At 38.0% G+C, this 60948-nt stretch overlaps 1 long non-coding RNA gene across 1 annotated transcript; it reads right to left on the reverse strand.

Moving 5' to 3' along the window:
* Positions 1-23767: 23767 nt before the first annotated feature.
* On the reverse strand, positions 23768-55843 carry LOC124168142. Its single transcript, XR_006866857.1, has 3 exons — positions 55709-55843; positions 54892-55168; positions 23768-25320 (listed from the first exon to the last, which is right to left on the reverse strand). It is a non-coding gene; the product is annotated as an uncharacterized LOC124168142 (long non-coding RNA).
* Positions 55844-60948: the final 5105 nt, after the last annotated feature.

Genomic DNA, 60948 nt, shown 5'->3' on the forward strand with positions numbered 1-60948 from the left:
TCTTTGGTTAATTTTTTGGCTATCTTAAAATTTTCGTACGTCGAAACAATTCCGAGGAATAAACGATTTCGATTTAACATTGTCGTGATGGGCGAATTTTCAAACTCGGATTTCAGCCTTGAGACATGTGCCATATGAAAATTTGGAATCTCCAAGAAAAACCGTTAGAGGGTTCTCCGAACCCTCACGTTTGAGCTTACTTTCGCCGTAACCCTCTTGGTTAATTCATAATTAAATTCCGAAAAATGTCCTGCACGCGAAAAATCATTGTCGCCATTTTTTTGTGGAGCATGCAATCTTGAATATCTTAGCAACCGTTTAAGCTGGAGAAATGAAATTTTCAGAGTAATACTTTTATCACAATGGTCAACTTTTGCAATGATGACCATTTCGCTCGATCGATTCATGTGCGAGTTATATCGATACCAATCTCCTTGGTTACGCTTAAATCGCTAATAACTTTTTTCTAAATCCAGGCATGATTGTGAAACTCATATATAATACTATTGTTAATGTCTTTTTTTCGACAAAAGTTAAATCAAGCGAATCGAGCGATTACAGTCGAAGTAATGATCGATAAAAGGTTGCATTCGATTGAGCCAATTTTCAGACCTATTTACATAGTTACGGGGATAAAAATTATAAAAATATGTAAGGGAAGAAATGAATTATGCGTACACATTAATTATTTAGATTAGTATTGTTTCCTAACGAAGATATATCAATATGAATTTATATCTTTTTGTATTAGGTCCGCATAAGAAATACACGCATCGCCCTATATACGTCACCAATATAAGAACATAGGCGAAATTTTGAAAGCGGGGATAGTAGAGAAGAGAGGGATAAGGGTATGGCCATAGAATGGAGGGGTTATCAATAGGATGCGAATTTTTCAATACAGGTGGCAGTATAGTCGAATGTACGATTCGATTTTTATAGCAAATGCGCAAATTGGCATAAAATGATAAGTGTATACGTTGGACCAATGAAATTTAGTGAATTGGTACATCATGGTATTCCTCACAATGTGCAATGGAAACATGTTTTGTATATAGTCTCACGCTCGATATATATCGAATCTACTTTTTCTTAAAATATATCGAATTGCTATAGCATATAGGATTTTACATCTAAGGACATAGTAGACCAGGAAATATATAGTAGATACCCATAGACCAGAAATTAAACCAATAGCATTGCGGATTTTACAGTACAGATGTCAGTATGATCGAAAAATCGATTCGATTATTATAGCAAATATGTTAATTGGCATAACTTCAATAGTATTTCCGTTTGACCAATGAAATTTTGTGAATGGGTACATCTTTGTATTCCTCACAATGCCCAATGAAAATATGTTTTGCATGTAGTCTCACATTCGATATATATCGAATCTGCTTTTTCACAATTTATATCGAATAGCTATAACATATAGGGATTTACACTCACGGGCATTGTTGACCAGGAATTATATAGTAGATGACCATAGACTGGATATAAAAAAAATGTCATTGCGAATTTTACATTACAGATGTCAGTATAATCGAAAGATCGAATAGATTATTTTAGCAAATACGCAAATTGGCATAACTGGATTAGTAAATACGTTGGACCAATGAAAATTGGTGAATGGGTACATCTTGGTATTCCTCACATTGCCAAATGGAAATATTGTTTATGTTTAGTTTCACGTTCGATATCTATCGAATCTACTTTTTCTTAAAATATATCGAATTGCTATAACATATAGGATTTTACTCCCACGGGCATAGTTGACCAGCAATTATATAGAAGATGACCATAGACTGGATATTAAAAAAATGTCATTGCGGATTTTACATTACAGATGTCAGTATAATCGAAAGATCGAATCGATTATTTTAGCAAATACGCAAATTGGCATAACTGGATTAGTAAATACGTTGGACCAATGAAAATTGGTGAATGGGTACATCTTGGTATTCCTCACATTGCCCCATGGAAATATGTTTTGCATGTAGTCTCACATTCGATACATATCGAATCTGCTTTTTCACAAATTATACCGAATAGCTATAACATTTAGGAATTTACACCCACGGGCATTGTTGACCAGCAATTATATAGAAGATGACCATATCGTGGAAATAAAATCGATTATTTTGCGGATTTTACAGTACAGATGTCAGTATAATCGAAAGATCGATTCGATAATTATAGCAAATGCTGAAATTAGCATATTTTGATTAGTATATACGTTGCACCAATGAAATTTTGTGAATGGGTACATCTTGGGATTCCTCAAAATTTTCAATTGAAATATTGTTTATGTTATGTCTCACGTTCGATATATATCGAATCTACTTTTTCTTAAAATATATCGAATTGCTATAACATATAGGATTTTACATCCAAGGACATAGTTGACCAGGAAATATAGAGAAGATTTCTATTAACTGGAATTAAAATCCACGGCTATGCGGATATTACAGTGCAGATTGCAGTTTTATCGAAAGATCGATTCCATAATTGTAGCAAATACGCGAATTGGCATAACATGATTAGTATTTACGTTGGACCAATGACACTTGGTAAATGGGTACATCTTTGTATTCCTCACAATGCCCAATTGAAATATTTTTTGTTTATAGGCTCACGTTCGATATAAATCGAATTTACTTTTTCTTAAAATATATCGAATTGCTATTACATGTAGGATTTTACATCCAAGGACATAGTTGACCAGGAATTATGTAGTAGATACCCATACACTGGAAGTTAAACCAATAGCATCGCGGATTTAACAGTACAGATGTCAGTATAATTGAAAAATCGATTTGATTATTTTAGCAAATATTTAAATTGGCATAACTTGATTATTGTATCCGTTTGACCAATGAAATTTGGTGAATGGGTACATCTTGGTCTTCCTCACAATGCCCAATAGAAATATGCTTTGCGTGTAGTATCACGATCTATTTATATTGAATATGCTTTTTCTTAAAATATATCGAATCGTTATTACATACAGGATTTTCTATCCACGTACATAGTTGACCAGGAATTTTAGGGTTGATGATCGAAGACTGGAACAGGATTGCGAATTTTCAATACACGTGTCAGTATACTTGATAATTCGATATGATAATGATAGCAAATATACCAAAGCTATTTTTTTCAAATTGGAATATCTTGAGAATAACTATTTTTTAGTACCAAAGAAATTTGGGGAATCGTTACAATTTAGTATTTTACACACTGCATTATGGACATAAGTTTTGCGAGTGGTACATCTTTATATATTTATCTAAGGAATCTGCGTTTCATTTTCAAGTTTCGCTTATCACAACGCTTTTGGACTTTAAGAGTTGAAAAATAACCACACAATCATCACTGTCTTGAAATTTTAAAAGCCTTATTCCAATTATGTCTCAGTGCTAAACTTAGCCTATTCAAATAATGAACTATCCGTCAAATGAAATCATATTGAAAATAACAAATAATTTTGAGAGTAAACAAATAAGTTCCTTGCCCTTTCAAAAACCGGCAGGGAAGTTTTTGAATATTTTAAACACTTATGGACACAATGCTCGACAACACGTGACACAACAATGTTCCCACCCTCCTAATTACCCGCTTGAAGAATTCAAGCACCCAATCGACTCGTTAACGTCCCTATAATAGCTGCAAACTAATTCACTGATTGGGTGATTGATACAAATTAGTAGCCAAACTGGTGATATGTGTGGGTATATGGAATACTGGACGTAAAAGTAAAAAAAAATTCATCGGGAGGAAAAATCTGAAATCTTTAAAAAGTCGATAACTTTTCGAGATATATCGACTTGAATTAACATGGGAGCCTTATGGGACTAAAACTTTTTCACTTTTTTTATGTATTTCTAAATATGTGAGGAACATGACATTCCCTTGACATAAACTAGATTTTTTGGTTGATTTTTTGGTGTGGTTGTCATTGCGATAAATTGATATTTAGTATTTTTTATGATTTTTTGAAAGTGCCCCATGCTTTTCTTATGGCACTACGTAAAGAATTTTTTTGACCAACTTGCAATCATCGCAGGACAAATTCCTTGAAACGCAAGATACTAGATTTTTTGGTTGATTTTTTGGCTATCTCGGAATTTTCATATGACGAAACAATTCCGAGGAATAAACGATTTCGACTTTCCATTGTAGAGGTGGTCGAATTTTCAATCTTGGATTTCGGCGTTGAGACATGTGCCATATGAAAATTTGGAATCTTTAAGAAAAACCGTTAGAGGGTTCTCCGAACCCTCACGTTTGAGCTTACTTTCGCCGTAACCCTCTTGGTTAATTAATAATTAAATTCCGAAAAATGTCCTGCAAGCGAAAAATCATTGTCGCCATTTTTTTGTGGAGCATGCAATCTTGAATATCTTAGCAACCGTTTAAGCTAGAGAAATGAAATTTTCAGAGTAATAATATTATTAAAATGGTCAACTTTTGCAATGATGACCATTCCGCTCGATCGATTCATGTGCGAGTTATATCGATACGAATCTCCTTGGATACGCTTTAATCGCTAATAACTTTTTTAATTAATCAAGTTTTGAACATGAATGTCATACAAAATACGACTGAAAATGTCATTCATCCGACAAAAGTTAAATCAGGCGAATCGATTGATTAGACTCGAAGTTATGATCGATACAAGGTTGTATTCGATTGAGCCATTTTTTGGGCTTATTTACATAGTTACGGAAATAAAAATTTTAACAATATGTAAGGAAAAAAATGAATTATGCGCACACATAAATAATTTAGATGAATTATGTTTCCTACTGAAGATACATCGATTTGAATTTATATCTTTTTGTATTAGGCCCCCGTAAGAAATACACGCATCCCGTCCAATTACGTCACCAATATAAGAACATAGGCTAAATTCTGAAAGCGGGGATATTAGAGAAGGCAGGGATAAGGGAGTGACCATAGAAGGGATATCAATAGGATTGCGGATTTTACAGTACAGATGTCAGCAGTGTCTAAAGTACGATTCGATTAGTATAGCAAATACGCAAATTGGAATAACTTGATAAGTGTGTACGTTGGACCAATGAAACTTGGTAAACAGGTACATCTTGGTATTCCTCACGATGCACAACAGAAATATGTTTTGTATGTAGTCTAACGTGCGATATATATCGAATATGATTTTTCTTCAAATATATCGAATTGCTATAACATAAAGGATTTTAAATCCAAGGGCATAGTTGACCAGGTATTATATAAAAGATGCCCATAGACTGAAAATTAAACCAATAGCATTGCGGATTTTACAGTACAGATGTCAGTATGATCGAAAAATCGATTCGATTATTATAGCAAATACGTAAATGGGCATAACTTCAATAGATTTACCGTTGGATCAATGAAATTTGGTGATTGGGTACATATTGGTATTCCTCACGATGCCCAATGAAAATTTGTTTTGTACGTAGTCTCACATTCGATATATATCGAATCTACTTTTTCTTAAAATGTATCGAATTGCTATAACATGTAGGATTTTACATCCAAGGACATAGTTTACTAGGGATTAAATAACAGATACCCATTGACTGGATTTTAAACCAATAGCCTTGCGGATTTTACAGTACAGATGTCAGTATGATCGAAAAATCGATTCGATTATTATAGCAAATACGTAAATGGGCTAAACTTCAATAGATTTACCGTTGGATCAATGAAAGTTGGTGATTGGGTACATATTGGTATTCCTCACGATGCCCAATGAAAATTTGTTTTGTACGTAGTCTCACATTCGATATATATCGAATCTACTTTTTCTTAAAATGTATCGAATTGCTATAACATGTAGGATTTTACATCCAAGGACATAGTCTACTAGAGATTAAATAGTAGATACCCATTGACTGGATTTTAAACCAATAGCCTTGCGGATTTTACAGTACAGATGTCAGTATGATCGAAAAATCGATTCGATTATTATAGCAAATACGTAAATGGGCATATCTTCAATAGATTTACCGTTGGATCAATGAAATTTGGTGATTGGGTACATATTGGTATTCCTCACGATGCCCAATGAAAATTTGTTTTGTAAGTAGTCTCACATTCGATATATATCGAATCTACTTTTTCTTAAAATATATCGAATTGCTATAACATGTAGGATATTACATCCAAGGACATAGTTGACTAAGGATTAAATAGTAGATACCCATAGACTGGATTGTAAACCTATAGGATTGCGGACTTTACCGTACAGATGTAAGTATGATCGAAAAATCGATTCGATTATTATAGCAAATACGTAAATGGGCATATCTTCAATAGATTTACCGTTGGATCAATGAAATTTGGTGAATGGGTACATATTGGTATTCCTCACAATGCCCAATGAAAATTTGTTTAGTACGTAGTCTCACATTCGATATATATCGAATCTACTTTTTCTTAAAGTATATCGAATTGCTAATACATGTAGGATTTTACATCCACAGGCATAGTTGACCAGGTATTAAATAGTGGATACCCATAGACTGAAAATTAAACCAATGGGATTGCGGACTTTACCGTACAGATGTCAGTATGATCGAAAAATCGATTCGATTATTATAGCATATACACAAATTGGTATAACTTGAAAAGTATTTCCGTTGGACCAATGAAATTTGGCGAATGTGCACATCTTGGTAATCCTCACACTGCCCAACAGAAATATGCTTTGTATGTTGTCTAACGTGCGATATATATCGAATATGCTTTTTCTTCAAATATATCGAACCGCTATAACATATAGGATTTTACATCCAAGGGCATAGTTGGCCAGGTATTGTATAGTAGATACACAGACTGAAAATTAAACCAATAGCATTGCGGATTTTACAGTACAGATGGCAGTGTAATCGCAGGATCGATTCGATTATTCTATCAAATACTCAAATTTGCAAAACTTGATTACTTTATACGTTGGACCAATGAAATTTGGCAAATGGGTACATCTTGGTATTCCTCACAATGCCCAAATGAAACATATTTTGTGTATAGTCTCACGTTCGGTATTAATCGAATCTACTTTTTCTTAAAATATATCGTATTGCTATAACATATAGGATTTTACATCCTAGGACATAGTTGACCAATATAATTATGTGGTAGATAGACATAGACTGTAAGTTAAATGAATAGCATTGCGGATTCAACAATACAAATGCCAGTATAATCGAAGAATGGATTCGATTATTCTAACAAATTCATAACATTGGCACAAGTTGAATAGTGTATTTGTTGGACAAATTAAATTTGGTGCTTGGTACATCTTGGTATTCCTCACAATTCCCAAAGGTAATATGTTTTGCATGTAGTCTCACGATTGATGCATATCGAATATGCTTTTTCTTAAAATATATCGAATCGTTATAACATAGGATTTTGCATGCACGTACATAGTCGACCAGGAATTTTAGTGCTGATGATCAAAGATTGGAAGGTAAATCAATCGGATTGCGTATTTTCAATGCACGTGTCAGTATACTTGATAATTCGATACGATTATGATAGCAAATATGCCAAATCTTTTTGCAAATTGGAATATCTTGAGAATAACTATTTTTTAAGACCAAAGAAATTAGAGGAATCGTTACAATTCAGTATTTTACAAACTGCATTATGGACATTCGCTTTGCAAGTGGAATATCTTTATATATTTATCTAAAGAATCTGCGTTGTATTTTCAAGAGTGGCTTATCACAATGCTTATGGACTTTAACAGTTGAAAAATAACCACATAATCAACACTCTCTTGAAATTTTTAAAACCTTATTCCGATTATGTGTCAATGGTTAACTTAATGGATCAAAGAATCAATTATCCGTCAAATAAAATCATATTGAAAATAACAAATATTTCTAACAGTAAAAAATTTAGTTCCTTACCCTTTCAAAAAACGGCGGGGAAATTTTTGAATATTAAACCACTTATGGGCACATGACTCGAAAATTTGTGACACAACTATGTTTCCACCCCCCCTAATTACCCGCTTGATGAATTCAAGCGCCCAATCGACTCGTTAACGTCCCTATAATAGCTGCAAACTAATTCACTGATTGTGTGATTGATACAAATTAGCAGCCCAAACTGTGATATGTGTGGCTAAATGGAATATTGGACGAAAAAGTAAAAAAAAATTCATCGGGAGGAAAAATCTGAAATCTTAAAAAAGTCGATTACTTTTCGAGATATATCGACTTGAATTAACATGGGAGCCTTATGGGACTAAAACTTTTTCACTTTTTTTATGTATTTCTAAATATGTGAGGAACATGACATTCCCTTGAAGTAAACTAGATTTTTTGGTTGATTTTTTGGTGTGGTTGTCATTGCGATGAATTGATATTTAGTATTTTTTATGATTTTTTGAAAGTGCCCCATGCTTTTCTTATGGCACTACGTTAGGATTTTTTTTGACCAACTTGCAATCATCGCAGGACAAATTCCTTGAAACGCAAGATACTAGATTTTTTGGTTGATTTTTTGGCTATCTCGGAATTTTCATATGTCGAAACAATTCCGAGGAATAAACGATTTCGACTTTCCATTGTAGAGGTGGTAGAATTTTCAATCTTGGATTTCGGCGTTGAGACATGTGCCATATGAAAATTTGGAATCTCCAAGAAAAACCGTTAGAGGGTTCTCCGAACCCTCACGTTTGAGCTTACTTTCGCCGTATCCCTCTTGGGTTATTCATAATTAAATTCCGAAAAATGTCCTGCAAGCGAAAAATCATTGTCGCCATTTTTTTGTGGAGCATGCAATCTTGAATATCTTAGCAACCGTTTAAGCTAGAGGAATGAAATTTTCAGATAAATAATATTATTAAAATGGTCAACTTTTACAATGATGACCATTCCGCTCGATCGATTCATGTGCGAGTTATATCGATACGAATCTCCTTGGATACGCTTTAATCGCTAATAACTTTTTTATTAATCAAGTTTTGAACATGAATGTCATACAAAATACGACTGAAAATGTCATTCATCCGACAAAAGTTAAATCAGGCGAATTGATTTATTAGACTCGAAGTTATGATCGATACAAGGTTGTATTCGATTGAGCCATTTTTTGGGCTTATTTACATAGTTACGGAAATAAAAATTTTAACAATATGTAAGGAAAAAAATGAATTATGCGCACACATAAATTATTTAGATGAATTATGTTTCCTACTGAAGATACATCGATTTGAATTTATATCTTTTTGTATAAGGCCCCCGTAAGAAATACACGCATCCCGTCTGTCTACGTCACCAATATAAGAACATAGGCTAAATTTTGAAAGCGGGGATATTAGAGAAGGCAGGGATAAGGGAGTGACCATAGAAGGGATATCAATAGGATTGCGGATTTTACAGTACAGATGTCAGCAGTGTCTAAAGTACGATTCGATTAGTATAGCAAATACGCAAATTGGCATAACTTGATAAGTGTGTACGTTGGACCAATGAAACTTGGTAAACAGGTACATCTTGGTATTCCTCACGATACTCTATGGTAGTATGTTTTGTATTCAGTCTCACGTTCGATATATATCGAATCTACTTTTTCTTAAAATATATCGATTAGCTATAACATGTAGGATTTAACATTCAAGGACATAGTTTACTAGGGATTAAACAGTAGATACCCATAGACTGGATTTAAAACCAATAGCATTGCGGATTTTACAGTACAGATGTCAGTATGATCGAAAAATCGATTCGATTATTATAGCAAATACGTAAATGGGCATAACTTCCATAGATTTACCGTTGGATCAATGAAATTTGGTGATTGGGTACATATAGGTATTACTCACGATGCCCAATGAAAATGTTTTGTACGTAGTCTCACATTCGATATATATCGAATCTACTTTTTCTTCAAATGTATCGAATTGCTATAACATGTAGGATTTTACATCCAAGGACATAGTTTACTAGGGATTAAATAGAAGATACCCATTGACTGGATTTTAAACCAATAGCCTTGCGGATTTTACAGTACAGATGTAAGTATGATCGACAAATCGATTCGATTATTATAGCAAATACGGATATGGGCATAACTTCAATAGATTTACCGTTGGATCAATGAAATTTGGTGATTGGGCACATATTGGTATTCCTAACGATGCCCATCGAAAATTTATTTTGTAAGTAGTCTCACATTCGATATATATCGAATCTACTTTCTCTTAAAATATATCGAATTGCTATAACATGTAGGATTTTACATCCAAGGACATAGTTGACTAAGGATTAAATAGTAGATACCCATAGACTGGATTTTAAACCTATAGGATTGCGGAGTTTACCGTACAGATGTAAGTATGATCGAAAAATCGATTCGATTATTATAGCAAATACGTAAATGGGCATAACTTCCATAGATTTACCGTTGGATCAATGAAATTTGGTGATTGGGTACATATTGGTATTCCTCACAATGCCCAATGAAAATTTGTTTTGTACGTAGTCTCACATTCGATATATATCGAATCTACTTTTTCTTAAAGTATATCGAATTGCTAATACATGTAGGATTTTACATCCACAGGCATAGTTGACCAGGTATTAAATAGTAGATACCCATAGACTGAAAATTAAACCAATGGGATTGCGGACTTTACCGTACAGATGTCAGTATGATCGAAAAATCGATTCGATTATTATAGCATATACACAAATTGGTATAACTTGAAAAGTATACCCGTTGGACCAATGAAATTTGGCGAATGTGCAAAGCTTGGTAATCCTCACACTGCCCAACAGAAATATGCTTTGTATGTTGTCTAACGTGCGATATATATCGAATATGCTTTTTCTTCAAATATATCGAACCGCTATAACATATAGGATTTTACATCCAAGGGCATAGTTGGCCAGGTATTGTATAGTAGATACACAGACTGAAAATTAAACCAATAGCATTGCGGATTTTACAGTACAGATGGCAGTGTAATCGCAAGATCGATTCGATTATTCTATCAAATACGCAAATTTGCAAAACTTGATTAGTTTATACGTTGGACCAATGAAATTTGGCAAATGGGTACATCATGGTATTCCTCATAATGCCCAAATGAAACATATTATGTGTATAGTCTCACGTTCGGTATTAATCGAATCTACTTTTTCTTAAAATATATCGTATTGCTATAACATATAGGATTTTACATCCAAGGACATAGTTGACCAATATAATTATGTGGAAGATAGCCATAGACTATAAGTTAAATCAATAGCATTGCGGATTCAACGATACAAATGCCATTATAATAGAAGAATGGATTCGATTATTATAACAAATACATAACATTGGCACAAGTTGAATACTGTATCCGTTGGACCAATTAAATTTGGTGCTTGGTACATCTTGGTATTCCTCACAATTCCCAAAGGTAATATGTTTTGCATGTAGTCTCACGATTGATGCATATCGAATATGCTTTTTCTTAAAATATATCGAATCGTTATAACATAGGATTTTGCATGCACGTACATAGTCGACCAGGAATTTTAGTGTTGATGATTAAAGATTGGAAGGTAAATCAATCGGATTGCGTATTTTCAATGCACGTGTCAGTATACTTGATAATTCGATACGATTATGATAGCAAATATGCCAAATCTTTTTTGCAAATTGGAATGTCTTGAGAATAACTATTTTTTAAGACCAAAGAAATTAGAGGAATCGTTACAATTCAGTATTTTACAAACTGCATTAAGGACATTCGTTTTGCAAGTGGAATATCTTTATATATTTATCTAAAGAATCTGCGTTGTGTTTTCAATAGTGGCTTATTACAATGCTTATGGACTTTAATAGTTGAAAAATAACCACATAATCAACACTCTCTTGAAATTTTTAAAACCTTATTCCGATTATGTGTCAATGGTTAACTTAATGGATCAAAGAATCAATTATCCGTCAAATAAAATCATATTGAAAATAACAAATATTTCTAACAGTGAAAAATTTAGTTCCTTACCCTTTCAAAAAACGGCGGGGAAATTTTTGAATATTAAACCACTTATGGGCACATGACTCGAAAATATGTGACACAACTATGTTTCCACCCCCCCTAATTACCCGCTTGATGAATTCAAGCGCCCAATCGACTCGTTTTATATTTAAAGATAAATATCCGAAGATAGAGGCTTGGAAGCCCTCATATTTTGCATTATTTATAATATTAATATCTGAGTAAGGACATAAAATATAAAACTGGAGCAGTTAAACCAAAAATTTTATAATACCTAAATAACATCGTTGTAGGAGTCTGAGCCACGGCCATTGGAAGGGGGATACGTTAATTGTAAGTTGATGTTATCGACGGCATATCATTCATTTAAGTATGTAATTAGAACGATTTTGATGTTTACTAATGTCCGCTTACCTTGTATATACAATAACTTCATCCGTTTAATCGTAGGTACCGGAGAATTCGTCGTTTAGGACTGTATGGCTTGTATTATGGGGTGAATTCCAGTCAATGCAACTTTTGCTCGCTGATTGGAGACATCTAGGAACATTTTTGTACCAAAATAGTGTTATTTTCAACGTGACATCTCCCGTTAAGCTACTACTAATAATCACAGTGCTAGTGGTTGTAATGCACAAAGTTTGACAAGGTTGAAAAATATCGGCCAAGAGTTATCAGTGTTCCATCGTGATTGAATTGTAAAAAGTACTATTACGCTATCGATAAATGTCTAACAGTAGTGTAAAAATTGTCAGTGGCGTGCTAATCTCCGTTGTTCACCGTAGATATGACATTTCACGATCACGCTATTGAAATAAAAACTGTGAGTGAAGTTTGTTATTCCATTATATCAACGAATAGTAGTGAGAAAGGTCACCTGTGTCACTTGTGTGGGCTAATTTAAGGGTTTAAATCAGTGAATAAATAGTTGTTTTCATCATAACGAGTTCTGTTATTGTAAGTTGTACGTGATGAATATAAGAATGTGACAGTGACATCCAGTTTTTGATAAGAGTATTTGCCTATTTCCCACTATATTTTTATGGTATATGCTACTATATTGTTTATGGATTTACCTATATTATTGAAATAGGTTATAGCTTGTGTTTGTGTTGGCAGCGGAACCGATTCGCGATTTCACATGTGGATTATGTGCAGACTGTTTTGCTGTGAATTCGTACCGTAGGACGGATAGGACTACCTTCTCCGTTAATTCGGTGTTGCCAAATTCAACAGCACAGCTTACGATCGTTATCCTCCAGTATTACAAGTTTCTTTTACAACTCGATTTGCCGCCGACGTATAGCAATAATTTGTCTTAACAAATTCCATGAGGGTCGTGGCATCAATTTTTGGTGACCTAAAAAAAGGCTGGTGTCCTAACACCCCATGCCACACGCCTTTTAGGCGGCTTGCGGGGTATTATGTACATGTAGATGAATTTCAGGTGTACTATTCGAACGAGTGGCAACGTTATCATCCATTTTTCTGATCACTAAAACATACGAAGTGAAACGCTTGTACTTCATCATCCCGATGCCGCATTATTAATATCCCAAGTCATAATCTAGGCACAATAGCAATAGGAAAACTTGCCCAAGAATAACAGAACAAAATAAAGTGACGATGAGCGGCTAAATACTCCCTCAAAACAAATTTTACACCATGCGCTCAGCGTATTTCCCTACTCCCTACGGTTGTTTAGGCACCTATGACGTCACGCCTGGCCTCGGCAACGCTCGGGTGTCTTCGCGCAGTGGTCGGCTCAGAGAAATTTTTCTCGATTTTAAATGCAATTTTTTTCTTTCTTTTGATGTTGAATGGAGAAACTGAAGGTATTTTTGCGAGCTAATGTATCCATTTGACTTATTCAAAATAGTTTTTAGAGCAATCTACGACCCATGCAAGTTCCTCATTGCTTTACTATATTCTTTAAGAATTTCTGGATTACACTCGAAAATAATTTTTTTTAATTTTTCTTTACACTCATAACATTCACAATGCAATAAGAAAACGTGACATACAACTGGATTTTTTTCATATTCTCTCATATCATTTCACCTTTTCCAATTATCTCTAAAGTGGCGATATAGTTGGTTTATTGATCTTGTTTGTCTCATTTCGCATTTTTACACTGAGCAATAAAAATGATACTATTCAGTCATTTACAGAAAACTTTGCCTATTTCCTTTACTACATATTTTTTACACTCAAATCTAAAAATGAAATGGATTATTAAAATTTACTACATTACCATTTTTTCACATTATTTCGACCACTAGCTTTTAAGTATGGAAACAAGATATTTGCACTTTATTATTTTCTTTAATGATTTTATTGAAGGCTCTTGAAAACATCTTTCACATAGTTTTTTAAATTTATCATTACATTTTACATTTTTCCAAAGTAATTTCAAAATGGGACATATTCTTGATTGTTTTCTTTTTTCCATGATACCATGCAGTGATTAACAGAAAACTTTGCCTTTTTTCTTTACTACATATTTATTCTGCTCAAATCTAAAAAAGCTATCAATCACTAAAATTTATTTAATTTCCCATTTTTTCACATTGTCTTGACAACTAGCTAAAAAAGTTTCGAAACAGTATATTATAAAACTTTATTATTTTCTTTAAATATTTTCTCAATTTCACGCGAAAACGTCGTCTATAAATTTTTTTAGATTGATCATTTAAATTGCTCAGTGAAAAAAATGCGATAAGAGATAAACAAGATGAATTCTCCATCTGCATAGTGTCTTTAGAGCTAAATTGGAAAAATATGAATTGATATTGAAAAAAGAAAAAATCTAGTAGCAATTACAATTTTGCCATTACATTGGAATTTTTTTTAAATACGTATAATGAAAAAAATAAAAAATTATGTACCTACATGACCCATCTGGAAGGTCTCCCGGGGTATGAAGTGGTGACCCAACTGGAGGTCTCCCGAGGAAGCGCAGTGACCCGGCGAGGAGGCCTTCCGATGCGGGAAATGGTGACCCGGCGATGAGGTTTGGTGATGGTGACCCAGTGAGGGGGTCTCCCGAGGAAGGTGAGGTGCAGAGTCAGCGACTGGCAAGGGTGTATTGGCCGAAGGGACCGCCTCGACGACCCAGCAAGGGGTTCTGCAGTGAGCGAGGAAAAGGCGTAGGCGGGAATGGCCCTGATACGTCTTCGATGCTCGCTTAAATATTGTGTTTGCCGGGCATTAATGATGCAGGGAGTCGCCCGAAAAACCCCTACTCGCGGTTCGTTGACCGGGGTATTCCCTAGGAACAGGTGCACATGAGCGGGGCCTGGCTACTCGGGAAAGACCAACGGGGACAAAAGGCGAAGGCGACAAAGTGTCGGGGTATGTGCACCCAAATCCTTCAGGGGTGGACCCCGGCACGCGGGAAAGACAGAAGGCGTCAAACGGAATCGTGCCTCTATGCCGGTCACTGGGAAAGAGAAGGAGGTTCCCTCCCACATCACCCCCATAGCACATAAGTCAACATGGGATTCGACAACATGATTAGTGTTTAAGGGGTATACATTCAAAGATAAATATTTCAAATAAATTTTGAGCTTGCAATACAATATAACAGTTAACTAAGTGATAAAGCAATATTAGAACAAAAAGTTAAATTACAATTATACAACAGTATCAACTAAACAACTGAGAAATTATCGCATTTGAGAAGCATAAAAATATAATAATATTCGTAAGTTATTGCATAAACATATTACTTATTTCATATTTAGTTTTTAGGTTTTTTTAAAATCGGAAAATACCAATAGTTCATTAAAAACAAATAGTTTACTAAACACAAAAAAACAAAAATAGTTCACTAAACACAAAAAAACAAACAGTTCACCGTCGAGCGGCAGCCCTCTTCCTCCTTTTGTTGAGTTCCCGCCGCCTCTTATTGTGTTGGTGGCGGGAAACCTTCCTTTTCTGATCCTCCCTCACGCCTTCCATCTCCGCACTGCTCCAGTCACTAGCACACAACTGCAGTACAGTCCACGGTGCAGTCGTTCGGAGATGGCAGCGGTTGGTGATGAACGAGTCTACTCCCTGGCATCGGCGGTCGCTCCGGGGTCGACGGGGGGTCCAATGCAGCGTCATAGTGGGTTGGCTCCCACGTGTGCCATGAATCTTGGTATGAAGGGGATTTCAGCAGCTCCATTTCTGGTAGGGCACCTGGTGTCAGGGGCCTCTCTGGGGTAGATGGGATTACCAGGCCACAACCAAAATCAATTGGCCCCCACACTGGCGGGGTAGGTCGCGGTGGTACCTCATCTTCGTCCTCCAGGTCCGATGAGGAGCTGCCAAATATCTTCATTACGCCAATTTCCTACTGGTTCCATTTATGAAATTCATGTTTCGGAGGAGGACCATTTGTCCCACCATAAGTGATGGAAGAGTGAGTCCTTCATTGATCCTCCCTCGTTCACTCTCTAAATTTCTCCGACTGAACTCTGCGGCCTGTTCATGAGCCATCTGCAGCCTCCGCCGCAACATGAGTTCATACGGAAGATCGTCGGTGTATGATGTGCCGACAGGCTGGAGAATTGAGTCCCATGGCATATCCATTTCTCGCCCATAGAGTAAATATGAGGGGGTAAATCCTGTAATTTGATTTTTGCTATTTCTGTAAACAAATAGGGCAAAATTTAAAGCTCTGGAAAGATCAGGAAATCTCAGAAGTGGGTGAGTGGAGAGTGATCAGCATAGACTCTCAAATGCCTTCTGGTGCTCTTCTCCCCAGTGGAAATCACTACCCTTTTTCATTAATTTGGTGAGATTGCTAGAAAGACTTGCAAAATTTGGTATAAACTTTCTATAATAACCAACCAGTCCAAGGAAAAATTGCAATGTCTGTATGTTTGTAGGAACAGGAAAATTTCTTATGGCTTCTAACTTGCTTTCATCGGGCTGGATTCCGCCTGCAGATACCACATGCCCCAAAAAGTTGACTCGCTTTTAGAAAAAATGGCACTTCTGAGGTTTGAGACGTAGATTTGCACTCCTGAGTCTGCCAAATACTTCTCGAAGCCCTTTGATGTGCTCTTCTAGAGTTAAATCGTATCGGATAATGTCATCTAAATAACAGGCACATCCCTTGTTAATTAGCCCTTTTAATACTTGAGCCATCAGGCACATGAAGGTAGACGGAGCATTAGCGAGTCCGAAGCTCATGCAATTGCTCTCGTAATGGCCGGAAGGGGTGCTAAATGCGGTGTATTCTCTACTCTTGCTGTCCATTTCAACCTGCCAATACCCACTGCAGAGATCCATAGCAGAGAAAAATTTTGCACCTCCCAGCTGGTCAAAAGTTTCTTCAATGTTCGGCAATGGAAAAACTTCCTTCTTCGTCACTCTATTCAGCGCACGATAATCGATGCAGGGGCGGTATTTAACACGTTGCACACGGATGGCGAGAATTCTCTTCATTTTTTTCCTGAACGTTCCGGACAGATGACGAAGATTCTCGTCATTTAGGTGCGTCAACCAAAACAATTTTAAATCGTACAATACGTATTCGTTAGTACGTTTTCAGTTGTTGTTCGTTATTCATAATGAATTGATGCATCATAACTTTGATTGGGTAAAGTTATATTCTAAACATTAGCTTTTTAACCATGTTTAAACCAAAGGCATTATGCCCGAATAGGCACATATTTCCATTCTCAACACCTCCACCCAGAATCTTACCAGCGTTGGCATCTAATTTATCTTATTCCTTGAGTTACCCCACACACTTGGCTCATTATTTCCAAAGAGTTTATCCACATGGCCCTGTTTTATCTAGCGAGTTTGACCCTTTTCTTCATCGCTGCTTCTTCGAGATGCACCCTCAGCAAGTGGACTGCTCTGCTCCGTCAACATAAACATTCTCGACAAAAAGAACTGGGGGACTCACAATGAGGCCCCCAGTTCTTTTCGTCCATGCCACGGAGGAAGATGATGCTCTCTTACTTGTTTCTTGCCTCTGGGTTAGTTTCCTCTCCCAATGTGTCTAGAGCAGTTGGTGTTTCCCTGAGTCCAAGTGAATAGAATGGAATAGAATGGAATAGAATGGAAACCGTGGAATACTTAGTTGAAATTTTGTATAAACCAAAGCAGGAATTGTCACTTGATGAAGCCATGATTCCATGGAGAGGAAGATTGAAAATCAAGACCTATAATCCTGCAAAAATTGTAAAATTTGGTTACTAGTTCGAATGGTTTGTGAAAGTGATTCTGGCTACATTTGTAATTTAGAAATTTATTCAGCCGTGAGGATAAAATTAGAACAAACCATCTTGTCTCTTTTGGAGCCACATCTCAATCTTTAGCATCATGTCCATCAAGACAACTATTATAATAGTGTGAAAATTGCAGAACTGCTCTTAGATAACAAAGTAAGAGTGTGTGGAACCATAAGATCAAATCGGGGACTCCCGCATTGAAGAGCGAGGCAAAAACTTTGAAAAAGGGACAGAGCACGTTCTCTCGTAAAGGTGAGGTGTTACTAGTGGTTTGGAAAGGCAAGAGGGAAGTAAGAATAATTAGCACTGTTCATAACGCCAGCATGGGTAATTCAAAGGTAAAAGATTGGGTTACAGGACAGGCAATCAAAAAACCCACTTGTATTCTAAAATACAATGAGTGCATGAAAGGTGTTGACAGGGCTGATATGTACTTATCCTATTACTCCATTATGAGAAAACAATGAAATGGTCTAAGAAAGTCGTGCTGAGGCTAATAAATTGCGCTCTTTTTAATGCTTTCAGAGTTTCTAAAAGTCTAAACAAAAATAATGGCATTCGATTCAAAGGCTTTTTGCTCCAGACCGCCAAAGAGTGGGCAGCGAGTAGGCAGGAGTCGAGTGAATCATCCTCAGACGATGACTGCGATGATAAGCCAACAGGACGGGCCCCTTCAAGAGATCACCCACAGCGCTTACCGAGAGACCTTAGCAAACACCATCTCGTTCCTATTGTGGGGAAGGGGACGAGAAAATATCACACAAGAAGATGCAAAATGTGCGCTACGAGAAAAATTAGAAAAGAACAAGGTATGTGTGCTCAACTTGCGGCATTCCACTCCACAAGGGAAAATGTTTCATGGAGTATCACACCAGAAAGAGATTCTGAAATTATTTGTGAGTATTACATTCAAAATTGCATGAAAAAATTTTAATTTTTAAATAAGTTATGGCATTTTTTCGAATGGAAGGTTTGCTCAGTGATGTTTAAAAAGCCGCCGGAACAGAGGAAAGGAATTTAAATGCCCCGGTACGCAACGTGTTAACAGGAGCGCTGGGAGTGGAATTCCGTTTGACTAAAATAATTGGTGCCGCGAATGAGCTCGTAGAGGGCGATATGATGCCTTGAGCCAGCATACTAGTAATTTCTTCCTCTAAGACAGGTCTGAGAGCGTGGAGGAAGTGGTACGGTTGTTTCTTGATTGGCTGTGCGTCTCTGACGTCAAGTACATGCTTCACTATACATATTTGTAAATCCTAGGGGAATATTGGCGTGAGTGAATATGTCTGAATATTCCAAAATGACACTTTTTAAAGGCTCAATATCTTCTTCTGGTACATTTTCCAACTGGAATAGTGATAGTATTGAATCTTGCTTTGTTTCATTTGGCCACAATTCAGAGCCTTCATTGCAATTCTGTATTGGAAAAATGTTAAATGTAATGGTAAATTTAAAAAAAAACTATGTACAACATGTTTTCAAGTTAAATAAATAAAATCATCAAAGAAAATAATAAAGTGTAAATATCCTGTTTCCATACTTATAAGCCAGTGGTCGAAATAATGTGAAAAAATGGTGTTCAAGTAAATTTTAATAATTCATAGCATTTTTAGATTTGATTGCAAAATATATGCAGCAAAGAAAATAGGAAAACTTTTCTGTAAATCACTTGATAGTATCATTTTTATTGCTCAGTGAAAAAAATGGGAATGAGATAAACAAGATCAGTATGTCATCAAAAACGTGTCATTATAACGAAATATGAAACAGGTGAAATGAGTTGGAAAAGAGATACAAATCAAGTGGTGTTTTTATTTTGGAAATACATTGGAAAAAAGGTAAAATGCAATGACAGATTTAAAAAAATGTACACGATGTTTTTGCATGAAATCTAGTAAATCATTAAAGAAAATAATAAAGTACAAATATACTGTTTTGAAACTTTTTAAGGTGGTTGTTGAAACAATGTGAAAATATGGGAAATGAAGTAAACTTTAGTTATTCATAGAATTATTCGGACACTTATGCACTCTTCCACCACGCATTCACGGAAAGAGAAATGATCGGGGCGAAAGGAATGGCGAGGGATATTTTTTTGGGATGACCCGTGAAGGAGTTAAAACAAAATCACTTACACAAAACTTTCAGCGAAACAAAATATAATTCAAACAATAAAACTGCATGTAACAAAACAAAAAAGAAACCCTCTTATGAACTAGCGATGTATGAGTTGGTGAAAACAATTTATGACACATCAATGATAAAAACACAACAATATAACTTGATTTTCAAGATGAAATAATTGAAATAGCAAACAATAACAACAAAATATAGTTCGGTTGTGAACACGTGAAGTAGTGATACACTTTTTTAATTATTTCTTGATAGGGGAGGTAAATGAAAGTCCATCCCAATGAGTGTTATTTTTACTTTGGTGATTAATTTCACTTTCACTGAGTAACTGATGCGTTTCGTGACTGTCCGTCTTGAAACTGGGCTGAAGACAAAAGGGGGCTTTTGGGGGGGGATAGTTGCGATCTTACTTGACCGTTGTCCGTGGTTAGACTAGGTTGGATCCAACAAACTCTCGTTCCATTTACTGCACACTCCTCTTTCTCCCTTGTTGGGGGAAGCTGCATCCGGAACGGAAGGAATGCGTCCTCTTAAGCTGGTCCTTGCTCCTTCGGGTCTCTTATTTCAGACCATGTTCTACTGGAATCAATCAATTGCGTGATTGATAGGCCCCTCGTCTTCTCTGCCGTGTTGCACCCAAATTCGGGCATGGGCTCTGCCCATCACTCACTTCAAATTGTCTCTCTTCTTACACGCGCACAACCTTTTTATAATCCCCATCTTGGGGTGGGGTAATGCACAAGAGGGAGGGGGAACACGTTATTCACAGGAAAAACCTGAGTTCCCGTCCTCCCAAACACACTCACACAACACTCTTTATCTTACATAACAGACATTCATCCCCACTTACGCATACACTCTTCCCTCCACGGGTCGTGGTCTGGGGGGTGGGAAAGGTTAGCGGGAAAGAGCGGGCAGGGGAATGAATGCACTGATTCTAATGGCACCCCGTAATGGTTTTAGAACCATTACAATATAGACGATGTTTTCGCATGAAATCAAGAATATAATAAAGTACAATTACATATAATGTTTCAAAAGTTTTTTAGCTAGTTGTCCAAACAATGTGAAAAAATGGGAAATGAAGTAAATTTTTGTGCTTTATAGAATTGTTAGATTTGAGCGGAGAAAAGAGGCAAAGTTTTCTGTAAAAGCTGTATAGTATCATTTTTTTGTACAATGAAAAAATGCCAAATGAGATATACAAGATCAATATGTTAGCTAAAATTCATCTTTAGAGCGACATTGGAAAAAGGTGATATGATATGTAAAAAAGAAAAAAATTCAATAGCATGTCCCATGTTGAGATTCCATTGGAAAAATGTGAAATGTAATAGTAAATTAAGAAAAAAACTATGTACAACATGTTTTCAAGTTTAATCAATAAAATCATCAAAAAAAATAATAAGTGCATATGTATATCCTATTTCCATACTTAAAAGCTAGTGGTCGAAATAATGTGAAAAAATGGTGTTGAAGTAAATTTTAATAATTCATAGCATTTTTAGATTTGATCGCAAAATATATGGAGTAAAGAAAATAGGAAAACTTTTCTGTAAGTCACTTGAGAGTATCATTTTTATTGCTCAGTGAAAAAAATGGGAATGAGATAAACAAGATCAGTATGTCATCAAAAACGTGTCATTAGAACGAAATATGAAACAGGTGAAATGAGATGGAAAAGAGATACAAATCAAGTGGTGTTTTTATTTTGGAAATACATTGGAAAAAAGGTAAAATGCAATGACAGATTTAAAAAAATGTACACGATGTTTTTGCATGAAATCTAGTAAATCATTAAAGAAAATAATAAAGTAAAAATATACTGTTTCGAAAATTTTTAAGGTGGTTGTTGAAACAATGTGAAAAAATGGAAATAAAGTGAATTTTAGTTATTTATAGAATTTTTAGATATGGGTTGAAAATAAATGTAGTAACGAAAAAAGGCAAACTTTTCTGTCAATCACCACATAGTATCACTTTTTTTGCACAACGAATAAATGCCAAATGAGATATACAAAGGCAATATCTTAGCTAAACACATCTTCACAGCGACATTGGCAAAAAGGTTATCTGATATGGAAAAAAGAAAAAATAAAGTAGCATGTCCCATTTTGAGATTGCATTGGAAAAATGTTGAAGATATCCGGGACATGGTTCAAGTTTTTAGCTTTCCAAAATATCCTGAGTTGAAGAAGACGTGCATTTGGGCGATAAGAAGAAAAAATTTCACCCCTAGGAAAAACAGTAAGGTACCGTATTTCTCCGAATATAGTCCCCCCCCCCCTAATTTTGAGGCTTCAGTTTCGGAGAAAGTTAAAAAAATGTGTTTGAATATAGTCCCCCCCCTTACTTTTACCACAGGCATTTTTGGAAAAAAGGGGGGACTATATTCAGACATATATGGTATGTACCCTTTTCGCTGCAATTATTTGGATGTAATTTTAAGTAGAAGTGGCTTCGGGATGTTGATGCATGACTTCAGTACTGAAAATGGTGATTCAAATTATTGTAGCAGCAATTCATTTGAAAATTCTTGCATTTTAGTTGTCTTTTTTGTATTACCTAATTTGTTCGGCAAACGTGTGGTTAAAGGAAAAACTAGGAATAAGCAGCCAAGTTCATAGAATCGAATATTGTTTCTTAGCTTGCCCTATGGCGTGTTATACGTTGGCTTTCATCATTTCAAATTATCTTATGCTATAGTTTAAAATAAAAAAAATATTCTGGTATACAATTATTTACTAGATTTACGAGCCTAGTAATTTGATTTTTCATGCAGAAATACCAAAAATTGGACATGATGTGACCTAGTAAGTATGTATTGGCCAGTTCTCTTTTAAATAATTTTCTTTTCGAAAGAGAATAAGAGTAATTATTTCGCCAAATTAGATGTGGGTTAGAAGGGAAAATTGGAAATATTATTGTGATTGACTAAAGAAAATACATATTATCTGTATTGTATTTCTGTGGTTTTTTCTTTCCTGCCTCTTAAAATTTCTTGTGGTGATGACTTCATGCAAAGTAAGTATGAAATCAGAGGTGTGATCTAAGAGATATCATGTTTTATTTTACAAATGTTTATGATGGTGATTTGGCAGGACTTTCATATTTTTTAATAGGTTGATACATTTACTGCAGTGACCTAGAGACTTTTACTCATCCCAAATAATTTTTCAAATACTTTAGCGCCTGATATGGGTAAGTTTTAGTAGCTGAGACTGAACTATACGTTAATTTTTGCTTGCATTTTGATGAATTCAATCATAATAATAGCAGATGTGTCAGCAATCCTGTTTCATCGGCAATTTTTATTGAAAAAAATTATATTTTGTCAGGCTTTAGGGTAAGCTTTTCAATGCTCATGGGCTATGTGATGTCTTATTTAGTGTCAAAATTAATAAGAATTTACTCTTATTAATATCTCAAGGTTTCCAAGTAAGTACGAGCCACTAAAGAATGCTGCATGCTGGGGATGCATGAATTAGCCATAAGAATCTCATTTTTCGCAGAGTTATTTAAGTGGCCGAGTAAGTTTTTGTCAGTCGTGAGTTTTTCATGGTAATTAGAATTCATGATATAGTATTATTTACCTATTGAGAACTTACGACTCATAATGTTCTCTCCTGGCATCATGGCGTCGGTAGCTATCGATTGTGTTGCGTTCGATACATTTTCAATCGTGCCAGTTACGATATATCTAATTTTTGACCTAATCGATTGAGATTAGCCTGAGTGCTGTGTCCCTACGTGCTTCCTATTCTTTCGTACACGCTTCATAGCGGACATTGACTTGCTTCGTATGTGCTTCGTCGACAGGCCGTGAATGGATATTATCCATTGACGAAAAGTGACAGATCGGTATAGCATCCCCGTAGTCAATGGATACTATCTACATACGAATTAGATATTCTGTGCCGTCTGGGGTGTATATCAGACTCTAGCGCAATGACTGCCAGCATTGCACTGATTTAATTTATAATATAATTTCATAATATAAGAAATTAAAATTAAAATTATTACTTAATTTTAATAAGTATCTGAAGAAAAAAGAACAAAAAATATGTCAATGAAGGATTAATGTAAAACCTATGAATTTCAATATCAATGTTCATAGAATATGTAAACAAAAATTGGAAGAAAGGAATGAATTCAATTTATTGGGAAAGAGAATAACAAGTGATGGAAAAAGTAAGAAGGACATTATAAGTAGAATAGTACAGGTGAGGAGAGCATTCTACCAAAAGAAAGATCTGCTCACACTGGAAAGTTTAAGCATAGAAGCAAGGAAACAATTTATCCCAATTTAAATTATGCTTCAATACAACGTATGGAACAGGTAAAGATGGATGTGAAAGAGAAAAAAAATAAATGTAGATGAGAATAGATTAGCAGTCAGGAGAATATAGTGGAAAAATGCATCATACCATTCCCAGGATTGCTGACCAGTGATGATGAGCTTTAATTCAAATTTGATTAGAAAACAGTAATGAAAAAAGTTACCCTCATGTTCCATACTTGGGAAATGTACATCATTTAACAATATACGCACTTACTCATGGAAGAGGGACTTTAAAAGTTAAATTTTACTACCATTGGCCCATTGGCATAAGATCTTTGAAAGTATATCATCATATAAAAGTAAAGAACTGTCTTCAAACTTTGAGTTCAAATTTGAAAGGCATATTGTGATGAAGGAATAACAGGTGAGGCGATACTACAAAAATGGTTTGATCATCCTTTATATATCAACAGAATAAGTCTTTGAATTTCATGCCAATGACCTAAACATATGTTTCAGTAGAAGTAGAAATAAACTGAATTCATTCCTACCTATCCAAAGTAATAGTGTCCAGTTTTCAATGTCTTCACAATCCAGAGAAGAACTGTCTTTTACTCAGGTTTTCCTTTCCTCCCGGGGATGAGTTGCAGCTGTGAAGAGAAAAGTGAATATTATAGAAGGCATTATGGATTGCAGCACTGTAAAGACTGAACAAATAGCATTTAATGAACAAATACCTATATAATAGGTAGCCTATTAGAAAAATCATAGTAGATATTTTTTTACTAAAAAAATCATAACGCTAAGTCTTGAATGCTAAAAAAAATTGCAAAATTTTTCAGCCATTGTTTGTTATATACTGTCTGAAAAATTGGGGAAAATCTAAATAAACCATTCTAAGGTTTATAAGGCCTTTCATTTTTAAATTAATTTTGGTACCATTTCTTTAGCGCTATTTTCATCATTTTCTCAACTTTGTTCGTGGCCACTGACCTGAGGGAAATTTCTTTATTCATGTGATTTGTTTTCAGTAGGAACCTTTGATTGGTTGCAACCAATTCACCATTGATTACTCATTGTTTACCCTAGGAGTCAATTTCGACTCTTTTCATTGTCTTCATTCAAGGAACTCGTCACTTATGGACGTCATGTGTACCTTAACACATTCCGTGCTGACCGTTTTTTGAAGAAAATGCCCTGTGGCTGACTTTTTGGCAAAAATTTGTATTTTTTTATTACTATTTTAACGACGTGATCTTATGATTTGTGATGCCTGGTACATGTTTTCGCACTTTTTTTTTTAAATAACCCTTCATTTGTTAAAAATTTGAAATTTAAATTTTCAAAGTATCCGGTCAAACTTTTGATACCTTCCCGCAACACACCTACATGTTTCCCATATTTCTTTGCTCTTTGTCAGTACTGTAGCGAAAACCCGTTCAGACTTTATCAGTTTCTGGAAAAAAATAATGGAAATAATAATGCAGCAAACATTATTTTTATTATCTGGAAATGATACATTCAAATACGATTTTAAATGTTTTATTGCTCAAAAGAAAATATTGCGAGTATTACCAATATTTCCAGCAAAAGTGTTGCTCCCTATGGTGGAAAAATTATTATGAACGATATGATATCCTCTGGATAAGAGTTTATAATGATAAACATTGGTTTATAAATGAAAGGGAAAATTTGTATAAACGAAGAATTGTTGCAATGAAACATATTGTTTTACAAATCAAAAATTGACCAGCATTTTTAGAATAATTTTTCAGTTACTAAATACTTCGCATAAAATAATATCTTTTTAAATAAATATTGAAATAGAAAACATAAAAGATAAACATTAAAAAATAATTTTTTTCTGCTGGGTAAATAATTTTCTGCATCACAAATTCTTGTGATACTTCCGGAAACAGTCAAGACACAATCGAGGATCAGATAGGCAGGTGGGGCTATAATATGATGTATCCTGGTGGACATTCTTCTTGAAGCACTGCCTACATCTCTTCTGTTTTCGTCTTTTCTGTCTATCGTGTTTTTCATATAATCAGGGAAATGTCCTAATAAGCCTTTGGTTTTGGTTGAGGCAGGCTAGGATGACTATCTCCTCAAAGGGATCGAAGGTACAGATATTGTCATAAGAGATCCTATAACTGGAATTAGAAAGTTGATGAGAGGAATTTTTCAAAAATATTCTTTGAATAAAAATAACGGTTTAGCAATTTAGTAAGTTCAGTAGGTGGATTCCCAATTTTTAGTACCATTTGATGGATTTCCTTTCAATGGGAAAGTAAGACATCATTTGGTCCCAATGATCGAGGCCACAATTGTAATTGCTGTATTCAACCACCGCATGTGGCTTTCTCGGCGTGCACCCTCGTTTTTTCGTAGATTCGTTCATTTTTTGCACTGAATTCAGCGATGATTATCCGCACTTCCCTCTTATCCGTCCACCTTAGGATACCGATTTTATACTCATGAAAGGCCTCCACCACCTCACCTTTCTTTAATTCGCAGCAGAGCACCAAAAGAGGAATAACTTTCTTGCCTCTCCTCAGTGTCCCCGTCAAGTTAGGTTTCCCATTTGGATGGAGTCTAGAACTGGCTACACTGTTATAAAAGTTATCAATATAAAAGGATTAGCCTCAGTCTAAATGATCCTCCATCATTTCTTTACCATCTTCTCCGAATGCCCTTTTCCAGAAACTTCTGAGTTGGAGGACCTGTAGTGCCAAACCCTTTTGCTTCCGTCAACATATACAACTTTATTGCGTACCTATAGCGCTTTCCCCTCACATATTCACTATATCCCAGCCTAGCTCTCCAAGGAACCATAGACTATTCCAAACTTAGGTCACGTGAACAGGTCACAATTTTTTCCATTGATTCCTTGAATGCGTCTATATGGGGCTAATTTTGAATAATCAGTGGGCCAGAGGAGTGTTAGATTCAGAGAACGTAGATAGGTTCTTGTTGATTTGAAGGGCTTGGAGAATCGACATGAATTGATCAAGCGACTTCTCTCTCCTGAAGCAATGCAAGTCATATAAAGCTTTTCAATTATTGGAGATACGGGAGATTTGGATAATTCTAGCACGAAAAATAAGGCCAAAAAGTGGGGAAATTCTTCTTTGGTTAAATATTTCCATCTAGTAAATTTCCTTCAGGACACATATAGCCCATTTTATATCCTCGGATGTATATATCCTTGGACCGGATCAGTTTCTCTGAGTTCGGCGGCATGTAACTGGGTTAGCGGAAATTGTTCTCTTAGGCTTTTTTTTGTTGGGGAGGATGCCCAATAGAATGCTTGTGAGTATTTCGGATATTATGGAAAAAATCAAGTAATGAGTCTCTAATTCAAATGCTAGTGAACATAAGGATAGGGAAGTCAAGCTATTGTGCATGAAATGTAAATAGTAAAAATAAATTGCAATGTGGAACCAGGACTTTACTGAAGTTATTGTAAAATTTATACAAATATACTTATTATTTCATGCATAGCAGCAAATAAACATAGGGATAACTACAAATTTTGCCATGATGAAATCATAGCAAATAAAATTCCCTCGGAAACTTTAAAAGTATAAGAACGGAAGCATTTATTAATATCATAAGGATAAAAATACACATACCTTGAGTATGTCCGAAATTAGGCAACCAGCTAAGCAATTTACCACGATAGCGTTATTTGAAGTTAAAAATAAAAATTGCAACAAGGAAAAAATATTTGTATTCCTTCTTGTAAAAACCAATTAAATAAATACAATCTAATCATTGCGTTAAAAGTCATAAAGAAAGATAAAATACCTTGTAATAAAGTAATAACCAATCCTCGTCAAATGTAAAAGTATCTTTTTATTATTTCGCTTTGAATACTTGTAAAAGTTTTTTTTTAATGTATAAGAACAATTGTGAGAATATACAACTGTTTTCTGCATTATAAAATGAAAGTAATAAAAAAATACATTGTAAAAAGCCACCCCCTAAGACGTCCTTGCAGAGAAAAACCGGGTAAAATAGAAAAACACAGAAAAAATCGAAAAAAAATTTTTTTCGGAGCTTTCCGCACGGCAAACAGGCGAAGAGTGGTGACTGACCCTCTCCCATACCCTAACAGCAGTGGCTGGCGATCAGGGCGGAACATAACGCAAAAGGGAATCATGACGTAGCGTCTACGTCATCAGTCACTGGGTAGTGGCTGCCATGACGTAGACGCTACGTCATCAGCACGGAACGTGTTAATATCTTCCCAGACGGCACAGGAAGTTTTCGTACCTAAATACGAGGGTGGACAATCAAGATACAAAAATCGCGCTTAGGAAGTTACTTAGAAGGTTTTGTTTCTTTATTTCCTTTAATGACGAAAAAAGATGCAAGAGGACTGGCAAATTCATATGCATCGATAAAATTGTATCTCATCGATAAAACTGTATTCGGTCTGGGACTATTTTCTTTCGCGGGTGGTGCCATCTGGTGCCATCGTGCCATATCCTCCTAGAAAGATCACATGCCTTCACAAGCCGTTGGAGATGGCATGGTTTACGTCACGTCTCACCACATTTCAGGGATTTTTGTGGTTAAGTTTGTGAAAAATAGAGTGTCTGGTAATGGTGAAGTTTCCCTTATTCTTTAATTTCATTCTCTGGGCTTCAGAAACGTGTTTGTGAGATATTTTTGTTAAAAATGCCTTCCGTGTGTGTAATGTCGGGATGTAATGGAAACTCCTGGACATGGCTCAAGTTTTTAGCTTTCCAAAAGATCCTGAGTTGAAGAAGAAGTGCATTTGGGCGATAAGAAGAAAACATTTCACCCCTACGAAAAACTGTGAGGTATGTACTCTTTCTCGCTGTAATTATTTGGATGTAATTTTAAGTTAGAAGTGGCTTCGGGATGTTGATGCATCAACATCCCGAACTATTCAGTACTGAAGTACTATAGTACTATTCAGTACTAAAAATGGTGATTCAAAATATTGTAGCAGCAATTCTTTTGAAAATTCTTGCATTTTAGTTGTCTTTTTTGTATTAATTCATTCGGTAAACGTGTGGTTAAAGGAGAAACTATGAATAAGCTGCCAAGTTTATAGGATCGAGTATTGCTTCTTAGCTTGCCCTATGGCGTATTACACGTCGGCTTTCATCATTTCAAATTATCTTATGCTATAGTTTAAAACAATAAAAATATCAGGCATAAAAATATTTACTATATTTACGAGCCTAGTAATTTGATTTCTCATGCAGAAATACCAAAAATTGGAAATGATTTGACCTAATAAGTTACATGGTATTTTATTATTTATTAATTTTAGGTGTGTGAGCTTCACATCGCACCTTGTGATATCAGAAAATAATCTGTGGCCTTGGACGAGAAGACGAGGAGAAAATTCTTGCTGAATTGAAGGTGCCCAGATTGGAGGAAGGTACCATTGCTTCACTGTTACCTGTCGCCAAGAAGACAGACATTGTGGCAGAAGTGACATATTTGTGGATGTGGATTTGATTTGTGCAAGTTGGTGCAGTGATAGTGGACGTTCATCGGAGAAAGTATTGACGATAGTTTGTATGTATCGACCAGTCCTCTTTTAAATAATTTTCTATTCGAAAGAGAATAAGAGTAATTGTTTCGCTAAATTAGATGTGGGATAGAAGAGAATATTGGAAATATTATTGTGGTTGACAATAGAAAATACATAATATATGTATTGTATTTCTGTGGGTTTTTTCTTTCCTGCCTCTTTAAAATTTCTTGCGGTGGTGACTTCATGCAAAGTAAGTATAAAATCGGAGGTGTGATCTAAGAGATGCCATGTTTTATTTTACAAGTGTTTATGCTGGTGATTTGGCAGGACTTTCATATTTTTAATAGGTTGATACATTTACTGCAGTGACCTAGGGACTTTTACTCATACCAAATAATTTTTCAAATACTTTAGCGCCTGATATGGGTAAGTTTTAGTAGCTGAGACTGAACTATACGTTAATTTTTGCTTGCATTTTGATGAATTCGATCATACTAATAGCAGATGTGTCAGCAATCCTGTTTCATCGGCAATTTTTATTTAAAAATTTTATTTCGTCAGGCTTTAGGGTAAGCTTTTTAATGCTCGTGGGCTATGTGATGTCTTATTTAGTGTAAAAATTAATAAGAATTTACTCTCATTAACATCTCAAGGTTTCCAAGTAAGTACGAGCCACTTAACAATGCTGGATGCTGGGGGTGCGTGAATTAGCCATGAGAATCTCATTTTTCGCAGAGTTATTTAAGTGGCCGAGTAAGTTTTGTAAGTTCTCAATGGGTAAATAATACTATATCATGAATTCTAATTACCATGAAAAACTCACAACCGACAAAAACTTTGTCGGTCGTGAGTCTTTCATGGTAATTAGAATTCATGATATGGTGTTATTTACCTATTGAGAACTTACAATTCATAATGATTCGTATCAAGGTTCTCGCTACGGTTGGTAGCTATCGATTGTGTTGCGTTCGATACATTTTTCGATCGTGCGAGTTACGATATATCTAATTTCGACCTAATCGATTGAGATTAGCCTGAGTGCCGTGTTCCTGCGCGCTTCGTATCCAATCGTACGTGCTTAGTAGCGGACATTCACATGCTGCGTACGCGCTTCGTCGACAGGCCGCGAACGGAAATTATCCATTGACGAAAAGCGACGGAGCGGCATAGTATCCCCTTAGTCAATGGGTACTATGTACATACGAATTAGATACGGAGGGTTCTGTGCCGTCTGGGTTGGTTCATACCATGTGTTATTTGTGTGTAAACATGGATTTACGATTAAAAAGTATAAAAGCATAAACCCAAAGAATTGCCCAAAAAATAACACAGCTGAAAACATGAAGCAATGAACTGCCTAATCTCATTGAGGCCTGATTTCTTAATTTCTTCTTCATAGCCGAACACGGATTTCTTCATTTCACTTTTTGTTGTTCCGAAGACACGTTTTCCCTAAATTTCATACTGGAAAGAGAAGAAAAGATTTCTAGTCCATATGTCCAAAATTTGAAGAAGAACTCACATTCAGACTATGCTAATGTTTTGCTCACTAGATTATTAAAATTATAGATAGTTCAAAGGAAAATTTTACGCAACCATCCCTGTGATGATTGAGATTAATACTGGAAGAACAGAAGAATGCCCAAAATAAAAGAAATCAATATACCATTTTATATGCTACTATACTTTTGGTAAAATTTGAATCAATACATTGGGTTTTACACTATTTGAAGAAATATCAGGTCCATTATACAAAATTGCTAAGAGTGAATCAAATTACTTTTATAAGATTAAGACTTTGCATTAGTATTGAACTAAAAGTATACCCATGCACTGACTACCATATCTTTTGGACAAGCAAAATAAATAACAGCCATGCAAAATCACTGCCACCCTTAGGAAAAACAATCGAAAAAGCAAATGGCTTTGAGCACAAGTGAATTGATAATCACACTCGAAGGGTTGGGTTTACACTAAAGCAAAATTTGCTATAAAACAAGTCCCCAGCACATTCATATCTTGCTGTCCTGATATGTTTAACATTATAACAAAGAAATCAATATGTTAATGACAGAAATTTTGAGTCCAATTTCATTGATGTAAGAGATTAATTTAAGAAATTTTGATAATGACAAGCTTATGTTTTTAACTTACGCATAATTTCATCCCAAACTCTTAACTGGACGAATTGCTCATTCAATATATCCAAAGTATAAATGTAAATGTAACTTTATAAATGTAACACAGGGTTTATAACCTGTGTTACATTTATCAAGTTATAAAATAAGTGTAAAAGATGCTCAAATATAAATCGCATTAAGGCAAAATTTTCTCAGCAAATGAACACTGCTATTGCATGGAATTATGTACATGAATTAAGAGATTCACTCTCGCAGATGAGCTCCATGGCTCAAAATGCATCCACCAGGTTGCAGATGGTGGATCATCCTCTAGAGTCAATCAATGCCGGGACTTGGTGACGGGAGGCTGCCAACAATTACACCTCCCATTACCCGGGGGAGAGGGCAGCAGCTCATTCACATGAGTGAAGGTGGAGACCATGGTGGTCAGTACAGAGACACTCATTACACTATAAAGGCAAGCTTTTAAAATTTACTTCAACACCTGTAGTATTGCAATGTGGAAGGCAAGGGGAAACCACCACATTTTACTATTCCAAGGAGTCACAGCTACTCCAACTTTTAAATAATGAGATTTGATAGAATTATCTCAGGTAAAACATTCCTGAGGCAAACTAGTCCCCCATCCGGATCTCCAAGCAGGGAATACTTGAGAGGGTGTCATAGCTTTGTCACCATTTACAGTGACAAAGCTATGAAGGTAGTAACATGGAAAGTGAGACCATTAAGGACCTGTGGAAGGCTAAAAAACCTTTTGGAGTAATATATGGTAGTTTCCTTCATCAAAGAAAATGAAAGGCATCGATTGCAATACGTTACCCACCATTAGTGTATTCATAATATACAAATTATTAGGTTTTAGAAATACCAGTTTAGACGAATGGAAATGGTCAATTTTATCCTCATTTGAAAAAGGCCAGATTGGCACCCATGCGATGCCACTCCACGTGACGTCACAGGCACCTAGTTTCTATACGAGTAGATAGGAGTTTTACATCGTCTGAGATTACCAATGCATGCATGAGGCACAGAGCTCAGGGAAACATCTCTTAATAATCACCTATTAAAACTGCCTTAAGTCGGAAAGTTTCCTTCGTTTGATAAGGCATTATTAATCCTTATTTAAGCCAAGTGCTACCAGCTAGCAGGATACTCTGCTACCTGCTAGCATCCTGCGTCGTATCAGCGCTCAAGCCTCGCCCCAAGGTCACCTCATTTGCTGTAGTGGGAACCAGAACGACGTCACACGGAGTTTTCCCATCATTCCTACTTAGCCGTCGCGTTTCCGCGCACTTGAAAATTTTCACTTTTCATTTAATCGCAAAAAATAGATATCGTCATTTAAAAATCTAAAAATCTAAAAGTGTGAAATACTTACTCCAGGAGTAATAATCTTTCGATTTAGGCGATAAAAAAAATAATAGGAAACCATCCTATTGCAAAGATTGAACCTCAATGTGCTTGGAGTCAGCAAAATGAAGTGGTCTGAAGAGGAAGACTTTTGGAGTGGAAATGATAGGATAATGCACACAGGATCCTTAAACGGTAATGCTAGGGTTGGGATGTAAGTGAAAGGTTACTGTAGCACAATGAAGGGATAGTTATGGTAGCCTTAGAGACTAAGCTGGTAGATACAGCAGTGGCACAGGTTTATACGCTTACAATTGACTATGAAGATGAAGAAGTAGAAGAAGTCCATGAAGATATCACGGTAGTAATCATGCAGGTGAGGAGCAAAATAAAGCAGCAGTGCCTGAAATATATTTTTCCCGGGCATATGATACTGGAGAAATCTTCTTGGGTTTTACAATTGGTGAGTTGCTTGCAGGTTGACATTTCCTCTTCAACTGAAAAAACTTCAAACATATTACAGGCTACGATTAAGCACCACCTGGAACGTTTCCGTCTCAAGAGAATAGGAGTAGTGGCAGACATTCGTAGGGCTTTTCTGCAGATAAGTCTGGAAGAAAAGGACAGAGACTTTCTCAGATTTTTGTGGATAAACGAATGTGGCAAACTGCAAGTGTTGAGACATAGGCGAGTAGTGTTCGGAGTATCAAGTAGCCCATTCTTGCTTGGAGCAGTTATACAGTATCACCTGCAACATGATTTAGATCAGTGTGATTGTGAATCAGTATACAATAGACAGGTGGTGAAGAAACTGAAGGACAGTTTTTACGTGGACAATTGTGTGACCAGTGTAGCAGATGAGCAAGAAAGGAAGAAATTCACGGAAGAGGCCACAGCAGTCATGAACGATGGATGATTTCACCTCAGAGGGTGGGAGCACACAGACCCTGATGCACCTTCATCAGCTTCTGTATCCAATGTGTTGGGGATGTTATGGGACCGGAAAGAAGATACTTTACAGATAAGTATGAGCAGTTTTAACTCCCTGAATGTTGAAAGAATTACTAAGTGGATCATTTTGTCTGCCGCTCATAGAGTGTTCGATCCTCTTGGCTTTACATGTGGAGTGTCACTGCTTCCCAAGCTCCTACTGGAACAAACCTGGAAGTCTGGCATTGGCTGGAATCAGGAGGTGTATGAGGACTCACGGTTGCAGTTCCAGAAGTGGATGGGTGAGCTGTCATCCCTTGCACAACTCGGATTCCCGAGATGGCTCTCTGGCACCAATGGGAGAGAAAATTGGTCTTTTCATGTATTTTGTGATGCTATAGTCAATTAGCATATGCGGCTGTTGTTTTTCTATGAACAGAGACTCCAGAAGGTGTTCAAGTACAATTGGTTCAGACCAGGGCAAGGGTATCACCGATAGGCAAAATGAACAAGAGGTTTACAATTCCAAGATTGGAATTGCTTGCAGCCACAATTAGTGCCAGATTGTATTCACCTGTAGTGTCAGATTGTATTCACCTGTAGTGTCAGATTTAGGGATGCAAAATATTGAGACAATTTTTTGGAGTGACTCCACCACAGTGTTAGCCTGGATTGGGCGAGAGGAGTTTTGGGATGTTTTCGTCGGGAACAGGGTTAAAGAGATCCGTGAGCTGACTTTGGGACATTCATGGAGACATGTGCCTGGTAGTCTTAACCCCACTGACCTCCCCTCCAGGGGATGTTCCCCTAAGAAATTGTTAGCATCGAAATGGTGGGAGAGTCCTGATTGGTTGAAGGATTCACCTTGTATGTGTCCCAGTGAAAACATTTTTTATGATGAGGAGGAGATAAAAGTAAGGAAAAGGAAAAGTGTCACTTCCTCAATGATATGTAACTCGAGGGAAAGGGATTGGTACTATCGGCACTTTTCGAAGTATAAGCAAATTTTGTACATGATTGGTTGGATTTATCGTTTCATACACAATTGTAAATTAGGGAAAAGGCAACGGGTGAAAGGAGTTTTGACATGTGAGGAAATTTCAAATGCTGAAACCAAATTGTTAAGGCTTGTACAGCAAGATGCCTTCAATTGTGTTGATGATAAGAAATTGGAGAGCTTGTCGATGGTGATGGGTTGATATCGATGGTGATGGGTTGATATGATTGAGAACAAAGGTTTCTCATCGTGAGGATGACAGGGATTTTTGTTACCCTGTTGTTTTGCCATATCATCAACATGATGTAGTGTTCAGACTGATTTTGGATGTGCATAGGGAGTCATCACATGCAGGTGTACAATTAATGATATCCATTTTAAGGGAAAAATATTGGATATTGGGATCTCGTCGTCGCACAATAAGACAGGTGCTGGATCGGTGCCAAGTTTGTAAAAGACAGAGTTGGAAGCTCTACCCACTCCTCTACCCCTTGATCGCGTGCGTAATGCTAAGGTATTTGAACAAGTGGGGGTTGATTTGGCTGGGCCATTGCATGTGAAGGGAGTGGGAGGGAATTCCACCAAGTATGGGTTTGTTTATTTACTTGTGGAGTTTATTGGGCAGTACACTTAGAACTATTGTCATCTCGGTCTACAGATTGTTTCTTACAGGGGTTCCGTAGATTCATTTTAGAACAAGGTCGACCAAGTACTGTCTATAGTGACAATGGTACTAACTTTGTCGGGGCAGATAATGCATGTGGACGACTGGAGTGGAACAAAATTAGGGAATACAGCACTGCTCAAAGAATCAAATGGAAATTCAATCCGCCAACAGCATCATGGTGGGGTGGTTGGTGGGAGAGACTAATTGGTTTATTGAAACAATTGCTTCGACACATGCTAGGAATGGCATTTCTCACTTTTGAAGAACTACAGACTATTTTATGTGATTGTGAAGCAGTGATGCCCCTTAACTTATGTGCCTGAGTGCCCCTCAGATTTAATTCCTCTTACCCCCAATTTGTTTTTGAGAGAGGTAGAAGAAGTGGGTGTTCCTGATTTTGATTTGGTAGAGGCTTTTGACCTAAACAATAGACTGAGATATCGCCAAAGCCTTAGAGAAATACGGAGAAAAAGATTTCGCAATGAATATTTGCGACAGTTAAAATTGGCTGGAAAGAGTCAACCTCTTCATGCAATTAGGGTAGGAGAAGTAGTTTTAGTAGGAAGTGACAATAGCAAGCGTTTAGATCGGCCATTGGCCCGAGTGAGTGAGCTACCTGGACGAGATGGAACAACAAGATTGATTAGACTTAAATCTCAGAATGGTGAATCGTTGCGCCCAGTGCAGAGGGTTTATCCTCTTCAATTAGATTGCCCTAATAAGGACAATGTGAAGGGCACAACAAGCCAGCCGTTGAGAGACAAGTTAAAGTTAACTGAGGGTGAAACACGTAGTAATTCTGATAGACCAAAGGTGAAAATGGTTTGGAATGAGAGCAAAGAGACTTTATTGACACGAAAAGGCAGGCAAATAAAGGTGCCTGTAAGACTTGATTTATGAGCATGTTTCATTGTATTTTTGTATAATTTTATAAGTGTTCTGGTTTTGTTTGCTTGTAAGTCAGTTCCTAAGGTTTTATTTCAATGACTTAGGTGGGAGAATGTTATATGTTGCATCAGCCCCTACCGCTCTTCGATTGTTTTTTTTTCTGAACGGAGAGAGAGGGGGGCGACCAGCCAGAGGGACTGCGTAGTTGCTGAAGGGTAGCGTGGTAATGTGGTGCATGCTCCCACATGTGATCCATGTAATTTTCGTGTTGTGTATTAAAGGAAAACGTGGAAAGAACAGTGTTTGTGTTCATTTCATGACATTTGGCGACCGTGACAGGACTAGTAAGGATACTCAATGGAAAACATGGATAAGGCTAAGAAATCATGGAAGACATTGCGGAGTGCCTTCACGAGACTGTACAACGAGATCGACGGTGCTGTGAAAGCGGGAGGCAAAAACATTTTGGATATTCGAGCATCCCTGGAAATGTTAGAGAAGAGACAGGTCGAGTTATCGCTGTTAGACGATGTGATTTACAACGAACTGTTAGAAATGGAGAACGTGGGCCAAAAGGAATTGGACAATGAGATCTCGAGGGCAGAAGAGCATGCGATCCGTTTATTCAAGATAAAAGGAGCTGTCGCTAAATTGGAGGAAGATGACCGACCACAGGTAGTATTTCCAGATCCAGTTCGACTCGTAGCAATAAGCGCACGTTCAAACTCCCCCAATTGGAATTAAAAAAGTTTGGAGGTGAGTCGAAAGATTTTCTAACATTTTGGTCACAATTCAAGAAAATTGATGAGGACCCAACCATTGATGCGAGTGAGTGAGTTTGTCTTCATTTCACAACAAGGGGAGAGCGAAATAGGATTAGATAAGACTGAGAAATCAGTGGAGAATAGATGGAAAAATATCAAAAATGTGCTTCAGGAGTCTGCTAGATATGATCATGGGAGAAGAAAATTCATTAAGAAAAAGCCATGGATCACACATGAAGTCCTAGACCTCATTGAATAACTAAGAAAGTTTAAATATGCATGCGAAAATATGAAACAAAGGGGAGCGTGATGAACCTGTGCACAGATGCGGAAAGTAGGTACATATGTATCTACAGCCCGCTTCCACTTACCCTTGCAAGAGGGAGGGCCCATTTCAAGGAACAGAGTACAAGATGTCATTCCATCATGGAAAAGTATGAAAATATTTTAATTGAAATCGAAGACGAAGTGAAAATGGAGGAGCTATACAACAGAGGCAAACTCGGCTCAAAAATTATCGAAGAGGAAAGCGAAGGCTATGATTAAGCACCGCCTGGAATGTACCACTGTGAAAAATCAAGGGAGAAAGGCAGAAAATTAGTGTAAGCCAATCAGAAGAAACTTGTCTTTTGGTGCAAAACAGACCACTATATGTATATGTAATAAGGCACCATTTTTGGATTGCCACGCCCTGAGGATGATAGCAGAGATGGTCCCACACAGAAAATAAACATCTATTAGGTATCTAATAGATATCTACAGATAGATAAATAGTTATCTAATAGACATCTATCGTAGATATCTATTAGATATATTATTGTCAAAACAGCAGCATGTCTAATAGATATCTACTGTATATGTCTATTAGATATCTACTGTAGATGTCTATTAGATACCTACTGTAGATATCTATTAGATATCTACTTGTCTATGTTTTATACTTATCTATATCTATAAAAAAAAATTCTCATGCCTATGCTTGATGCATCGGGGCTCAGCTTAAAGCCACTGAGTGCGTCCACCGGGTTGCAGATGGTGGGTCGACCTTTAGATATAGAGGTTAGTTGCGAGATAAGCGAGTTCTCTCGTCGAGTAAGCAGTCGTGGACAAAAAGCGGCGGTGTTCTGAGGGGGTATTGGGCTACCCTTGGGTAAGGTAGACCATTTAAAAGATACCAAAACCTGCGAAGATACCGTGACTTGGCGACTGGAGGCCGCCAACAATTATGCCTCTCATCACCCGGGGGAGAGGGCAGCAGCTCTTCTTCACATGTGCGAAGGTGGAGACCATACTGGTCGGTACAGCGACACACATTCCACTACGGGCGTGGTAACATTTACTTTAACAGCTGTAGTACTGCGATGTGGAAAGCAACGGGAAACCACCACATTATCATCCCAAGGAGTTGCAGCTACTCCACTCAATTTATATAATGACATGATGGAATTCTCTCGGGTAAAATATTCCGGAGATAAACTAGTCCCCCATTTGGATCTCTGGGCGGGGACTACTCGAGAGGGTACGTCGGTCAAAGGTGATAGAATATTAAGGATAGGAACATGGAAAGTTAGATCACTTCATACCTGCGGTAAGCTAGAGAAATTGAAGGTGGAGATGCAAAGAATGAACCTCGATGTATTAGGCATCAGCGAAATGAAGTGGCCCCAGGAAGGAGACTTTTGGAGTGGAAGCTACAGAATGATGCACACGGGATCGCTAAATGGTAATGCTGGAGTAGGCATAATGCTTAGAAAGAGCGCCGGGATGCGTGTTAAAAGCTACCTGCAGTTTAATGAAAGGATAGTAATGGTGAAGATAGATACTAAACCCGTAGCTACTGTAGTGGTACAGGTTTACATGTCTACGTCAGTTTATGAAGATGAAGAAGTAGAAGATGTCTACCAAGATATAGCGGAAGTTATCAAGCAAGTAAGAGGGGAAGAAAATCTTATTATTTTAGGTGACTGGAACGCCGTCGTCGGCGAAGGTCAAGACGGAATAATAACTGGGAAATATGGGTTAGGTAACCGAAATGAAAGAGGAGAAAGGCTACTTGAATTATGCACTGAGCACAGGCTAGTGGTTGCCAACACTTTATTCCAAAACCCCCTGCGAAGAAGATACACGTGGAAAATGCCAGGAGACCTTAGAAGATTCCAAATCGACTACATTCTAGTGAAACAAAGATTCAGGAACCAGGTGAAGGACTGCAAAAATTATCCAGGAGCAGATATCGATAGTGACCATAACTTAGTTATGATGAAATGCCACCTAAAATTTAAAAAATTGAAGAAAGCCGTGAAAAACATATGGCAGGTTGAAAAATTGAAGGAGGTTCAGCATCAACTGGCTTTTAAAGAGGCTGTAGAAAAGAAAATAGGGGAGGATACGACAAAAAAACCAATGGAAGAGAGTTGTAAAACCATTAGAAGTGATCTGCAGGCAGCAGCTGAGGAAGTTCTTGGTAAAAGAAGAGTCGTTATGAAAAAAACCATGGATCACGCAGGAAGTATTAGATCTCATTGAAGAAAGAAGAAAATACAAGGCTACAAAAACAGAGGAAGGACAGAATTGTTACAAGAGGATAAGGAACGAAATTTGCTGGAAAGCGCGGAAGGCTAGAGAAGCGTGGATGAAAAGTATTTGTGAAGAAGTACAAAACAATCTTAAACATGGAAAAGTAGAGGCCCCCGTAAAGAGGGCGTAAGATGTAATACCGTTAGGGACAAAAACGGAGAACTCATGATTGAAAACGAAGAAAAAGGGAAGAGATGGAAGGAATATATCTGGAAGATCTGTACAAAGGAAGCAGCCTCAGAACGAATGCTATCGAAAACGAGAGGGAAGTGGATGCCGATGACATGGGAGCCCCAATTTTAAGATCGGAATTTGATGCGGCTGTAAGAGACCTCAGGATAAATAAAGCGTCTGGCATTGATGACATTCCTGCAGAACTAATTAAAAATTCAGGAGAGAAGACGTTGAACCAGCTATAAAAAATCATTAGTGAAATGTATTCGACAGGTGAGATACCAGAGGACTTTGAGAGGAACATTATAATCCCTATTCCTAAGAATAAAAGAGTGGAGAACTGCGAAGACTTAAGGACCATTAGTCTTACTTCACATACGTCGAAGATACTGACAAGGATCATCTATAGAAGAATGGAACGAAAAGCGGAAGAGTACTTGGATGAGGACCAATTTGGATTCAGAAAAAATAAAGGCACAAGGGAAGCAATATTGGCCCTAAGACTGCTCATAGAGAAGAGAATGGAAAAGAAAAAGCCAACGTTTGTTGCGTTTGTGGACTTAGAGAAAGCATTTGACAACGTGGATTGGGGCACAATGCTTGGAATCCTAAAGGAAATTGGGGTTCTTTATACTGACAGAAGAATGGTCCACAGTTTATACAAAAACCAAGTAGCGGTGATAAAATCAGGGCCCAGCTGTGAAGAAGCAAGAATTAGGAAAGGAGTGCGACAAGGCTGTTCATTGTCACCCGTAATTTTCAACGTTTACGTTGAGAAAGCCATTAATGAAATCAAAGAAAAGGCATTGGGAGTGAATATCCATGGAGAAAAAATTAGCATGCTAAGTTTTGCCGATGACACAGCCGTTATAGCAGAAACAGAGAGGGATTTGAAAAATATTCTGGTTAATATGGGTAGGGTAAGGGTAAATATCAACTTAAAGTAAGCACGAAGAAAACCAAGATATTAGTATGCAGCTGAAGAGAAGAAGTCAAGACTAACATTAAAATAGGGAAGCAAAAACTGATAGAGGTGGATGAATTCGGTTATTTGGGAAGCAAGATAAATAGTGACGGGAGAAGTAAGAAAGAAATTATCAGCAGAATAGCCCAGGCGAAGAGAGCATTCCACAAAAAGAGAGACCTGCTTACAGCGGGAAACTTAAATATGGAAGTAAAGAAACAATTTATAAGAACCTACATTTGGAGTATGCTCCTATACGGAAGTGAGGCATTGACAATGACCGCAGCAGAGAAAGCAAGGATAGAGGCCTTCCAAATGTGGTGCTACAGAAGAATGATGAAGAATAAATGGATTGACCGAGTTAGTAACGAGGAATTCCTAAGAAGAGTGGGAGAGAAGAGAAGCCTCATGAAAACCGCAATACGAAGACGGAACAACCTTATAGGCCACATCTTAAGACATGATGGCCTGATGAAGACAATCGTCGAAGGACAAGTGGAAGGCAAGAATGGAAAAGGAAGACCTCGAACAAAATATATGGAACAAGTGAAAAAGGATGTGAAAGAGAAGAAATACGTAGGTGTGAAAAGATTAGCTGATAGGAGAACAGAGTGGAGAGCTGCGTCAAACCAATCCTAGGATTGTTGACCAGTGATGATGATGATGATGATGCTTGCTGCAATTAACATAAGTGAAAAACTTGTCGCCGTATGATCAAAATGAAAACTACAAAATATACTGCTGTGAAATAGCATCGCTCCCAGGCCCCTCTAGTGAGAGCCGGATGCACTCACCACTAGACCTACTAATCCTGATGGTGAGATGGCGCTATTTTGGGATTATAAATCAATTGTTAAAAATATCGCTCTGAAATTAATTAATTACAGCCGAACTAAGGCCCATTCAATGGAACCATCATCAGTTTAGAAATGTGTTTGCCATTCAGAATGCCATAAAAAATAGGGCATTGAAAAAGGCAGAATAAGGTATGTGGTCTCCCCTTGTCAGTTAGGGGAGAGACAATCTTATGTAATTACAATAATTATGGTTATTAGTACTAATCACCTTAATTCTAATAGGGGAACGGCAGCAAAGGGAACTGCAGCTAGGGGGAACGGATGGTTGCTGACGTCATGCAGTTGGCATCGTTCAACGCATGGCATAATTTGTAAGTCCACCATTGCTCGAGTAAGGAACCAAAAAAATTGTCCCTCAATCAAATGTTACATCGCTTCCATAGCTCATGAATCGCATTTTAAAACACACTTTCGGAGATGCATCCAAAACCGCCCGTTGTCACCTGCACATCTAATAGATGTCTAATAGACATCTATTAGATATACATCTATCATAGATGAAAATAGATAATATATAGCTATCTATAGATATCTATTTTCCGTGTGGGGTAGATTGAAATACCAATGCCAACACATTGAAAATTCATTTATATGAGAGAGAGCATCTCAAAATCAGAATTTGACACTGCAATAAGAGAACTGAGAAAGAATAAGACCTCGTTATTACATGACATTACAGCAGAGCTAATCAAAAATGTAGGAGAAATGGTCTTAACTCAAATGCACAAAACTACCTGCATTATATGTACTCAACAGGAGATTTACCTTGAGACTTAGTGAAGATTCCCATTGGTGTAACTGGGAATATGCCTTGGGAGTGATGAAGGGGCCTGAAGGGAGGACCGGGACAATTTTTGAAAAATGACATTCCTAGAAATACATTTTACATCATTATGGCACTTATAATTTAGCTTTAGCCCTTTGAGTGCCAACCGATTTTCTAGGCACTATGCCAAAAGTGCCGAGGAATTTTTGCTGATTTTGCAGTAGGTTAGGGAAAACAATAAGGTCTCAAAAACAAGGAAAGGTATATGTTCAAAAACTTTAGGAAATCTTTACTAAATGTGGTTTCACCTTTTTATTATATTATTTGACAAATTTTTGGTAATATGAGTTAATTTTTATAATTTGAAGAAAATAGTTAATGTCAAAATAAAATGAATATTGACAATTGTATGATAAGTTAATTATCAGCATCTAAGAGTGACATTGCATGAAGGAGCGCTCCTGACACTTTTCACGAGAGATAGGAGGAGCGAGATAGCACTTCCAGGCACTCTAAGGGTTAAGCAGATGCAATTATTATTTGTCAAAACTAGGCAATACGTAGTTTTAAACAATTTTTCTTTTTTTCTGAGGCTTTGAGGGGGGGAGGGGGATCTTGTTTGGACCTTAGGGTTGGGGTGATTGGAGGCCGCGATGATGGATCTATGGGTGGAGGCCCAAGGGTGACATGACTTAGTGCGAGGGCTGCATGCTCAGAGACAGAGACAAGGGGCAGTGTTTGGCGGGACATCAGCCGAGAAGCATCCATTCTGTGATATGAGCCATTTCTATTTGTTAATACAGTCCACTAAGTATCTTTACACGTTTTTCACATCATTAAAGTTACCACCCTTGGACAAGTCGGTTTGAAGACGCGTACTGAGTATCGAACATTTTTTGGTCATTCAGGTCGGATAGATGTGATCGGTTTGTGCATAATATTACTGTTATGTGCATTAGTGTTGTAATCGTTAATCCATGCGTCAAATACTCCAGTGAGCGTTGCTTCCAGAACAGTCCCGAGTTCGATTCCGATGACATTACAGTGGCGATAGCGGGAGATCACTTCAACAGTGCACTTTCATAAGGGATAATTCTGGCGTCATTGCTTCCGTCAACATATCATGGCGGGCAGCAAGCGTCGAGAATAACCTCTCACCAGGCAAGTCCATTTTTTGGAGTCATCCCCACTAATCCTGGGGATTAAGATTGTCGGAGGTAGCCTCTAAGCAGGGGATGCACCGTACTCCATGCTAGCATCTACAATGCACTTTTCTGGACCTTCGGGGGACATAGGCGAGGACTTCGGCGGGAGCACAGCTGATGCAGATAAGGTCGTCGGAAGCCTCTCACGTCGTAAGGAGCTCATCGCAACGTCACCGTCACTGCACGGCGTGCTAGCCAACCAAGATAAGTATTGTTTCAGTCTGGTTTAGTTTTCCTTTCTTGTATTGTATTTGTTCCTACATTACCTACCCATACCTTTATCATGCCATCCAAAAAAGCTGATTAGAAAAAGGGCTTTAGCCACGGGTAAGTTAACACGGGCGAAAACTTTCCTTGATAATTTCGAAGAAGGATCGGATGCAACTCAAGTTCAAGTGAGATTGGATAAATTGCCTAGCATATGGTAGGAATATGATGAAGTTCAGTTGTAACTAGAGTTAGGAGAGGAAGGAGAGGATCACGAAGCAGACAGGGAGGATTTTGAGAACACCTACTATGCAGTGGTAGGAAAAATGACTATCATTTTAGAAAAGGGTCATGAGGCGCAGTCTTCACTCTCACAAGAGTCGCTCTCCAGACACAGCAATGGTCGAGATAACCAACGGGAAGTAAAACTTCCAACCATCAAATTACCCAGCTTTAGTGGAAAGGTAATAGAGTATAAACATTTTTATGATACTTTCAATAGTTTGGTCATCTAAAACAATTCGGTGGATGATATACAACGGTATCATTATTTGCTGTCAGCGCTCGCTGGGGAAGCGCATCAATTGATTGAAAATTTGCCCATTACGTCACAGAGCTTCAAGGTCGCATGGGAAATAATTTGTAAACGGTACTACAATCTTAAACTTATAGCAACCGCACACATGAAGTCATTATTTTTAATACTATCGATGAAACCCTACTCTTTAAATGAATTAAGAATGGTGCTTAATCAACTAGTTAGCAACTACAATGCGATCGAGGCATTAAAGCTTGACACGCCAATGCAGGAAGTGTTGCTATCTCAATTTCTGCTCGAGAAGATTGACGAACAGACTTGCAAGGAATGGGAGGTGAAGGCTAAGAACCAACAGTTCCCAAGGTTGGGTGAACTAATTGAGTTTTTAGAAACTAAGTGTCAGGCATTGGAGGTAGTCCAATCCAATCAAACACAAAAGGAAAAATCAACCACCAGTAAAAAACGCGAATCGTGCAACTGAGGCCAATCTACTAGCCATAGTTATTTCACAACAAATTATGAGTGTCCAGTTTGCCAACATAATCATGCAATTTATAAATGTCCAACATTTATCCAGCAAAGTATTCCGCAGAGGAAGGAACATGTCAAGAAAAAGGGCCTTTGCTTCAACTGTTTACACCCGAATCAGCGCATTAAAGAGTGTAAGGCAGGAAGGTGTCATATTTGCAAGCAGAAACACCACACTCTACTTCATATTGAATTCAAGAAGCATCTCTATTCACGTCAGAAACAGTGTACTAGTTCTCAGCAGGCTCCACAGTCAGACGTAAATGCTCCTGGAGACAGCGTCTCTCCCTCCAACAGTGCAATGACATACTGCTCCGTGAAAGGCAAACCACATTCTCAGGTTTTGCTTTCTACTGCATTAGTGCAGATACAAGGTAGTGAAGTGAAGGTTACATGAATGCAGAGCATTACTAAATTCTTGTTCACAAGCTCACTCCGTCACCGAGGCACTAGCTCAGCGTCTTAAACTGAAGAAGGTGCGCAGCCTTGTGCCAATACAAGGAATTTATAGTACCAAATCAACCATCAAGTATAGTACTACCATGCAAATGCACTCATGGGTCAGTAACTACCACGCTCAGCTTGAATTTTTAGTACTTCCTAGTATATCAGGGCACATCCCAGCGTCGTATGTCGCAACTCAAGACTGGCAGATTCCAAGAGAACTTACCCTAGCAGATCCTGAGTTCAACACACCAGGAACAATTGATATGCTGATTGGGGCAGAAGTGTTCTTCAGTGTTCTCAAACAAGGTAAACAGGTGAGACCTGGACCTTATCCGATTTTGCAGGACACAGAATTTGGCTGGATCTTAGCTGGAAGGTTTGAAACACCTGAGGATATTTGTGCAGAGCCTCAACCATTGGAAATGTTCGTAGTGAGAGAGTGCAGAAATCTAGAAGAGCAGCTGCGACGATTTTGGGAATTAGAGGACATGAACCAGAAGCCTTCAACAGCCGAGGAAAGGGAATGCGAAGATCACTTTGTTAAAAATACAAGGAGACACCATACAGGTCGATTCATTGTACGACTTCCGTTCTGAAAGAACCCCACCGAACTGGGAGACTCTCTTGAGGCAGCTAAGTGAAGACTGCAGCAACTTGAAAGGCAAATTAAGGCTGACAATCACAATTGCAGAGTCTACCAAATACTTTGGAGACAGGCGGAGGATCGCAACCAGCCCGACAAGATGGAAAACATTTGTAGCTAACAGGGTCTCTGAAATTCAGGAGAATGTATCCGGATGCAAATGGAAGTATATCTCATCCGGTCAGAATCCAGCAGACTTGACTTCTAGGGGAGATACTGGAGATTCCCTTATTAATTGCAGCTTATGGTGGCATGGGCCGACATGGATGGTGGATTCACCAGCAAGGTGGCTATTGAGACACGAGGAATTTACCGAGAGCATTCATAATGAAGAGAGAAACATAAACACTGTTTGTCTAGCAGTCACTAAGGAGGATATCACACTTCGATTCTCTAGTTTGCATAGATTGCAACGAGTAGTATCTTACATGCTGAGATTTATCTTCAATGTGCGCTGTGAACGGTCGCTACGGAGAAGCAGATCACTAACAAGTCCATAGTTGCAAGAAGCCCTAACGGTATGCATTAAGTTAGTGCAACCATCAGAGTATTCTAGCGATATAACTGATCTCTTGACCAAATCAGCAGTCTCAAACAAGAGCAAGCTGAAGTCATCGCACCCATTTCTTTGTCAAAATCAAATTCTCAGAGTAGGAGGAAGGCTTGAAATGCCTCAACTTCCATTTGAACAAAAACATCAAGTGATTCTTCCCCCTAAACATAATTTTACAAAGTTAATTATTGAGGAAGAGTACAGAAGACTGTTGCATGCTGGTTGTCAGTCAGTACATTCATCCCTGAGACAAAGGTACTGGATCATCAATGGCAAGAATTTGATAAAGAAAATTATTCATCAGTGCTTGACATGCTATAAGTTGAAGGCAGAGGCAGCAAAACAACTTATGGGGCAACTTCCACAATATAGGGCTACGGCTGAAAGACCATTTTTAAACACAGGAGTGGATTGTGCTGGGCCGTTGCTCATCAAGTCTGGTTCACAGAGAACTAAAACCAAGGTGAAATGTTACGTCACTATATTTGTTTGTTTGGCATCCAAGGCGATTCACTTAGAAGTTGTGAGTGATATGACAAGCCAATCTTCCCTCGCCGCATTGCGAAGATTTGTTGCAAGACAAGGAAGGTGTTCTCAGATATACAGCGATAATGGCTCAAACTTTGTAGGTGCCGCTAGAGAACAATGAGAATCAGCTGAGTCTTTCCTAGCAGTTCAACAATCAAGCATCACACAGGATTATAGTGCTCAAGAAGGCATCCAATGGAACTTTATCCCTGCAGGAGCTCCACACTTCGGAGGCATCTGGGAGGCAGGAGTAAAATCAGTGAAACATCACTTGAGAAGGGTTATGGGAACCAACTGTCTAACGTTCGAAGAGCTAACAACCCTTTTAACTCAGATAGAGGCATGCCTTAATTCCCGACCAATAACACCTTTGTCAAATGATCCCAATGATCCCTTGCCCTTAACACCTGGTCACTTTCTCATCGGAGCTCCCTTGACTTCCCTTCATGAGCCAGATCCGAGCGATACTCGTGTTGGTTTGCTTTCCAGGTGGCAATTACTCCAAGCAAAACTTCAGCAATTTTGGCGGGGCTGGTCAAATGATTACTTGACACATCTGCAGCAACGAGCCAAGTGGTCAAGGGAATCCAGCAACGTTCGCCCTGGCATGGTGGTGTTACTCAAGGAGGGCAATACACCCCCATTAACCTGGAAGCTTGCGGTTATCGACGAGGTGCATCTTGGGGCTGATGGACTTGTTATGGTGGCCACAGTGCGGAACTCAAAAGGAACATTTAAACGTCCCATCACAAAATTGTGTCCCCTCCCTTCACAAAATGATAAAAGGGAATTTTAGTCCCTTTTGGCGGGCGGTATGTTTGGACCTTAGGGTTGGGGTGAGTGGAGGTCGCGATGATGGATCTATGGGTGGAGGCCCTAGGGTGACATGACTTAGTGCAAGTGCTGCACGCTCAGAGACAGAGACAAGGGGCAGTGTTCGGCGTGACATCAGCCGAGAAGCATCTATTCTGTGATGTGAACCATTTCTATTTGTTAATACAGTCCACTAAGTATCTTTACACGTTTTTCATTTCATTAAAGTTACCACCCTTGGACAAGTCGGTTTGAAGACGCATACTTAGCATCGAACAGATCTACAGGGCCAGATTAACCCATAGCTATAGGCACCTCTCCATTGAGCACCTCCTCCTCACTTGAGCCCCCCCTTCCTGATTTTTATGATAAGGCATAGCCACTCACATGAGGTAAGGTTCAGAAAAAAAGGAATAAACAGATATATGGCTGACAGCATAAGTTTATGTTTGAATTTCTACGCAGGGAAAACATAAAACAATTCAATTAAAGAAAAATAGCTTGGAGTTAAACTACATGAAACTAGGTTTTTGCAACTAAAACACTTTATGAATACCCTTTTCCAAAAATAATGCATTAATTCATACCACAAAAAAGAAGAGCACCTTCAAAAATAAAAACATACGTACTTACTTCTGTAACTGAATGAACTGTGCTAGCACAAAATATAGTATAAATTAACTAATTTTAAATACATGAAGAGCAGTGGTATGAACGACATTTTCAATTGAACAAAGCCTATAAAATACAAATACGCATATCTTCTAAAGAAATTAAAATGCAGATTAAAAACATTAATGAAGACTATAACATGGCCTGCCTCAAGCAGAACAAGAAGTACTTCAAAAGTTTCCTTCCTGTATTCTTTTCGGCAAATTCACCAATTGAGGCATCGCAGTTCAAGGTCTGCTATAATCCTAACTTGTCACATTTAAAGCCCTAGCAAAGAGGGCAGGCAGACGGAATCAGTGGTGCAGCGAGGGGGGGGGGGGGGATTTGGGGGATAAAAGCCCCCCAGGGCTTAGAGAAATAAAGTTTAATCCATTTTACTTAATTTGATTGATATTACTAATAGAATAGTATAAGGATTAATAAAATATCCCTCAGAAAGCCGTAAAACTCACCACTTTCAACCATTTTATCTAAAATTCTACAATTTATTAATCTCGCACCTACCGCTTATCCTGGTGGGTATACAATACCCCCACACATAAAGGTATTATTACACCTATACCCCCCAGCCTTAATTCCTAGCTGCGCCCCTGGACAGAACCCACATGATAAGCCTGCTGACGGCGGTGCACTTTGAGGGGCCTCCAGTACAGATCATTGCCGGTTACCTAACAGAAGCCGCCCCTTGGACAGAGACGCCCCTAGGCACGTGCCTATTTTGCCTTATGGTAAATCCGGCCCTGGGGATCTATACCCTCCTCCCCCCCCCATAGTTACGCCACTGATCGTTCCTATAGCCTAACAGAAGAGAGCAGAGAAAAGTTAAGTTCTTAGATTCATCTGCCTGGCTACACAAGCGTCGAAGATACTGACGAAAGTCATATTCAGGAGAATAGAATGCAGAGAAGAAGCAGTGGCGCAGACTCCATGGGGGCTTGAGGGGGCCCGAGCCCCCTCACAAATTCGTTATGGGTGTGAGGATAAAATGTGTCAGGCTAGTCAATTTTCCCCGGAGTGTCCAGATATCGAGATTTGAGTTATCAGGGTTCTAATGTTGATCATATGACTCTTCTAAAATGCTTAAAAAATTTAGAACTCACTACTTATAAAAATCCCCGGGGCAAGATCCCCGGTTTGCCCCCCCCCCCAATAGTTTTTGCAAGTCAGCATCCCTGAGAAGAAGAATGACTGGATGAGGACCAATTTTGACTTAGGAAAATCAAGTGCACAAGAGAAGCAATTTTGGCTCTAAAGCTGATCATAGACAAAAGAATGCAAAAGAACAAACCGACTATTGCTAGCATTTGCCGACTTGGAGAAGGCTTTTGATGATGCGGAAAGGAATTCAATGCTTAGAATTCAGAAAGGATTTTGAGTGCTCCACAGTAACGGTAGAGTTGTGCACATTTTGTATAAAAACCAATTAGCCCCGCAGAAAATGCGGACCCAACCGCGCAGAAGAAAGAATAGGAAAACAAGTGAGACAGGGGTCTGCCCTGTCCCCAGTAATTTTTAAAGTTTACATCGAGAAAGCCATCAATGAAATTAAACAGAGGGCTTTGGGTGACAAAATTCACGGAGAATGAATAAGTATGCTGCGATTTGCTGACAACATAGCAGTCATTGCCGAGAATGAGAGGGATTTGAAGAAGACTTGAAAAATATGGAAAGGACAAGTTGACAAGTGAACAGGAATCAGCTGAAAATCACCAAAAAGAATACTAAAATATCATTCAGTAGCAAAAGAGAGAAGACTATGACATGGGGCAGCTGCCCCCCCTAAAAGCGAAAATAAATTTAGCTTAATACGAAACTTATATGGAACTAAAATAAAATATTATTATTTTCATGTAAATAATTCTATTAACTAATGAAGCGCTGTCATAATATTCTTAAGATTTTGGTTTCATAAACCCTTTCTGTGCTAAAATGTTACAACTAGAACGACAACGGCTTCCTGGGTACCCCCCCTCGTTTTGACCCTGGGTACGCCCATGGACTAGGACCAACGAAAACCTAGAAGAGCATAACCACCAACAGCTCAGAAGCAAGAATAGGAAAGGAGGTAAGTGTATGCGCTGTCCCCCGTAATTTTTAGCTCTAGAAGTAGAAAAAGTTAGACGTGAGAGCCAGCCAGAAGCGGACTGCGGCTGGTCGGCGATCGCGGCCGCCCCTCAACGCTCGCGTCCGTCGCGCTGGTCCACGACCACCAAGATAGAAGGCCTGAGCACTGATGCCTTTCAATTTGCCGACGTCACGAGCCGTAGGCTATCAACCGCGCCTTGATCCGACAATGCTTGCACTTGTTTATATGTATTTATAAGCCATTGCGGTGAAAACGGTGATGAGGTTGTTGAACGCTAAGTTATTTGGAGTTTTAAAGCTTTAGCTATGGTTTCGTGGGCAACAGTATTGAATATAAGTGTTCAAGAAAGAAAGTCATCATTGGTCTCGAAAAAGTTGGTCTGAATGTGGTTTTTGTTATAAGTGACAACAATTCCCCAACTGAATGCATAGTGTACTACATTTATGTGTTCTCAGTTAGGATATGGTATATTTCCATTCAAAACAATCTCCCAAGGTACTATAAAGCAGAAAATCCTTGTTCACCGTTTCTTAAGAGGTTACGGAGAAATGCCGGAGAAATGTCTGTACAATTCGCCCCCTTGAGTGCACGAATTTCCATGAAATTGTTGTTTGCAGATAGGTCTAATCAAAACAATCCCTATGTACTTTAATAGAAGCACAATCTAGTTTTATCATAATCTTGCACATGTGTAAGAACATTACTTATTTATTTTATCATGGTTTAATGCAGCGGTGCTGAAAAAGTAGAATCCCTGTGAAGGATGTAAAAAGCTTATGACTTCTACATATTAGTACCACTAATGCGTAAAAAATGTTTTACTGAATATAAGATTTTTGATGATATTCTCGAGGTTTCGAATGCATTTGGAAGCAAGTTGTTTCTGTGCGAAGAAGATTTTTCGGCGAGTTCGGTCGTCCATTCGAAACAATTATTCCATTTATTTATTAATTTATAGGTAAGGATATACTGTTAACATTTAAATATAAGTACATATGTTGTTGTATAAAGGAAATCGCAGCCGGAGAAATGTCTGTTTACGTATCGTTTGATTTTCTTCCGCATTCCTCGCAAACCGGCGGCGCTCTCAACAGCAGTCTTCGTACCCCCCTCCGTCCGCCTACGACTCGTGACGTCAGGACGGAGCGCTCCTTCTCTCTCGGTGGTCGTGGCTGGTCGCGTCACTTGTCTCTCCCCAAATGAGACGACGAAACCCGATATACCCGCAGCTGTGTATCTGGGCAGTCGAGACCCCAATTAGTGCATCGAGAAAAAAATATCAGATTACAATTTTTGGATACCATTACACAATTCATAGTTTTCGACTAACAAGGGGAGACCACGCACCTTGCTCAGCCTTTTTCAATGTCTATCTTTTACGGCCTTCGGAATGGTTAAAAAGATCTCAGAACTAGGTAGTAGCGTAGAATGGGCCTTAGTTTGGCTGTAATCAATTAATTTTCATGCAGTATTTTTCACAAGCCGTATATAATTCTAAAATTTCGCATCATCCTGCAGACGGGTGAGGTGGGGTACGTGATTCCCACCAAGGGGGCCAGGGTTCGGGGCTTTGTTATGGCAGTTTGTTTTGCTGTCTTCATTGTGATCATACGGCGTCATGTTTTTATTAATTCTAATAGCAGCAAGCATAGACATGAGACAATTTTGTTATCATCATAATGGCGTTTAGGTATTTAAGCAGTGCCATTTCAATCGCGGAGAAATGAAGGCTACACTTGCTACTCTCCTAAAAAAACATACCGAAAGATCAACGGGGGGCTATAACAGTGGCTTTTTTTGTTCAAAGAAATGACATTTGTTGGTGGGCCTCTTGATGATATTGGAAGGTCAACGGAATGATTTTGATATTATTGATGATATTGGGAAGCGGCGAGCACAAGACACATTTGGTGTAATTTTTGCTTTTAACCCTCTAGCGTGAGCGACTGTTATTTTTAAACGACCGGGCGAATGGCGTACTTTGCCCATGATTTGTGCATACATATATGATAACACTCGATTTTTGTTAAAATTTATCTTTATTTGTAGAAATTAGTTCAATCTTGTACATTTATAGCTGATACAGATAAAGGTACCGGTGGTACACGGCCGGTCGCGCGGCGTAATTTATACGCCACGGGTTCCTCTTATCATTGTAAATGTTTTCCATGCGTTTAGGAGAAGTTCGGTATTTCACAGCCGCGTGGTAAGGGTTATTGATTGAAGTCAGTCAATCAGAGGCTTGGATTCACGCCTTCATTTTCTGTACCAGAACTTGAATTCGTTATTGATGATGCCATAAAAAACGAGTGAATAGGCTTCTTTGACGAAATAAACGAAAGAAAGATATTTACTGTAGGAATTCCGTTTACCTTGACCGATTTTCACCAACATTTTTTTAATGCACGGAAAAAAGTACATAGTATTTGTAGAATCAATTCAAGTTATGCGTTTGCTCTATCAGCGAGTCAATTAATTATTTCAACAATTATTCGATTTTAGATACTTTAAAGACGAATAATTATCATGTTAAAAGAAAAAAACAACAATTCGAGGTTATTGTCTGTGAGGAACTATATCGTATTTTTGCACCCAAGGGATCGATGGGGACTTTTCAGGATTTCATAAGAGGGGTATTTCTAAAGTTCCTTTTCAGCTTGTTGGGAATTGATGCAAGGGTCAATGTCTATTTTGACCGGGCTAATTGTCAGTGAAATCGAACAAAGATTCGGTCAAATAGGGGCTTCATTGCCGTCATCAGTGCCTTACATGGGCTAGCACGTCAATGTTACGAGAGCACAGTGGGAAGAGGGGAGAAGCTTATCTACTCCCCCCTACTAAATACCTACATTCCTCACGTTAACCCGCTTTCATCATTTGTGATTCAGTTCTATTCTCTGCCACCCAATTTTCACTAAACCCAAGTCAACTCGGTATACACATTACCTTTTAGACTTTAAGAATTAGCCCTTGTTTTTATTTAACTGAACGCTTAAACGTTAAGATCTTCGCATGACTGCTAAATCTCTCAGAGCATAAAATATACGATTCCGGAGATTTCGAAGGTTATTACTTATCCTATGGCACCGTAATTCCACTAAGTAGAACCTATAGCAATCAGTGTTTTTTTAACTAAGAATTATGAGGGAAAATATTGCATTTTATATCTATTAAACTAATTTTAGAACTGTCTTTTTTATTCTAACCCATATGATAGCACAATATCAAAAACTAAAGTCAAATATAAAAGAAAATTTTACATTTTCAAAAAAAACACCGTCAAGTGTAAAATACATTTCATCTCTTCAGAAATATTGGGTGAAATACATGGTTTGGTTTCTAATAATTGTCTGTCAAAGTGTCTAAGCATCACATTGAGTGCAAGAGGAGAAGGCTACCTACCTTTCATTCGATGACATGTCTATCGGCGGCAGAGATCAGCTGTTCATCGGCGATTCCCCAAAATAAACATATTCACCACACTGTACAGCTAGATGAGCACTGGATCCTGCAATTGCGTGACACAGTAGAAATATTCACATTGTTTTCATGAGACACGCATTCTGCTGACATTGTGTAGCTGACGGCTTGAAAAGGGGGCGATGGAAGCTTGTTTGCAAGTCTTTATTCCCATCCAATAGGTTGATTAATTTAATTACTCACTGCTTTCTCTTAAAATCTGGAAAAGAAGAAATGGTCCTGAAGCTATAACCCAAAAAGTAAATTGCAACGAGGACACTATACACTCATTTATATGAAAAGAAGGAATGGTGACAGCGGAAATGAATGTAATGCATACAAATATAAACCATTATTTAAAACCTGTTTCCATGATAGATTGGCTATTATAAGTTCGTGAATATTTCTGAACAGTTTTAATGACAGGAATCTTGTTCGAATTGGTGAACCAAATTCGAAGAGTTAGAATATTCTTTTCATGAATGCGTAAAAGATGGGTAGTTAAGAGGTATATTTTCACGTACATTTTCGGCTGATGCATTATTATACGTATTTTTGTACGTGGTAATGTCTCGCTTCACCAGTCCTTATATAGGATCTTGAGAGTCAAACCGCAAACATACGTGTTGCAAAACCGACATTAATTTTGACTGTATTTTCTTGCCAAAGAGTATATCGAAAGTTTGTACTTAACATGCAAAACATGATAATTTAATATGCAGAAACAGCATGGAATGATAAGTATGAGTAAAAGACATACCTCCACTCTTCAGCAACAGAAAATTCATCTCTAACCACCGAGAGAACAGCTGTGGGACTCGGAGTTCACCACAACAGAATGAGGACTGGAAAACCGAATAAATGGAAAAACCGAAAGCGGTACACTACTTCTTCAGCAAAGCTAATGGAGGATAGGGAATTGCTAAGGAATGTAGGGGGTATTGCCTGGCACGAAATACCCAAGGCAGAGTCAAAAAGTGTTGAACTGAATTTGAGTCGCAGTGCATCACGAAGTCGGACGGGTGAGTTTCGGTTTACACGTCGTTGGGCGATGGCGTTGGGGCATGGAGTCGGTGGCTGGGGGGAGGTAGCGAAAGAGCCTCGGAGAGGACGAGGCTCTTTCGAAGTGACTCAGGGCACCACCCTCTACACATCAACGCCTTTAATTCAGTTTTAAGTGTGCGCGATCGGTGCATAAATTGGCTAGTTCGTGTTCCATTACATGCAGTGGCGCCCCGAGGGGGTTTTTTTTTGGGGTTAAACCTCCCCCCCCCCAGAGCTGAGAGAAATTTTTAAGTTTGATCCATTTTACTTAATTGGATCAGTATTACTTATAGAACAGTGTTAGGATTTATCAAATATCCCTCAGAGCCGTAACACTCTCCATTTTGAACCATTAGTCTTAAAATTTTTCTGAAGGAGGGCCCACGCAACTTCAGCTTACCCTGACGGGTATGCACCATACACCGAAGTATTGGTTGCGCCTAAAACCCCCCCTAACCTTAATTTTTAGCTGTGCCTCTGATTACATGTAAGTACCCTGGCTATTTTGAAAATTTGAGCCGAATCTTCTGAACAAGAATTCAAAATCAAAAGAAGGCAAAAAATCCAAGCGTAAAAGTACAAAAAGAAATTAATTTCATGCTCCTTTTTTCAATTAAAACAGATTTAATTGTATTTTTTCTCGGCCTTCTTTAGGAATCACGATGCTAATACCGGTTTCCATCAGAGATCTCGAATATCTCTGGTTTTGTATGGAAGGCCAGCTTTCGTGGCTCAGAGGTATCGTTTCGATTGCAAAGGTTTTAATTACAAGGGTAAAGAAAATTTTCATGGTTTCTCACAATACATAACCAATGGTGATGCGCGAAACCAGAGCAAGGGCGAGAATTGTATCAAAGAATATTCACAACGCAAAATTTATGGCGTAACGCGTCTCACTACCCGAATGTGTATGTGTCGACGGGCTCATTGTTAGCATTAAGATGTTGGACGAAGTCAAATATCTAGGAGTTAGGATAAATTTAAGCCAATTGTGGGCAACATGCACAATAAATACTTGTGGCATTTAGATTTACCATGCTCGGAATGATTTACCACAGCCAATTAGCAGCTCATACTTCATCATTTCTCCCTTTCTCAGGCCCAGTATCCAAGTCGCTAGTCACCAAGGAGGACCTACTTCGGCACAGTCTCCTGATGGCTAATCTGTATCCCAAGGGGAAGACATAGGTGGCAAAATGCCTGTAGAGTGCTTCTAGCAACGAACTTGGGTTACAGCGTCATGTTGACGTCCTCCTGGAAGCAGCAGAGAATGGAGGAGAATAACGGATGAGCAAAAAATTCTTGTCTCTAACATTCAATCTCAACTATAGGTCTTTTTCGACGCCTCCGTCATCTGATTGTGAGCGCTCACGTCATTATTATCTTCAAATTCAAGGTAATTTCTTCGTACAAGGTTTCAGCCATTTTTCATTTTGTACTCTTCAATGCAATTTTGCCATTCTTTGCAAAAAAATCAATACATTTTGGGATCCCAAATAACGTTTGAAAAAGTTATGCCATGAGATGCACCTTAACCAATAAATTTAAAAAAAAATTTTAGCAACTAAATATTGTGAAAAATTGGAAGTAGAAACAAGTAACCGAAGAACACACTTCATTTAAGGGTGATGAAATTCAATTTATTATGATCTCTAGACAAGCGAATCAATCACAATCTTAACTGAAGCTCACTTATGAATTTATCAAAGATATATTATATTCCTTTAAATTCTGCTTTGCCGGTCAATGCTCTTTGTCCGCCGCGAGTGGATAATTGCATTTTAACTTTAAAAACTTGATAACATTGAAAAATTCTTTGACTCTATGGTAGGAATTCACGGGAAATGTTCAATTAATCTTTTTTTCAGCATCAATGCAGAATCTGCTGACGTAAAAGTTAGTGAAAACAAGGTACTTCAAAGGTAGGGGGTGGGTGGGCACAGGAAGTAGCCAACCGTCTCATAAATGAAGAGGGTTTTGTACAGGTCGTAAATAAACCCAATCGCGGAGAAAACACCCTTGACGTCATGCCGTTAAGGCCAGGCAATTGGGTGAGGAGAGTCGATGTCTTTCCGGGAATTTGCGACCATTTAGCCGTGTGTGCATATCTCAAATGGGAAGCACCCCAGGGTGAGGCGGCACAAAAGAAAAAGACAGCATGACAATATAGTCGAGGGGACAGTATTGGATTCCAGTCTTTTTTGAGGAATGGGTACCCTGAGTGGGTGAGCGGTGGTCAAAACGTAGAAGAAATCTGGGGCGATTTGAAGAAGATAATGGAAGAAGGATTAAACCTCTTTGTTCCAAAAAAAGTCATCAAAGCAAGTATTGATCCCGAATTTTACAACAAAACTATCAGATCACTAAAGAGAAAAGTTAGGATTAGTCATAGGAAACGGAACGAAAGCTCGTATTCGCTAAAAAAAAGTACAAAACGCTGATACGCAAATTAAATAGGGAAAAGAAAATTGCCAAAGAAAGTTTTTTGCAAAACACAATTTCTAAAGATAATGGCAACATATTTTATACATGAGGAAAAGGAGAGATAATAAGGGAACAATAGAATAAAATCAACAGATTTAGGCGTTACTTGGTGGAACGATGAGATATTCATGGTGGAATAAAAACACAGTACACAGGAGGGGGGGGGGGGAAATACAATGCTCAATGCTCCTCCTCATTTAGTTCCCCCCCCCTTCCTCCTTCCCTCACACTATTGTTGGATAAATAAGGCTGGATGTTGTATGCTTTTCTCAGTTAGTCTTGATAATGACGGTGTAAACGTCGAAACTAGTAGACTGCAAAAATATAAGTTTGTGGAATAGTACTGTGTTTTTATTTCACCAGGAACAATAGAAGTTTTAAAAAACGAAAAAGGAACCATAATCACAGATGACAAAGAGAAGGCAAATGCCCTAAATAATTGGTACGCTAGTGTTTTCTCAAGGATGGAAACCAGAACGGACAAAATTACTGATGTAACCGAATCCCGGGTTACTATTGGAGGGAAACTACCCTATTGGGAGAATATAGATGTCACAAGAATACCCTGAGAAGTAGACAGGAAATTTTGATCGGAAGAAGACAATTTTCAGAACGAAAAAGGGGGGCCTAGAACGAATTTATTTGAACGATTTTTTTAAAGGGATACGGGTTTACGTAAACATGAAAAAGGAGCTAGCTGGAGATTTGAGCACAGAACTACCTCAAAGCAATCCAAAGAATGGCTGACAGATGACGATGATCGAGGATGGTTAGTATTTACGGAATAAGTTTTACGATTTGCTTATATTTACAAGAAATTATTACCAATGTAAATTTTGAAAAATAAGAAAACAACACCCAAGATCACCAAAGATATCAGAGACAGTCTTAATTGTATTACCAACCAATGTTAATTTTGCAAAATAAACCCAACCATTCATTACCCATTTAAATTTTGACAAATGACAAAATAATTTTTCAAAGATATCCGCAGATAGCAAAAATAATTCAATTTACACTTTGGTATAGATAAAAAGAAAATAACTTCGGGGTTTTTCAGTTCGAGGGGTGATGAGCAAAACTCGCTGCATTGCTCTGCGGCCCTTCAATTCTTTTCATACTTGTAGGTATTTCCCAGGAGACAGAAAAAAGGGCAGACATTCCATTCCGATACTTACTACGGTAGCGGAGGTAAACGACCTGAGGAACAGGCATGCTCCACCAACCAAAGGAAACGCTGGATATGAAGAACTACCCAAAACGCCGTGAAAGCAGGCAGTACTCCATTGCTGTAAAGGCTCAAGGAAATGGGAAAGGCTCCTGGATGATGAATATATAAATTCATCCAACGTTGTATATATATGTGTGTGTAAAAGAATAATACTTGCCAAGGAGCCAAAGCGTTACTTTTTTCCTCTCATCCTTATTTTTAAAAGGGCCCGGAGAGATAAATTTCATATTTATAGAGTTCTTCTCCGTGGTGGTGAGGGAAGGTGGGTAGGGGGATAACTTTGGGGGGAAGGGAGGGAGAATGGAGTGGTTGAGACAGTTTACGGTAGCCATACTCCGGGTGGGAAAAAAATATCCATTCAATTTTTCCCTTCCCACCGAGCCAGAGATAATATTATTCAAACCGAAAATGGAATATTCTCTTTCGCTCCCTGACGCTAATAATGGGAAGGGGTGTGAGGGGTGGGGGGAGACAGATGGGAGGGTATAAGGTAAGTTAAGAAGGAGCCAGGGTTGTTTGAGGGAGGGAGGATATTTCTCGGAGACTCAAACAGGGAAAATGGCGAGAGATGGAGGTGGGTAGGGGGTTTGTAATAAAAAGCACCAGTTCTGACCGCCGCTCATACGGTTCGCATAAAAAAGAACCCTCGGAGAAGGTTTATTTTTTTATTCTTTAAGCATCATCCCTTCCCCTCCCCCTAACTAAAAAGTGGGATTAAGAATGGAGGAGTAATTTCGCGGCAAGAACATGTATGGCTCTTCGGCGAGGGTAAAGCGAGAGAAGGGAATAAGGCAAGGATACGGTCGTGAAAAGGATAAAAAGAGGATCACGTCCATATTTTTGGGGGCGAATAAAATCCACCGGACGTAAGATTTGTGACTGCCCTGAAATTATGATGAAAGGGATAAAAAGAGCGTATTTTTTTATTACGGGTCGGCCCTCCCTCCCCCCTACACCTTCCATTACGGAAGACATGTTTATATTCTCCTTCCTATCCCGCTTAGGCGTGCATTTGTAATCTTTTTCGTCTAGTCCGCGAGTCAGTTTTCCTCATCCCTAGATGGTTTTCAAGATACTTCGAATAATCTGCCACATTATCGATGTTCCGGAGAGTTACCGAGTGATGGCTCAGAACTCAATACAATGGAATGGCGATCGCTGTACGCCGAACACGGGATCAAGTGAAGCCACTCCGAGACCTCCCTCAAGGGCTGGATACCACGAATAACACTAATAATACC

This window comes from Ischnura elegans, chromosome 11 (genome assembly GCF_921293095.1).
Source record: "Ischnura elegans chromosome 11, ioIscEleg1.1, whole genome shotgun sequence".
In the NCBI taxonomy this organism is placed as follows: Eukaryota; Metazoa; Arthropoda; class Insecta; order Odonata; family Coenagrionidae; genus Ischnura; species Ischnura elegans.